At 27.8% G+C, this 71766-nt stretch overlaps 6 protein-coding genes and 1 long non-coding RNA gene across 8 annotated transcripts; 1 reads left to right on the plus strand and 6 right to left on the minus strand.

Moving 5' to 3' along the window:
* Positions 1-527: 527 nt before the first annotated feature.
* On the minus strand, positions 528-3856 carry LOC115696949 (E3 SUMO-protein ligase MMS21). The gene is made up of 7 exons (XM_030623850.2): positions 3703-3856; positions 3502-3573; positions 2724-2834; positions 2492-2602; positions 1618-1757; positions 1034-1119; positions 528-949 (listed from the first exon to the last, which is right to left on the minus strand). The coding sequence occupies exons 1-7, from the start codon at positions 3796-3798 to the stop codon at positions 813-815; spliced, it is 753 nt and encodes a 250-aa protein (XP_030479710.2). The 5' UTR covers positions 3799-3856; the 3' UTR covers positions 528-812.
* An 877-nt stretch (positions 3857-4733) lies between these two features.
* On the plus strand, positions 4734-10434 carry LOC115698236 (uncharacterized). The gene is made up of 9 exons (XM_030625437.2): positions 4734-5042; positions 5373-7135; positions 7272-8499; positions 8690-9021; positions 9117-9314; positions 9421-9572; positions 9655-9746; positions 9845-9877; positions 10007-10434. Exons 1-8 carry the CDS (start codon positions 4880-4882, stop codon positions 9865-9867), a joined length of 3951 nt encoding a protein of 1316 aa, XP_030481297.2. The 5' UTR covers positions 4734-4879; the 3' UTR covers positions 9868-9877; positions 10007-10434.
* A 1731-nt stretch (positions 10435-12165) lies between these two features.
* On the minus strand, positions 12166-13174 carry LOC115697662 (homeobox-leucine zipper protein ATHB-52). Its single transcript, XM_061101574.1, has one exon. It carries the CDS (start codon positions 13051-13053, stop codon positions 12460-12462), a length of 594 nt encoding a protein of 197 aa, XP_060957557.1. The 5' UTR covers positions 13054-13174; the 3' UTR covers positions 12166-12459.
* Positions 13175-20288: 7114 nt separating this feature from the next.
* LOC115698146 (uncharacterized protein At4g28440) lies at positions 20289-23837 on the minus strand. The gene is made up of 2 exons (XM_030625324.2): positions 23346-23837; positions 20289-20712 (listed from the first exon to the last, which is right to left on the minus strand). Exons 1-2 carry the CDS (start codon positions 23611-23613, stop codon positions 20522-20524), a joined length of 459 nt encoding a protein of 152 aa, XP_030481184.1. The 5' UTR covers positions 23614-23837; the 3' UTR covers positions 20289-20521.
* Positions 23838-25682: 1845 nt separating this feature from the next.
* LOC115696960 (D-amino-acid transaminase, chloroplastic) lies at positions 25683-28865 on the minus strand. The gene is made up of 5 exons (XM_030623858.2): positions 28782-28865; positions 28610-28672; positions 28319-28494; positions 26758-27431; positions 25683-26047 (listed from the first exon to the last, which is right to left on the minus strand). Exons 2-5 carry the CDS (start codon positions 28664-28666, stop codon positions 25947-25949), a joined length of 1008 nt encoding a protein of 335 aa, XP_030479718.2. The 5' UTR covers positions 28667-28672; positions 28782-28865; the 3' UTR covers positions 25683-25946.
* Positions 28866-30693: 1828 nt separating this feature from the next.
* On the minus strand, positions 30694-34641 carry LOC115698185 (probable aminotransferase TAT2). The gene is made up of 7 exons (XM_030625372.2): positions 34237-34641; positions 33072-33411; positions 32772-32990; positions 32621-32680; positions 31670-31825; positions 31480-31573; positions 30694-31133 (listed from the first exon to the last, which is right to left on the minus strand). The coding sequence occupies exons 1-7, from the start codon at positions 34509-34511 to the stop codon at positions 31015-31017; spliced, it is 1263 nt and encodes a 420-aa protein (XP_030481232.2). The 5' UTR covers positions 34512-34641; the 3' UTR covers positions 30694-31014.
* Positions 34642-50591: 15950 nt separating this feature from the next.
* Positions 50592-52706, minus strand: LOC133029260 (uncharacterized). Of its 2 annotated transcripts, none has more exons than XR_009683411.1 (4): positions 52294-52706; positions 51718-51811; positions 51223-51272; positions 50592-50881 (listed from the first exon to the last, which is right to left on the minus strand). It is a non-coding gene; the product is annotated as an uncharacterized LOC133029260 (long non-coding RNA). The 2 variants fall into 2 exon arrangements; XR_009683410.1 differs by having other exon boundaries at positions 52447-52702.
* Positions 52707-71766: the final 19060 nt, after the last annotated feature.

The following is a 71766-nucleotide window of genomic DNA, read 5'->3' on the forward strand; positions in this document are numbered from 1 at the left end:
ACTATGAACAATGAAATGAATTAAGCAAAATTGATACTGTCTAAATTGGAAATAAAACACAATTAGAAAATGATTTGTCCATCTTCATCTATGTAAAGAAAAAAAAAATCAATGATTGCATCTAACTTGTTGGCAAATGATCAAATATGTTTTTTTTTTTTTAATACACTTATATTCATATTTTATCCAATCCAATCTTATTCAATTTCTCTACCCAAACATGAACCTTAATCTCATGTCAATTGGTAATTGTGTATAAAAGAGAAGAGGATTTTGCATATAGAAATTCAAGAAATGTTTATGCAATTTTTTATCAAAGCAAGAGAAAGAAACAAAGAAAATGTCTATAATTAAAACAAGTCTGATTTAAAAGATGTTCCATTTCCATACAAAAGGCCAGAAAGTGCACTATTAGAGCTTCTTCAAATTTGTAATGCAATATCAATATATTTTATTTGCAATATTAATACACATTTTTTATTACAATATTATTACCACTACTTATTTTAAAATACATAATTTACTCATTTCTTTTTCAACCAAATCTATCTCATTTGTTAGAAGATAAAGGTTGGAGATAGTATTAGTATTACCATGTTCAAAAGTTACCTTTTACCATATTAAGAAGGCATTTTAAACCTTCATGCTCTTGAATTGCACAAAAAAGAAAAGAAAAGTAACTTGTTTCCCTTTGAAATGTGGCCTAAAATAATTTTCTAAAGCATCTAAGCAGCCATTACCATCCATTAGTAGCATGTACAAATTTTGCTTCATATACATTCAAAATCCAAAGAGGTTAGTTGTTGACATTACTATTCTTCGCCAAGCTCGGTGAAATCTTCGATAACTTCAGTAGCAGTTGCCCTAGACTGTGTGCGCATTTCGTCGATTTCAATTAGTAACAATGGATCACACACCACCTTCTTTGGATTCAATATCTTAGGACAAGCTGACAAAGAAAATTATGCCAAAAGAAGATCAGTTCGAGTACGAGATTATAACTTTCATTGAAAAACTGAAAATAAATAAGTACCTGCAACGGGGCACTGAGCGGCTTGTCTTTTTCTCTTTATGTAATCCATGACTGCAGATTTCTCATAAACATGCTTGCATTCCATACTGCATTATGTCAAGAAATGAATACTTATAAAAGAAAAACGAAAATGAAGACGACGAAAGTTTACTGTCTCAAGAATTAAAGCTATATTCATTCTCTGCACCTTATCGGTATTAAATATTTTGCAGCCATTGTTTCAAGAAAGAAAGCTGGATCATAACAGACATCATAATAACACTAACTTCACTCGTATTGTATTTGTTACTTTCGACTAAGTTTCTTCCATGCTTTCCCGGTGCATTGTTTGTCAAATCACAGAATATTGTAATGATCAAACCGATTTATTGTAATAACAGCCATAAAACTTAAATTTTTTAGAGCAACTATTTCTCATATGATGATATTATAGGCGAAAAAGAACTATTTTAGGCAATACCTTAACAAATCTAGGTAGTTCCAAGGAAAAATACAAGTATGATCAATTAGTTAACTAACAAGAATAAAAGAAAACATCATAGAACAACAAGTATGAAAAATGGTGCATGTAATTCCTATAGTACCTTCGAACTGGATCTGCTAATTCAGTAACACGCTTTCCACTTATTGGACAAGTGATATTACGAAGAACGCTCTGTGTACCAGTCATCACAATGTCCTCTTGCTCTTCACCGGGCATAGGTTGCCCTGAGTGATGAACATTCTGCAGAAATACTTTCAGAACGATGACTTTTCACAGGAAAAAAAATGTAACATTATGCATGGTGAGTGATCTATAATACATATACAACGAAGAAAAAATCGTAGACCTATCCATCAGTGCTCGTGTATACTTACATCACATCTAAATAAATTTTACACATTCTAATAAAATATTTTCAGTACTGGTTTATACACATTAAAATCAGGATACTCTGAGGCAAGAATGCCTGCTCATTATATGATTTTTCCATCATATAGCTGGCTAAAAGAAATTACACTACTTTTTTTTTAATCCCTATTTGGAATGGGACATTTAAATCATCATCTCAACAATAATTCTAAAAACATAACCATGATTTCAGCAATACAAAAAACACATCTATGTTTCCACTGAATTATGAATATAGAGAGATGAATTCATGCACTGTGGTCTTATTTCTAGTAATCTTTGACATAAAAATGTGTAATGATTGAGAAAGTATGAATAGTTTACTGAAATTTAGAATGTGGAAGCCTATTTTGGTGGCTACACTATAATGAAACTCGGAAAATTTAGGGTCCTAAACCATTTTAAAAATAATAAAACAAAAAAACATTCCAGGCTAAATATCATTAAGAAGGTATAAACTGTTCACATTAAGATGGTTTTGTGGCATTACAGTAACATGGATATGTCTTTCCAATAATGGTAGCACAAGAAAAACCACAAAAATTAAAAATAAAAGCAGGCCATACCCAGATTGCTTGCTTAAATTCGTGTCTAAGTTGAAGGTTCTGTACATCTCCTGATGAATTAGCTTGCACATTCGAAATCTCAGTCGCAAGCAGCTTCTTGAAATCAGAAAGCTGAAATAAAAAAATTAAACAAAAAAGATTAGAATGGAAAGCCGGAAGTAACACTCAACAGATGAAAATAGGCCACTGAGAGATAAAAACCGTGCACAATGAAGGGTAAGTAAGCAAGAACCTCTGGCGCAGGTTGGTAGTTTTCGGCCACAGATTGAACTGCTGATGAAAAATTCATACAGTCCACATAAGCATTCAGCAACTGAACATGGGCATTGTCCAGCTCTTTTAACTGTCCATAGGAATAAATTGACCACTCATTATCTAAAATCAATAATCAAAAACATAAAACAAGTCAAATAGTTTCTGATCAACTTTTACATAAACATTCTGGGTAGAAATATGAATCTACAAAAAAATGACAAAAGAACTTAGACTAAAACTAAACAAATTGCATCACAACAGTTGAATTTCAATACCAGAACCAATAAAAGTTAAGAGTTCAATGAGAGAATATTACTTGTCATATAAGCACAGACACTAAATTGAATGGTGTTCTACACCAACAGTAGAGTGCAACTTATAAACATTCAAAGTTCCTTAGGCTTATGTAAAAAGATGCTATAAGAATTCCCAAGCTATACTGACTAAATTAACATGTTATTTAGTGGCATTTAATATATTGAAATGTTATTCAAACAGTGAAAAGAAAATTAAATCTTTTTACAACAATTTTTATTTTTTTATACTAAAAAGAATTCCATTCTATTCTTATAATCCCATTTTTATTTCTTTATCCTAAACGTTTTCGAAATCAAAATGTAAACTGCATTAATATTCACAAACTAACGTTTAACACTCCTTGAATTTACTCGAATAAAAAGCAATTTGGCAAGAAAAAAAGCTTATTTTCACCAATTATTCAACATCAAACCATTAAAAAAGGAAAATGGAGTTACTTTTTCAGACTCATTTTCTTTCTCCAAATCCACGGCGAGTTCTTTGAAAAGCTTAAAACCCGTTCGAATATCCTGTACCAAAAAAAAAAACGAAAAATTATCAAAAAAAGTAATCAATAAATGAATGTCTACAAATGCCAGTATTCCTATCAAGAGAAGAAGAAGAAGAAGAAGAAGAAGAAGAAGAAGAAGTGTTTGAACCGGAATAAGATTCTGATTATCTTGGTAAATATTCGAAGCAGCTTTCTGAATGAGACCAGTGACGGTATTAGCCCGAGAAGCAGAGCTTGACGCCATTTTTGGGGGTTTTATGTTAAAAAATAACTGAGAGCTTTTATAGAATCCAATTTCAGTAAACGACGTGTCGTTTAATCACTTCTGAATAAGGTCGTTAGATCACTTATAAGGGATATTGATTAAACGACATGTAGTTTAATCTCATTTCCAATATGGCTAATTATGATTTATTTTTTTTCCTTAGATACGTATTAAATTGTGTCCGGTTGTTAAAAAATTTCTCTCAAAATATTGTTTGAAAAAAGAATTTCTATCTAATTTTACTAACATATACCTAATGTGGATGAAATTTTAAGATTACGATTTGGTATATGTTAAATTTTGAAAGATACATCGGTACATATTAAAATTTAGAGACACGATTTGGTAAAAAAAAAAAAATTGTCACGTGAGTTAAATTCAAAAAAATGAATAAAAATATTGAATCCAACAATCTATATAGTACGAGAGGGACAAAAATACTAATTAGCATTCAAAATATTTCAAAAAATGACATGTCGTTTCATCTCTTTAGGTTGTAATTTTTTTTTCAAATCAAACTGCATATACAGTTTTTGCCACATTGCAAAAATGTAGTATGGAGCAAAACAATTTAAGCGATTTACACTATCATCATTATAAAATATCATAATAAAAATTTAAAAAATAAATTTAATAAAATTTTAACAAAAAAAATTCATTAAAATTTAACATCATAACATATATACTAAAGTATTACATATATTTATTCTTATATTAAAAAATAAAAGAAAATTATATTATAAAAATTAATAATTTTGTAATATATAGTGTGACGTGATTTGAACCGTAAATTATAATTGCACCACAAATGATTTCAAACCATATGTATTATGTGATGTGCGGACAGTTTGTGCGGTGAAAACTATGAATTAAACGACATGTCGTTTAGTGTTAAATTTCTTAAATTTAAATTTTCTTTTCGCGCTCATTTTCATCACCATCGTCTTCCCCAATCAAATTGAAACAGTTTTCTCTCTCTAAACTCTCAGAGGAGTTTCTCTCTCTAGACTTTTGTGTGTGGATTCTTCATGACTGCGAAGTGAAGGTAAATAACGATAAAATGTCGACGATAGAGAAGCTTTGTGTTCAGATCTTCGAGAGGAAATCGTGGATAATCGACCAGGTCAGGCAACAGACGCTTCTCTTTGACAAACATCTCGCTTCTAAACTTCTTATTGAAGGACTCGCTCCTCCGCCTTGGTTCTGGAACTCAGATTACACTGGTAATTTCTTGCACTTTGGTCATTGATTTGGATTTTGACACTTTGATTTATGTTTTGAAGTTCGAATTTTTAGTTCTTAGGTTTCTATTTCGAGTTTGAGTTTCATTTATAGTATTTGACTTTGTCTTTGTGAATTTTCATGTCTGAGCAATTCTTGACATTTTTCTCGGAGCGATGTCCATAGTTTTGGTGACTTTGAGATCAATATTTTGTGATTAGTGGATAATTATCAATGATAAACACTCAATTATGATATATTTGTATTGTGTAAGTAAAAAAGCTTTCTTTTTTGGCAATGGGTAAGAAACTGATGTTGTCGGTTATTTGCAGAGTTGAATGGTGAAGACATCATTTCGGGTGTTCTTCTATCACGTCCACGGTCTGTAATCCCATTTTCATATAGTCATTGCTCAGTGTATGAGAAGCCAATTGTGGAAGCTACAAATGAGGAACACCCAAATGGTTCGTGCTCAAAAGTATCTATGGAAAGTAGAGAATTGGGTGGTTGGAATTGTGCTAGACGGGCTTCAGTTTGTGTGGAAAGTAAAGTATGTGATGATTTTGATCATGCTGGATGTGCTTCAGTTGGTGTTTCTACGTTAGATCACTGTAATACATTCGTTAAAGATCGGATAAACGAGGGTGAGGATGATAGTATTACCTCTCCTCAAGATCAGACAGATACAAGATTGGCAGAAGTTAGCCATGAGGCGGCTCTATCGCTGGCTAAGATTCAAAGATCAAAATCAAGGCAGAAGGCTCTTGAGCTTCGGACTGGTTCCAAAACAGCTAAAACCAGATTAAAGCATGCCAATAATTTCAGTGGAAGAATTCCCATTTCTTTCCTTGAGGATGACCTTAACAACAATTGCACTGTGGAAGGTGTTAAACTAAGTGATCCTTGTCGCAAGGAGAATGAAAGCACCATGAATTCTACTAAAAGCTCGAAAAGGCAACAGAGCTCTTTGAATGCCGGTTGTTCATCAAATTTTGTTGGAGAAGATGGCATTGTATTTACAGATTCTATTGGCCCCTTAATTCAGCAATCTAGCCTGGGGAACCAGGAGCAAAGAGAAGTTAAAGTTGGGGAAAACAGGATCAATGAGAAAGGAAGGGACTCATCTAATAATGTTATCAGGGAGGATGGAGCTGCAGTTACACAACAGTCTAATCAGCTTCCAATGTCTGTTAATCATTTTTCAAGTCATTACAATAATTGCATAACAGCAGAAGCTGATGTGATAGCCTCCAGATTCAAGGGGGTTACTGCTCATTCTGTTGATAAGGATAGAGAGGGGAGATCGTTAGAAACAAGCTCTCCACACTTATCTGAATCTGCAGGTGTAATAGATGAAGGAATGTTTGAGAATCACCAGGAAAATCTTAACTTATCGTTGGATGAAAGGGAAGTTTTAAGCCAAGAAATCTGTGTGGAGGATGCAGTAGATGAAGATGCTGTCTCAGCAGTTCAAGGAACACCTCGTGCTGAGAAGAGTGTTGCTATTCAGACATTGCAGCATTGTTACAAAAGTTCCAAAGAGAAATATTCTTTGAGAGATCCTTTGGTTTCCTTACAAGTAGTCGGGGAAAGTTCGCATGGCAGTGGGCTGAAAGAGATATCAAGTTCCAAAATCTCCAATGTTAATGAGACAAAGACCACAACACCAGTGATAGTAATTCCCTGTTCTATTTCCAAGGATGAAACTGAAAATTCAAAAAATTCTCAGTTTTGTACTCATGATGCCACTGATGTTGGTCTTTCTCAATCAACTGAAAGGGAAATTGCAGCAAAGTCCACAGCAAAAACCAGTTTCGATGCCTTGCTTGAGGGTTCAACTCGGAATAAACGAAGGAGTGGTTCTTCAGATACCCTGCTTGCTTTGCCAGGTGAAAAAGAAATTGCAGTTTTTCTTGTCAACAAGGATTCTAAAGATCATGGTCTGAAACATGTCCTAGACTCCCAAGACCTTCAAAGTCCTCAAGGCAATATTCAATTAGATATCAGTAAGGGTCAAATTGGAGAGATACCTCAAAATGAGGAGAGTGGCATGCTAAAAGGGTCTAAATCTTCACTAAAGCTTCTAGATCAAGAGGTATTTTCTTTTTCTGACTTTGGTTGGATATTCTGCCATATTTTAGATTGAGTATGCTGAGTTAGCAAATCAAAAATGGTTTTTATATGTTTCGTAAGCTTTCATGTATTCCATTCTCTGCATATTGTATCTGCAGGATGATTGTAATATGAAAGATAGGGATTTAAGTGCAACTACTCCCTACACTTCTGCTGATGAAGAATCGGAATCATACCATGTTTCAAGTGTGCTCAGAAAGTCTTCTGGAGCCTTGGGAAAGGAGGAAGCAAGAGTGGAAGATCTAAGTAAAGATATCTTTGATGAAATCTCACAAAGAACATTAGAAGAGAATCAACTTTCATACCATCTCGAAGATAACTTTCAACTTAGGAATACTGATTCTTTGACTTATAGTGATTCCTTGCACTTGACTGGTGCTGATGAGACAATGCATGTGCTTGAGAGTTTCATTTTTCAATCAGACGATGAACAATCATGCTTTGCTGATGAGGGAATCAATTTTGACAAGTTGAGCCTTCCGAAGACTTCAATTGAACGCGCTAGCATTCTAGAGCAGCTTTGCAGGTCTGTTTGCTTGCAAACTCCAGTATCCTGTTCTTCAACTTTCTATGGATTAGACAAGATTTCAAATCTATACCAATCTGTTCCAACTGGGCTTCTAGAGGGCATGGATAAGCCAGTGGATGATAATGATCGTATGACTGAAGTCTTTAACTGTGCTTTTGAAGGAAGAACATATTCAGATTGTCTTTCCAATACATCCAATCAATGTGAATGGGACATAAAGAAACCTTGTATGTCTCCAGTTCGAAAAGGCTGGGACAGAATCATATCCAAATCAGATAGCTCTGAGAATCGAATGAGCTTAATACCCGAACTTCCATGCATTTGTGAGGAAAATGAGAATGTAGATGAGGTAGCTGAGACTTACCAAGAAGGCATTGTTTCAGAAATCCATACAAGCTCAGCAAAAAGAGAACCACTTGCTGAAATTATTGCAAACCTTGTTGAATCTGAAACTGAGCCACATATTGATAGAAGTAGTTTAGATTCAGTTAACACAGAATTCAGCTTCAATGGAACTCAGAAGAGGTCAAGAAAAAATATTGGAAATGGAACAGGCAGTAAGAGAAGATACATTAATAAGGAGAATCATAGCATGTTAATGGGAGCAACTGCTTCTAAGGGAAAAACTAGATTAATTCGCAATCAGTTTAGTAAGCCAAACGTATCAACAAGAGCCAGTTCAAGGAGAGGAGGTCCAAGTTTGACTGTGACAGAACCTAAGCCTAGCAATGTCATATCAAATATTACTTCCTTTATTCCACTTGTTCAACAAAAACAAGCAGTTGCAGCTATAACAGGTTATTTCCCATTTTAGTAAATGGTTTTCCTGCATTTAATAAGTGAATGAATTGGTCTTGGTAAGTTAGCAGAAGTTGATTGGTGGATATTATGAAGTTATCTAATCTGATATATCGTTTTGTATATTTCCATTTATTTTCAGTACTTAACCAATATACTATTTATGCAAGTTTTGATTAATTTTTACAGGAAAGAGAGATGTCAAAGTAAAGGCTCTGGAGGCTGCTGAAGCTGCAAAGCGTCTTGCAGAAAAGAAAGACAATGAACGAAAGGCTAAGAAGGAAGCCATGAAGCTCGAGCGAGTAAGGCTCGAGCAAGAAAATCTGAGGCGTTTGGCACTGCAGAAGAAACAGAAAGAAGTGGAAAAGAAGATAAAAGAGGCTGGTATGGCAGCAAAGAAAAGGCAAAGGGAAAAAGAAGAGAGGAAAGAAAAGCAAAGGAAACGGATGCGTGGTGAGGAAACAAGAAAGCAAAAGTTGCATACACAAAAGCAAGACAAAGATGCCAAATACAGAACCATGGTAATAATGATGTTTTAAAAATTCTTAGCTTAATTTTAATTTGTGACGGTTGTTGTTTTAGATGTTAGTTACTCACACCTTGCTGATTGATACAGGATGATAAAGGACATGACATTAAGGAATCTAAAAGAAGGAATCATAAAAAGATGGAACAGAAAAATGAAGATGATAATCTCCAGAGAGTTTCAAAAGCTGAACATGCAGCTACACAAGCATCAACAATTGATGATAGAGGACCAAGCATTGTACATGAAGATAATGGGGTCTCAAGTGATCTTGTGAAATCTCTGAAGGTATAAATTTCCGCTGAGAACAAATATTCATTTTAGTCTAACCTATTTGGGTTTATTTATGTACTCAGTCAGAATTGCCTCTTGCTGATACTCTGTGCTTTTCTAGGTGAACAATTTAGACAATCCAACACGAACTGAAAACTTGTTTGCCACAGCAAATCTAGAAAAGTCATATGATATTTCTCCATACAAATGTTCAGATGATGAAGAGGAAGAAGATGATGTACCCAACACAAAATTTGTTCCTTCATGGGCTCGGTATGCAAAATTTGCTTTGTCTTTGGACATTTTTCATTTATTGGTTATATGATTGAAAAAAGTTCACATTATTTTTTAACAGAAAATCTAGCGTGGCTCTGATTGTTTCCTCACAAGAAAGAGTGGATCCACTGACCATATTCCCCCCAGAAAGCTTTTGCAGTATAGATGAAGGTAATGAACATATAGTAATATGTTTAGTATTGTTGTTGAGTGTTTGGTATTGATAATATTGATTGGAGTAAATGACACAGACATTTTTGTTTTTATAGTTGTTTTGCCAATGAAGATTTAAATTAAGACAGGTATGAATCCATTAAGTTTCTTTCCCTTTTCTTCTGCCAGTTAAAAAACTGAAAGATCAACCTCTTGCTTTTATTTTTTTGGGGGGTTTAATGGTGATGATGCTTTTTTTTTTTTGTTTTACATAACAGATTCCCAGAGAAAATTTTGTAAATGAAGATTCTGTACATGTTGTAGATATACCAAGAGCTTCTCTTTCCACATTTCTAAATTATGGACTCTGAAACCAATATTAATCCAGGTAAAAATGCCCCTTAACTTATTGTTAGTTCTTCTAGCTTTGAATCTGTACCTGTATAATGTATATATTGAGATGATTTGATCTGATAGGGAACACTTTGAATGATTTTTTTTCCCTCAAGAATTACTTGACTTATTCTTTGAGGCCAACAATAATGTGATCTTATTTGTTCCCAAAAAATTTGGCCAAATGTTGGAAAAATCAAATCTTTCCATGTTGGTTTGTTTACTACCAAACATAGCATAAATGCTACTTAACTGAGTACTCTATTTTCAAAACTTGTTTATTCATAATATTGAAGAAACTCATTCCATTCCATACATTTTTTTTAGGTGGCGTTTAGTTAAATGTAATGAAATAGAAAAGAAACAATTTTCATTTCATTTCTTTATTTGGTTACATAATAAAGTATTGGAATGTCATTCTAATGGAATGACCATTCCACCATTTTGGTAGAATCTATTTTTTTTCGTGAAATGACTATCCCATTTTAAAATAGAAAGAAAGACCATTCTAATATATGAATTTTTTTTATACATTTTAAATTTTATTCTATTCTATCTCTATTTCTATTTCCCTTTCTATTTTTAAGTTTTCATTCCTACCAACCAAATGTCACCTTAATTCATATCAAGATTGTAACTATTGATAAATTACAAAATAAAAGATTTTTTTATCCAGATAATCAAATTTTTTTTTATCAAATGTGGAATTTTAGTGATGAATTCAAAACAATAATTGTGGAATTCAGTGAAATATGTATGGGATCTACCTTAATTTTTAATTTAATAGTATTTGTTTTTTGAAAGAGGAATATGGTTTGGGTTTGGGTTTACCTTAAATGGGTTTGGGTCATTTCTAAGTTGATACGGCTGACACGTTTAATTAATTTTTGAGGTGACACACTTAATCTAAAAGTGATATGACAATAATTTATGTAAAATTATTATATTTATTACATGTAAATTATATTTCTTTAATTAAATAGGATATAAATATATTAAATTGCTCATAAAAGTGTCATATAAAGATTGTAAATATGTTAATAAGTTGATATTTTAACTAAAATTAAGCAATAACTCTTGATATAAATATGTGGAGTCGGATCATGTCAACCAATTTATACTGGATTTAAATTTATTATTTGCTTATAATACTTAAATCTTGACACGATATGAAAATAACTTGTAAACACAAATTGTCATGGTGTCACCCGTAGTTTCAAGGTACAAAGTCCAACAAGTGAGACGGAAGCAAGTTGCACAAATCACATAAAAAGATGACCAAACTAAATAGATAACAATAAACGACCTAAAGCCAACACCACAAAAAATACATTATTACAATGAAAATGAAAAAAAGAAACATATACCACTCGAGAACAACTCGATGGTGCAGAATAAAAAGGGACTTTTATAAAAATACTAGATTTTAGACAAAAATTTACAACTTTATAACCACATGAAAATCTTAACAAAAATACTATTTTTTTATAAAACAACCGTAAAACAAGAAAACAGGACAATTAAAACAACAGTGAAAATTTAATATAATACACAATACAAAAAATACAAAGTATTTTTGAAAATAATTCCCTCCCACAATAAAAAAAAAAAAATCAATATATAATGTAAAAATTCCAAATAAAACCCTAACAACAACTTCAACTAAGCCTTGAAACTAAACTTTCTTTTTACACGAACAAATGAGAGACAAATCCCACTAATGCTTTCCATGAATAGAAAGCTTAGAAATTAAATAATAATAATAATAATTAATAAATGTTGCTTTGACCAACATACTTTTGTGTATAACTATTCCTATAGGCAACACACTTTCTCTTGTTAAAATAATAATATAAATTACATACAATGCTGTCAATATATATACAAATATTAATCTAAATATAATATATTAATACTATAGGCCCATATTTCATAAAAATTAAATATATATATATATATATATAAATATACATTGCATATCTCTTTCATCATTAACCCATCATCAATTTTCTTTTGGTACAACTAATATAATATACATGATTAATTTCACTTCATGACTAATCCAAAACAGAGTGCAATTAATTATATAATGTTAATAATTACTTTCAACCATATGTATGTATATATATAATGGAAATTATATTATATTATATTAATAATAAAAAAAATTCAACAATATCATTAAATTTGTGGGACCAATAATAAAAATAAATCATATTACAAATTAACACTATCATCATCAATAATATAATAATAATACATATAATTATATATATCCAATAATATAATGCTGCAATTAATTAATACATATCAATATGATCATCACTAATTACTATTACTACCAATCAATCAAGTTAGAAAAAAACTCATGATCTATCTGAAGAACTTGATCATAATTATCATCATCATGATCATAATTATTAATGACATTATTATGATCATTAATTTGATGATTATTATTAATATCAGAAAAGCTTGAACAACTTCTTCCATCTCCTTCTTGTTCTTGATCATCACTAGTACAATAAGAAGAAAAATTATTATTATTATTATTATTATTATTATTATTGGTTAATCGGAGAGCTTCTTGTGCTAAGTGAAGTTCACCACGAAGCACAAGAAGCTCTTTCTCGAGCTGTTTCTTCTCAGCCAGAGCAGCATCGAGTCTATATTGGAGAGTAGTACAATCCACTTCCAGACTCTGTGTTCGCCACCTAGCGCGCTTGTTCTGGTACCACACTGCCACCTGGCGCGCTGGGATGCCCAGCTGGTTAGCCAGCTGGTGCTTGTGCTCTGACTCTAGCTTCTTCTCGTAGCAGAAGTTTCTCTCGAGGACTCTCACTTGTTCGTCGCTTAACCTCTTCTTGTTATTTTGACTCATGTTTTGCCCTAATACTATACCTTCTTGGTTTTCTCCTTGTTGATAATCCATCAAATAATATATAGATATAGATATAGATATAGATATATTTAACCCTTTTTTGAGTGTTTAAAGTGTGAGAGAGAGAGAGAGAAGTGTTCTTAGAAGGAGTTTTTGGTTTGGTTTTGATGAGAATAATATGAAGGGAATTACTTTAGAGATTCAAATATTGGTTTATATAATAATTTGCATGAGGCCTTTGTTTTCACGTGGACTGGTCCTACATAAAAGAGTAATATATATATATATATATATAATATAATATATTATCTAAATTATATATAAATATGTGTATATTATATAAAAATATATAGCAAGTAGCAGCCTATATAGCTAGCCACTTAACCAGTCAGTTTTGGCTTTCTTTAAATTCTTGATCAATGTTCGATCTGGTCTCCTTTTCATATATAATAAATATAATAAAAAATTAATTATATTAATAATATAAGTTAAAACCAAATAATAAATAGTGTATGAATATATATATGTGTTGTCCAAAAATCAGATTTTGAAATTGTTGAAAATCTCTCTCTGTTTCTTTTAGTAGAGGTTAAAAAGTCAAAATGCTCATTTAAATATTAAAATGTGATTAATTAATTAATTAATTAATTAAAAAGGAAAACTTCTTATTAAGAGAAGTTTCTTTCAAAAGAAAGGTTAATTAATTACTTAATTAATTTTTATGTTACACGGCCGCAAGACTAGGGTATATATATGTGTACATATTTTTCCTTTTTTGACTATATTTAATTAATGTTTTTGTTGCAAAATATTTCAAATTTAGGTTAGAACTTAGAAAATATTACCATTCGTGTGTGTGTGAGATCATGAATGTGGTGTTTAGTAAAAATTAAAAACTCACTTTATACTTAATTTCAAAGTAATTAAGTATGTATAGTATTTATAGCTTTATTTTAGAAAAAATAACATAAATTGTTATTTTTAGTAAAAAATTTACACTTTTATGTTTTAATATTTTTGCGGTTTTTATAATATTTTATATAGATACAAAAAAACTAAAAGTTTGAAAATAACATTCAAACAATAATAATATAATATCAAAATAGCATAAAAAAATAATATACAAATAACAAAAGTAATAAAAGAACTAGACATACAACATAAAAATATATCAAATAATACGTTCTAACTCAGCGTTTCTACATTGTGCTTCATCCAAACGGCGTCTCAAGCGACAGCTTTCCGTTTCATAAGTTCCTTCTCTCACAGATTGGGCACCTCCACGATTGAGCTCTTCATCCCTCGCCCCGGGGTTCTGACCATTCCCACACTGAGTTCTCCTCGAGCGTGTTGTCCGCGTACATTTATGTAAATAAAATTTTAAAAATATATCAAATAATTGTATACCAAATAATATATTAGAATATATAAGTTTTCCCCTCAAAATAAGTAAATATGTATGATATATATCACCCCAAAATTTGTATAACTAATTTGACCAATTAAACCAAAATATATAAAATATGGAGATGAGTTGACACCATATAAATCTTAATTTCTTGATTCTTGAACTAGAAAAGCAGCTAAAGCCAAGTAGAAGAAGAACTTAATTACATACTAATTAATAAAATAATTTTTTTTTTGTTTTTCTTTCCATAATTGGAATGAAAAGATGACAACTTTGAGAAAGTTTTGAATATTCTCTTGTCTTTTAGCAGCTGTAGAAAATTGACCACTATTTATTTTGCTCTATATGCTTTATTTAATAAGCAATGATATCATGATCTATCAACATATAACATAATTATTTGCTTATTAATTAGCTATTAGAATATTTCGGGCATTCTATTTTGTAAAAAAAAAAAAATAATAATAGACCATTTATTTTATTAAATAATAAATTAGACCTTATAATTTTAAAAATAATATAAAATAATATTTTAAACTGATTTTTTTGTTAAAATAAAAGTTATTATAATAACTCAATTTAAAATTGTTATGATAAAATTAGGTACATTTTTTACATATATGATCGCACTAAAAATTATCTTCAAGTTGGTTATATTAAAAAAAATGTATGGAAAATTGAGCTCATGTTACTATTACTACAAAAAAATTTACTTTTAGTCGCAATAAAATTTGTGACTGAAAGTAAAATAGTTGTTACTAATTATAAATCACTATTCATATATTGTGACTAAAATGTCCGTGGCTAAAAGTATTTATCACAAAAATCAAAATTTATTGTGACTAAATGTATTTTTAGTCATAATACTTGTTGTGACTAAAACTAAATTAGTGACAACTTGTATTTTATATATTATGTTTTAGTCACAAATGACTTTTTGTTGTGACTAAATAATTGTCACTAAAAGTAGTTGGTTTTTGTAGTGTATTTTTGTACAATTGTAAAAAATATAGAATCCAATTTATCATATTACAAAATAAATAATCTTATCAGTAATTTTTACAAAATACAAAATCAGTATTAATCTTATGTACACGTTTATATTTATCGATTTCAACAAAAGATTTTGAGCCTTAAATTCAAATAATATATATATATATAAAGGGTTTGTTTGTATATGTGACCCCATTAATTAATTAAGCAACTTGTGTATGATACTTAATTCATGTATGATGTAAAAGATGACCAAATTAAAATAGTTTGATTGTGACATTTAATTTTCCAAACCATGAACCTATATATACACTATATTTATGTATTGCATATTAATTGGGGAAGATTTATTTGAATTATATATAATTAAAAAACCAACTCCAACTAGCTAATCTACTACAAACAAAGAATTTGAATTGAATATTCTAAATACTTAATTATATATATTACTAAACTTTTTAATTGCAATAAATTAATTTGATATTAATTAAAATTATGATTTTCTTAGAACCAAATATATATAAAAATATTTTTTATATATACAAGATACCTACTAATATATAATGAATAATAACAGAAACTTTGTTAGATACATAGGTGAATCAATGATCCTATATAGATATAGTACGTTGTTTATTAATTTGATCTTGTTAGTTATTATTTAATGCTGTATTTTGGGTTACAAAATAACCTACTTTATTAATTTTCATATATATATATATATATATTTATATATATTGCACAGCAGCCATTGTCGTTTTCTAATTCTAACATTATATATATATATATAAATATATATCTAATTAAATATAAATATTCTCTTCCAAAATAATCTCATTTTGTTTGTTGACTTAATTATTCTTCAATCTTTTTTTATAGTCTAATAGCTACATCCACCTTTTGTTTAAATTCACAACCTTGATTATATGGGCATTGCTATATGTTAGAATTTCGGATAAGGTGAATGGGGTTTCATCTCAAAATCAATTGACAATAGGAGTAGTTCATTCCTCTTATATATTCTATTATCTTTCCACACATTAGCAATGTGGGACTCTCTAACATCCTCCCTCAAGATGGTGGCTATTTTATATGCTCACTATCTTAGACAACTCGATTATAAGTAGCTCTTTTTTGGCTCACTATCCCTGATCACAAGTGGCTCTTTTGCTCTATTTTTTGGATCGGTATTTTTGGATTTTTAGTGGCTCTCTTATTTTTTCTTAGCTCTACTTCGATCGAGTTTTTTTTATAGGTTGGATAGTTGCTAGAGATTTTTTTTGTTTATTTATTTTTGCTCTGATACCATATTAGAATTTGGGGAATAAGGTGAATGGGGTTCCATCTTAAAACCAATTGGCAATGGGAGGAGTAGCAAATTCATCTTATGTATCACAATTTATTTCCACACATTAGCAATGTGGGACTCTCTAACACTATAAGGCCTCAATGATTGATGCTTAGTTAGCACCGTAAGGGTGTGCATAAATCGATCAAATCCAATCACAACTGATCGATTCAATTACAACTGACCATCAAATATTAGATATCCAATTATAATGAGATTAGATTGGATGCTAATAATTTTAAATATCTAATTAGATCAGATCAAATGTTGGATAGGAAGTCTAAAAATTTAATACATCCAACATCTAATCGAATTAATTAGTATTTTCATTATTTCAGATGAGTAATTAAATTTTTAAATGTTATACGTAATATATATATATATAAAGAGAAATTTGAAAAAATATGCATAAAATACCTTAATATTTTATCCCTAAACTAATACATATCAAAATTGAAAACATATGACCACTTTATCTAAAACTCAAAAATACCCCTCTCATAACTCAACACCAACTCTCTCTCTTCCTCAATCTCTCTCTCTCTCAACCGAACCCCAACCCCCTCACCACCGCCCACAACGCCGCCGGCCCCTCACCACCGCCTACAACGCCAGCTCCCTCCCAAATCAAAACCGAGCACTTCTCACCGCCTACCGCCTACACCACCGGCCCCATCAAAATCGAAATGTCCAAGGTAAGATTCGGCCCCCCTTTTTTTTGTCATTGTTTTTTTTTTTTTTTGTGATATATGATTTGGAGTATTGATAGGTATTGATTTTAGGGTTATAATGTATAATGTATGTGTTTATGTGTGCACCATGAGTTTTGTTAAATTTAGGGTTCGATTTATGTTTAGATCTGCGATTTAGGGAAATCGCAGTTTGGGGAAGACGATGACCCGATGGGGTCTGATGCATGTGTTGCAAAAATCCTATTTTTGGGTCCAACGGGTCCGATGGGACCCTGATTGGGGTCCGATGCATGTGCTGAAAAAACTTTTTGGTCCGACGGGTTCGATGGAGACCCTGATTGGGGTTCGATGCATGTGTTGGGTAAATCTTTTTTGAGTCCAACGGGTCTGATGGGGACCCCGATTGGGGTCAGATGGGTATGAAGAAAGAGAGAAGAAGAGAGGGGATAGGAGATAATGTAAATGGGAGTATTTTATGGATATTGTAAAATGTGTCATATCCCACAAATATTACATGTTATGTGTTTAGGGGAAAAATATTAGGTATTTGTAAGTATAAAAAGTAAAATTTCCCTATGAAAATTACAAATCTTGTTTTTGTAATTTGTACTAGAAAACAAAAAAATATATAACATAGATATATACATATATATTTATATATGGGTGATATGTATATGATTTGTTAAGCATATAAAGAACACTATATCAAACGTTGCATCAATGATAAGGTGTCGTTTAGAGGGTAACAATCTTTCCCCACCCTTAATTAATTTCTATATATAAATAAATTTATTTATATATAAATATATGTAAATATAATACTAGCTAGCTAGTTGAAGGTTGAAATTAAATGATATGATTCATGCACCATTCGATTTCGATTATATATATAATCTTATATTATTTGTTATTATAAGATATTACTCAAATAAGTATATTGAAGTGAATTAATTAAATAAATTAGTATATATATAGAATAATTATATATTAATAAGATTTCAAGTAGTTCTAAATAGCTAGTCCAATCATGTACACTAAAGTTGGTAGTCACTTTAATTATTAAATGCATGAACATTAATGCCATTACCAACTCAAAAACCATATTTAAAATTTACATTATAAATTACCTTTCTCAACATTTATTACTTTTGATTAAGATGATAATATTATTTTGAATCTTGTATTTTCTTAAATGATAAAATAAATCTTATATTTTTTAAAATAATATAAATAGGACATTGAGCTCAATTTTCAATAATTTATAATTTTTTTAATATAACCAACTTGAAAATAGTTTCTGGCATAAACAAATACAGAAAAATATAAACAGTTTTGTCATAACATTTCTAGATCGGGTTTTTATTAAGTTTTAATTATAGATATTAATTAATTAATTAATTAATTTTTTTTATTATTTATGCATATATATACATAATTATATGTATATATGGTTTAAGAAACAAGAATTGTTCATTGAATCAAGTCTTCAGTCTTCTATATTACTTATAAGATGATAATTAATTAATTAATTAATTGTATGTACTTTGGTTTGGGTACTTAAATCTCTGTGATTGTGATAAGTACATATTATTGTGTATATACATTATATTTTTATCTATATGTATAACACATACTGTTGTGTATATATGTATATTATTATTGGTCATATTTGGTGTGTGGATTTTATTGTTTTTTTTAGGGAATTTATAATAATATTAATCTATATCTGATTTTGCACTTATTATAATTGATCTCTTTATGCCATAATTATATATGTGATAAGATATCTATTTATATATAGGATTAATATTATGTTTAATGCTATGTTCTATAAATTATCTGTTTTATTAAAGGCCGATTAAGATTTTTTTTTTCTCCGAATTTTGACATATATCAAATTATGTCTTCTGAATTTTTTTAGCCTTTGCTGTTTTGGTAATTGTTTATGCACTAAATCATGCTCCCAGAGGACCCAGACTTTAATATCTACCAAATCATGCATCTCGAACTTTGATATATGCTAAATTATGTCCCCTAAACTTTCATTCATCTTAGAATTTTTTTACTAAAATTGGACAAAAGTCCTTAAATCTAACAATCTCAATAGTTCAGGGAAAATTTTTAATGGCTAAAAAAATTCAAGGGGCATAATTTGGTACGTGTGAAAGTTCGGGAGGAAAAACTCCTAATTAGCTTTTATTAAATGATAAATTTGATCTTGTATTTTTTAAAAAAGTTAATTAAGATTTTTATTTCTGAACTTTGATTTATATCAAATCATACCCACTAAATTTTTTTTTGCCATTAAAAATTCTCCATAAACTATTAATATTATTAGATTTAAAGACTTTTATCCTATTTCATTCATTTTTACTAATTCAGTTATATCCATATACTAAATCATACTTCCCAAACTTTGATATCTACCAAATTATATCTCTCGAACTTTGACATGTGTCAAATCATCGCTCTAAACTTTCATACATATTAAATTTTTCTTACTAAAATTAAATAAAAATACTTAAATCTAACAATCTTAATACTTCAGAAAGAACTTTAAACAGTCTTTTAAATTTTAAGACACATAATTTGATACATATCAAAATTCAACAAACAAAACTTAAACTAATTATTTTTATTATTTTGAATGTCGAAACAAATAGAAAAATCCATCAAAACAAGTTTTTAGGGGCCTAGTATAGAAATTTTCTATATTTTATACAAAACATATTCAAATTTAAATTTTGAGTAATTCCTTTTAGCATTACATATAACAACACATACTAACAAGCATTTGCAACATTAAATCCATTTTTAATAGCAAAATAGTGAAAGAGATAATAACTAAACCAAAGAGACCTTTTTCTTTAATAATATAATTACTTGTTTACAAATTCCACAATTCCCCTTGTTAGATCCCTAACAAAATCAGTTTTCTTTCTTAATTTCTTTCTGGTTTTGATTATTACTAACAACCAAATCAAAACAAGATATTCCACTAAATAATATTTATATATTTATATTTATAGATAAATACTAATACTAACAGCATTATCATATACCAATAAATTAGATCACTCACTCCTCCATAACATTCACCAGTTCATACTCAACCAAAGACAGATTGTTATCCTCCTTCACCTCGAACTCAGCTGGCTCGGTTACCTCTACGCGGCCCCATTTGTCAACGGCTAGCCTCATCGACCCCTTAAACATATCTATCTTCGCATTGCGAAGAATGACAGTTGAAGATGGCTTCATCAAGTCAACTGCATAAAGAAATACAGCAACAAATCATCACGGTGAGGATTCAGAAAACAACCAGACAACTTCTAACTCTTGAAATTTTACATAAGGGGAAAGATTAAATAAGAGGGGTACTCAAGACAAAGGCTAAACAGTGGAGCATTAGTAAGGATAAAATTTAGTAACTAAACAACAAGATCTGTTCCGAGTCCGAGTCTGAGTCCGAGTCCAACTAAACTCGGAATGGGAGGGTCAGTTGGCACTCCAACTCCATGAAATCTAAACAAATGTCTAGATACATGTGATTATACTTTTAAGGAAACAAAAATAGTAATGATTGTCAACTACTCAAGAGCCCAACATTGCTATTGGGCAGTACCTAGATGAAGCACTTAGCAATTGATTCGTGATATTTTCTAAAAGTTATTTAATCAATTTATATAAGACTCGATACTTAATTGCACCAAGTATAACACATAAGAAGGTACTAGACACCACTAGGACTTTTTAACATTAATCTACACAAAAATATGTAAAATGAAATCTTTCTCATTTAGGAACATTATTGCTCAAACTCATATATAAGAAGAGAGTCAGTCTCCAAATTCTCCAACACATTTTCCTCATTCATAAGACCCCAATACTTCCTATTCTAGTGTAAGTTAAACCTTAACTAAAAATGTTTGCATGAATGCAGCATCAATGTTGCAGTGAGAAGAATATTAATATTACAAGGTAGATTAATATATGTCTCATGGTTGCATCTTCTCAAATTCATATAACAAAAGCATTCTTAATTAAAATTTGAAATGGATAACAAAACAGGTCTAATTTCAAACTGTTATTGAAAGAAAGAAAAGAAAAGGTATTCCGGCCTGACTACAAAATCTACAAAAAGCCTCCGAACTACCATAAGTAAATGTAACTTCTAACCTCATTGTGTTTTGTGATATTGCTCTATACTTGAATTGAACATGTTATCTTCAAACAATTTTACAAAAAAAATAGTATCAACTGCAGCTAACCAAAAATATAATACACAGCTTGCTTAATATTTCTTTTTATCTATTTATATTTAAGCTGTACTTACCTGGTACTTTGATTCTAAGGCCAACTTAAACACCAGGATCGTTTTTCTCGCTAGAACAGTTTGGTAATAAAATGCATCCATAACAAAAATTACAGATGCAAAGTATAAACATTTTATTGCTAAGATGAAAACATTGTGGAATGTGGATAGTTTCAGCTTAAAATGAATATAATGCTGGGAAAAAGAATGTTAAGTACAAACAAGGAATTAGAATCCGATATACCACTAAGGAAAATTTTGAAAGAGAAAACAAGAAGATCAACCAGAAATCGTAATCTTCCTTCTACTTCGGTTACAATACAACATCAATTGTCAACTTTAAGGTGGAGTTTGGTTGGAGGTAATGAAATGGAATCGAATGAAAAGGAATCAATTTTTATTCCATTCCTTTGTTTGATTGCATTTTAAAGTATTAGAATGTCATTCTAATGGAATGACAAGGGAAAGACCATTCCACTTCAAGTTGAGAAAAATTTAATAATTATTTTTATGCATTCCTATTTCTATTCCCATTCTCATCCCTATTCCTATGTTTTCATTCCTTCCAACCAAACATCACCTAATTGTTTCTTTTGATAAAGACTACAAAGAGGTTAAGCTAATAAGGTGTAAAGGAAAACACATCAAAGATTAATGATAATTAGAGATACACTACTCAAAAGATTAGACAAACTAAACAAATGCCATACCTTTTACCTGTCATAATTTTGAAAAAACCTTAAATGACAATGCTCTGAGTAACTATATTGCTCCTACCAAAACTTCAACAATATCACAATCCCAAACCCAAAATATGATCTTTTCTCAAAATTTCCAAACACTTCCACTGACCAAAAACTCTCTGAAAAAAGTGTTCTATTTCTGTTCATAAACTTAATAAAGTGATCACTTCACTTCTTAACCCAATAATTAGTTTTACAAATCAAAATCCACGAAATGTACATCTACATTGCAAATTGTTCAACTCAACTCATACTATCATCACTCGAGACAATTTAGTCCTCCAAGTGGCACAAACAAACAAAAAAGATCAACAATGCTTTGACTAACTACAATTGCTTCTACCAAAACTTCAACAATAAATTTTTCCACAATCACAATCACAATCCCAAAATTTGATCTTTTCTCAAAATTTCCAAACACTAAAGGTGCTCTATTAATAAAGTGAGATCCCAGCACTGTTATCTACAATTGCAAATTGTTCAACTCAACTCATACTATCATCACTCAAGACAATTTAGTCCTCCAAGTGGCACAAACAAACAAAACAAAATAAAAAAAAATCAACAAAATTACATATAAAAAAGCATATCAAATCAAACTGTATCTATCTTACAAGACCGTACAATGCCAATTCACTTTACTTCATCATCATCAATAATCAAATTTCCCAGAAAAATAACACAAACAAACAAATCAGATCAAACCCCAAAACCCTGTTTTGATCAATTTCCCAATTTTTCTCATTTGATCAAAAACAATCAAAACAAAACCCAAAACCCAACTTTTACCATACAAACAAACAAACAAATGAATTAAAAAATGGTTCATCCAAATTATTATTACCTTGATCATTTCTGGCAGTGAACAAAATGGTTCCAGTCTCGTCCCCAACAAGGCACTCAGCGATTCGAGTCTGACGAAGGTGTTGAGACACCGATCGGCCTTTCTGTAAGACGGTGGTGGAAGTGAGGACCTTAACAACAAGGGTATGGCCACTGGTTCCGGGTTTCAATTGATCGACCTTTGTGAAAACGGGTTTCCTCAAACCTGGCTTAGCATTGCTCTGCTCCGATTCTGCAACCGTCGACGTCGTCGTCGTCGTGGCTGCCATAGCTGAAATTATGGAGAAAGCTTAAACCTTTAGAGACTCTTAACCCTAACCCTAACCCTAACAATCCAAATTATGGAAATGGAATTTCTTTCTCTGTAATTTTTTGTTTCTTTGAAAATATTTAGGAGAGTGGAGAAGAGAACCTCTTATTATGTCATTTTCAATTTTTAAAAAATAAAAAATTTAAAAAAAAAAACAAATATTTTTACAAAATTCTTTTTCTTTTTCATTGGTTGAATTACCTTTCCCCATAATATTTTTTTCTTCCATTATTTATTATTTTGGTTTATTATTCTCTCATTTATTGATTGATTACCTCTTATAATTAATGAACAAAATAAATAGAAGAGTCTAATGTTCAAATTCTATTTTGAGAGTGTTATATTTTTTAAAAATTTCTTAAAATTTTACTGAATATCTTTAATATATTCTTTAATAATTGCAATGTAGATGATCATAGAATAAATTAAACTAAAAAATTCTCTCAGATGCTGAAACAAATTAACAGTGCATCTGTAAAAATTTTTTAAGAGTGCGTTGTGGAAGTATCAAAAAAAATTATACTCATATTTTAAGGATGTGTATTTCTTAAGTATTTTTTAAGCAACATGTGTTCTAAAGTTACTCACACCAAGGCCTATTTGTAAGCTTGGTTGAAGGCTTTGTTGTATATATTTTTGTAGGAGTATATTATGGAAGTAATAGTAGAAAAACTTTTATGGGTCTCCTTTTTTGTTTAGGTCAAGAGTTTGACTCTTACCCTACCCCACATTGTGAGGGATTATATGTTTTGCCATTGAAAGTGGACTTGTTGTGGTAGGCCAATTTTAGGATAGAAACCCTTATGAGGTTTAATAGCGATGATTCAGTTAAGACAAGAAAAGATATAAAGTTCATATAGCTAGCACGTGATCTCTAAAATTGTTAAAGCACTGAAAGATTGGAGAAAAGATTTGCACCATATGATACCTTTATTTTCCATAAAAAAAAAATATTTGTTTTTTAATTATTATTTATAAAAAATGCTAAGGAGTACCTTAAACAAGAAGTAATATATCGTTATTGATGTAATTTAATATCATATCTCATATATTTTGATTTAATAAATAATATATAAAATGCCTCATATTACTATAATATTTGACAACTTAAGATATTTAAGAATAATGCTCATCATTTATTATTTTAGTTTATTATTCTCTATTTGATGGATTGATTACCTCTTATAATAAATGAATAAATTAATAAAAAATACATTTTTTATTAAAAAAAATTGTAATCATATTTTAAGGATGTGACATTACTAGCTACTATATTAGTTGACATTTTATTTTTGATTAATATACCATGTGACACTTATACTCATATTTTTATTCTAAAGAATTTATACTCATATTTTTTAAGTATGTTGTATATCTTAAGTTACTCATATTTCAAAAGAATTTATACTTATATTTTAAATATAGCAAGTACTGAAAATTTATTCTCTAAGGTTAGACATTTTGCTTAAAGGTGTCATACCCATTATAAAAAAGGGTGGATGTTAGCATACCCACACCCACTCCTCTTTCTAACATTAATTTTTTTTTCACACAAAAATAACAACTTATACTTACCACTATCACAAAGGATAGATCACATCCACTTTCACCTACCACTCTAATTGAGCTTCCCCAATTAAGGTCCAACGATTGGATTCAAATTATTTAACCTTGTAATCACTTGATTAGAAGATAAATATTGTTTAATTTAGTTTCTTAATTAAATAGGCCCTTGCTAATCAAGACCCAAGAGTGTCTTTGCCTATGAATAGGACAACACCCCTATTGTAAAAGCATCCCTAATTTTTGTTTTTAAGCTAAAGCGTTGTGAAAATTGCGAGAAAACTACTATTGTTGTGCTTCAACAACAAACCCCACAATAATATTAAATAGTGTGCTATGCTTAGTTAACACCTAAACTATATAAAAACTTTATTTTCTTTACTTTAAAATTATCTTTTATTTATTTATTTTATTATTATTTAAATTGCCAAAAATTTCAATCAACGTTTTTTAAAAGAAAATACCCTAAAAACGAGAGCCAAAGAAGTTCATTAATCAAGAAGATTCAACCTCAATCAAGGGTCAAATACAGTTACAAAATCTACGCCACCAAACAAAATTCTTAGCAACAGTAATACATACTTAGCTAAAGAATGAACAACATCGTTACAAGTTCATCGAGAGAAAAAAAAATAAAAAAAAAACATCATGAAAATCATTACAAACCTCATGAATATCATCAATAAAAGCATATTAATTTTCTTTTAATTTGGCAAATTATATTTATTTTCAGTTCTTGTATGGAACAGGAGTCCTATGTGTCTCAGGACCAACCTCCATGTCTTCCCAAAGAAGATCTGACAATTTCATTGTTAACTCTCCAACTCTTCCTGTCACAATATAACAAAAACTTTGTTACTCTAATTTATTCATTAAGACAAATTACACTTATGAGAAAATAGCTAAGAGACTATATTAGAGTTAGTTTTACACTGTTAAAGTGTTAAAATAAAATACCATATATAAAATGAATGAATTACTCATTTCATTATCAATTAGTTTTGAAGTAGAACTTCATCTGCCTTAATCTCGAATTCTAACCGACTATAAGTAAAATGTTATTTTGCCTAACTAGTAGATAGAGTAATTGGAAAAAAAATATTTTTTTAGGGATATTACCTAAGTTAATTTTTATAGTAATGATAATACCAAAATAATTAACACTTAACTATTCAAATTATACATTTTTTTGGGCTAAAAGTATTAAAATTATTATGATAATAGCACTTAAGTATCCAAGTTATTCATCTAATTTAACACCACTTAGATAGATCACTTAAGTATCACAAAAATAACTTGGTTACTTAAGCTCTATAAGCATATTAATTTAAGTATTTTTGTTACTAAAAAATTAATTTAAATACTTACGTATTACAAACGTAAAAATTTAAATACTAAGAATAACTTAAACACTTAAATGTTAAAAAAATGTAATAAGTTAAAGTACTTTTATAGTAAGTTTCTGTGTAATATCATTTTGCAAAGAATAATTAAAAAGAAAATATATACTTATAGTTAGTAATTACTAGTTACTAGTTACCATTTCCAATGCGTTGGTCATCCCACATGATGATAGGCAAGACAGGCAATGTGCTCCCCACATACATCATCTCATTGGCTCCTTTAGCTTCTTCAACTGTAATATTAGCAAATTTAACACCTTTCAAAACCCCTTTCTCAACCAATTTTGGAGCCAATTCAATAAGTCTTTTAATAGTGCAACCACTTAAGATTTTATCAAAGAAAGGCACAACAAGCTCATTTTCACATGTGATAAAGGCAACATTCACATTTGGTCCTTCCCCTATGTAACCTTCCTCATCAACCCAAATTGAACCAAATGCTCCTTTCTCTTCAGCTTCCATCTTTGAAAGTACATTTGGGAGATAATTCACATTTTTTGATGTTGCAAATTGTGGTGGTTTCATTGGTATTGTTGATGTTATCACTTTAACACCTTCTTTGCATTGTGTAAAGTCTTCATCTATGACTACCGCGTAGAATGCTGTTGTTGGACACTCTGATGATGAGAGCAAGAAGTTCCCGGGGCCCGAACTTAACCAATATCTCAATGTTCCTTTCTTGTGATTTGATGCAGCGGCTAGTTGCAAGAGAATGGTTCGAAGTGTTGATCGAGGGAATGGTGAGGCAACTTTTGCTTTCGAAGCTGATCTTAGGAAGCGGTCGAGATGGTTGTCGAGTTCGTACAAGTGTCTAAAGCAAAAGAAAAAGAAGAACATCGTGAATAAGTGAAGAGATTTTTTCCATCCAAAAAAATAAAATCTTTGTTATCCTAGGTCTAGATTTATTTTGTTCAAACAAATAAAATTTTTGTTATTGAGATAGAGAATTTTGAAAAATTAGGCAATATAAAAACTTTGATATTAGAAACAATACAAAAACATGACGACTAGTAAGGTTAGGTCTGAACTAAGGCGGGCTACACCCGTATCTAGAGTTCACCGAGTCTAGTGGCCTAAAAAAGTATTTTCCTTTTACACATATTTTTTAATAATTTTCGAAAACACTATATGTTTTTTTAATAGAGTTTAATAATTTTTTTTTTCTTAAGACCCACCAAATTTCAAGATCAACCTTGTAATTAGGTGGAAGGATTTCTTCTGTCCAAACAAAATCTTCTTTTTCTTTGTGGCCAACTCAAAATATTGTTATCTTTTTAGCCAACATGAGACCAAAACAATATGTAACTTTTCTTAAGTACTTAAAACTTAGAAGGAGAATTTTTATTTTTATAGTTTTTAAAGTATAAATTTACAAAAATATGACTTTTTTTCTCAAAATTTATTTTATGAGAAAATTTTAAAATTAAAAAAAAAAAAATATGAAAAAAATAATAATATAAGATATTAATTTACCATTTTATGATAACTGGTTACCATAAAAGTATATGGTTATCCTTACTTGATTTTCTCATATATTTCAACTTTTTTTTTTTTTTAATTTTCCTATAAAATAATTTTTTTGAAAACAAAAACTATATTTTTATAAATATATATATATATATATATAAACTCATAAAATTTATAATTATCTTGTAATTGGTATGTAAGAAAAAAGAAAAAATGAGGATAGGATTTTACCCATTTAACAAAACAGCTGTATCAAACACTCCATGGCCTCTATGAACCATGTGATCATCAATTGGAATCATCATCATGATTGGATCAACAATGATTCCACCAAAAATGCTTGAATACATAGCTGGGTATGGTTGTTTCTTCACTAAGCTCCATTTCTCATTTAGTTTTGCAAGTAACTATTTCATTTTCAAAAATAACAAAAAAAGAAAGCTTTTAGTCATATACCATTTTTATTTACATATATATATAACATAATCATTAAAGCCAAACAAAAAGAAAAAAAAAAATCACCTCTTTTGATGATTGAAACACATGAACTTCAAGCTCATTCCCATTTTCAACCTCCATGGATTCCTTCAAAATAACCATTAATTAAACTAATTAAGGTTACAAATCTTCTTAATTCACTCTCACAAATGATAAATAAAAATAAAATGAAAACACAATTAGAATTTAATGTTACCAAATTTTTTGATATATCACTAGATGAGAGATGCAAAAATTTCAAATGGTGAATGAAACTTTTGTTGTAATGATAGTTTATATAGAAATATATCTTATGTTATTTTTTATTTTATTAATTTTTGGTTGAGGACAAAAACATTTAGGTGTGAGACTAATTAAAGATAAAATAAAAATTAATTATTTTGGATAGAGTGAAAATAGCAAATATGATTCCCCTCTTTGTTTGAGTGCATATGGTTCTTGGTATTTGTCACCATCTTTTTAGCTTTGATGCTTCATTAATTATTATTATTTGGAGTGATAATAATTAGGACATATTTGGAAGTTGCTATTGTGTAATTACTAATTGGTGAGTGTTTGAATGTGAGATGATAATTTTATATGAATTTCTATTGTATTATTTGAAAAATTATTTGGTAGTTACACTGAAAGTAATATTGTTTAATAATTACATTTTAAATTTTAAAAAATTTAGTGATTATACCCAATTCTCATAAAACATATTTATATAGTGTAACTATATTTAGTTATACGATTACCATATAATTACACAACTAGACAAATATGTTACATTAAAAGCCCATTCGACATAACATTTAGAAAAGCTAAAAGTTATTTTTTTAGAAAGAACTATGTTATAAAGATGATTAGTAAACAATTAAAAATTAGTTTATTGAACAATTTACAGAGAAATTGCATTGCTGCTAAAAGCTAAAGTTGGTAGAATCTAACTTTTAGAAAAAATTGTTATTAATTTTGATTAAAAAACTCTATAAGAGCTCGTTTGGTACATTGTGATATATTGTATTGTATTGTGTTGGATTATGTTGTATTATATTAGTATTATTTAATAGAATATTATGTTTGGTATTAACTTGTACTAACAGGTTATGTAAAATTATAAATTATTCTCAATAAACTCAACCCCAACCCCGACCATGACCTAGACTTGGACCCGGACCCAGACCCTGGACCCATGACATGCCTCAGACCAGGACCCAAACTCCATCCCTGAACAAAGACCTAGACCCCAATTCGGGTCTGGGTCCAGGGTCCGAGGCGAGGTGGGGGTCGGGGGTTTGGTTCGGGGTCGAGGTTGAGGTCAGGGTCCGCGGTCTGAGTTCGGGTTCAGGGTCCAAATCTAGGGTTAAGGTCCGAGCCCAAGTCTAGATTTGAGTCTGGATTCGGGTTTGGGTTTAGGCCGGGGCCCGGGTTTGGGTTTAGATTCGGGTCTAAGGTCTAGGGCTGGGGTTGGGTTTTGGGTCCAAGGTCCGCGGTCTAGGTCCGAGGTCCAATTCTGGGGTCGGGGTTGGGGTTGGCCCCACCCTTTGTAAATATTGTAATGCAATCTAATACATGTCATTTGTAATATATTAAATAATACGACTCATATTGTATTAAAATTTATGGTCGTAATAATTAATACAATACAATATTTTATTCAAACATAGTGTTATTTGTTATTTAATACAATATATCCTTTATACAGACTGTCAAACGAGCCCTAATAAATTTATTTGCACTAAAATATATTTCCTTATATATATCATATATTACTAAAATAAATATTTAAATAAATATTAAATATTTTCTGTTTTCATCATATTATATGTTAGCAAACCACGTAAACTACAATTTTTTTAACAAGAGTTTCTTATAACTTTTTTTTTCTTTCATGTAAAAAAAAATAGTTTGAAAATATCAAATACATAAAAATTCAAATTTTGGGAAAAAAATAATAATAAACAATGGCTCAAAAAATAAAAACAAACTTTTGATCTTTAAAAATGTTTGAAAAACTCTCCATGAGTGTTTTTGTAAAACTTTTCTTTTTTTTTCTTTTTTTGGTTAATTATGAAAAATCCCCAAATTATACCTAAAATCAATTTTTAAGGTGGTATAGAAACTTCTTTGTAGAACAAATTCATATATTTTATTGCTCATAATCCATTTCAGTACACAAACAGAAATAACATAATGAATAAACTATCACAACAAAGAAGTTAGAACCAAACAATCTTTGGCCTAAGACTTTTTGATAGTGGATTTTATTTAATTTTAACTAGAACAATTGATTTTACATAATATAATAAGGTCACACACATATATATAAATATATATATATACATGTGTGTTGATATTTAGACCAAATAAGGATAACACCATTGTGTAAAGAATTGCAAGAAAAGTTGTTCACTTTTTCTATTTTGGTTGATCTTTGATATGAATGTTTAGACTCTCATGGCATGCCTTTGATAGAAACTCTTAGTTCTTCTTAATGCTTCTTCAAGTGAGGATGGATCGGCTGCGAATGTAATTCGCAGCCAATTTTTGAGTCCAACTGCTGTCCCTACAAAAAAAAAAAGAAACACCCCTTCTTAGATGGATTCTACTAGGCGAATAGAGCGACACAAGCTCGGTGAGCCACACACATTCGCGTTGGGATTGCAGCATTGCATAGCGATTCTCGTGTTAGGTCCTTGTTTTTTATTTTTCAACTAGGATTCCTTATGATATTTGGGGTTCGGGAAACTATAACAATTGTTATGTAAGTACCCAGAAAGGATTCGTTGAACCTTTGAGAGCAAACTACATGTCTGATCATTTGAGCTATAAAACCTTCTTGATTAGGCAATCGCAACAGGACATATATTCGGTTTGACATGCAAATTTAAAATATGAAGTTCATTTCTTACCAGGAAGGATGATCACAGATTCCTCTTTAGCCAATTTGAAGCAAAAATCAATATCATCACTAATGTCTTCTAGTAATGAGATGTTCAACTTGACCTGCAGCATTCATTGAAAAGAATATAAGCATAAGTAGTTCTTATAAAATCTTCGATTTCAAGGCTTCGAGCTGAGCATTGTGTCGATTTTTCTCACCATTACAACCATAGATCCTTCTGGTTTTTGTGGACATGTAATGCAAGGAATCTCCTTTATCCAATCCCAGCAAATATCTGAGCTCTTCTTAAGTAAATAATTAGTTCTTTTGAAGTGAATCTCTTCTGTTTCCTCGAGTATGCGTGGAACTGCTGCCTGAAAAAGCGAAGAAAAAAAATGATGGATTCTTCATTCTTGATCTTTTCAAATGACTAAATTGCTTGTAAAGTTAGTTTATTGATAAGAGCAAGAACAGATACAGAATCCCAAGTTAATCGAGAAACTTGGTAAACTCGTTGAGTAATATTTTACTCAACAATTCACACAAGATTCAACATACTCACATTTAAGACTCCATCTTAGAATTTACAGGCTAGACTAGCAATTATCTCGGCCACTAAGGTCTTCGAGGCATTTCGAATTATTTGTTGACATGGACAAAGTCAAGCAAAAACTCTAAAATTATTTCAATACTGAGCTTTGGATATATAATAATTTCAAATAGAATCTTTTTAGAAAGAAAATCTTTTATCTCATGGTAGCCTGCTCCAGTTCCCTTAAGAAACTTTCGTTATTGGGTTAAGCATACACTTTACATGTTTCTAGTGATTCACATGGCATCATCAAAAGATACAAGTCTTGGATAAGAATCTACAACGCGAAAAATCATACGGTTTTATGAAACCATGTGCTATGGCTCGAATCCATAGTCGATCTTATTTCTGATAGGAACAATTGACAATCAAATCCAATGTTTCCCATTATTTTCATATCTGTAATAGTGCGAAAAGAAGGCCCGAGCCCAAACCAACCTCGAAAAATCCTATTCAATTACACTACCGAGACTAATATCAAGGCGTAACATACATGTCTTAGCCTTTGACAGAATGTAATTGCAGAAATTAGTACCTCTTTACATAATCTCAGAAGAAATCTATTCAAAATACTGACCTGAATGAAGGTTGCTGGCCCTCCCAAGATATCGAAATACTTCTTAATACGCTCAACAACCTGAATTACAACACAAGTAGAATGAGTTAACATCATTTAATCTGTATGGAGACATAACAATGTTTTGAAATCATTTAAGCTAGAAAACCACCTTTGGTTCCCTAAACATGCCACAAGGATCAGTTGTGACGAACCAACCAAGTCGCCAACCGGGCACAATCCATCTCTTTGATAAGGATCCAAGAGTAAGAACAGGAACAGTTTCACCAAACACACCCATTGGAACAAAGGGATTGTCTCCAAAAGCAAGGTGTCCATAAACTTCATCAGCAATCACAAGAATTTTCAGCTTTTTCGCCTTTTCTGCAACCTAAATTGAATGAACATAACCATTAAAAGTAAGAAAAACAAGTAAACAACAGAAAACACAATGTCATATAGCTATACATACCTTCTCCAAATACTTATATCTGTACACATTCCCACAAGGATTACCGGGGTTTATAACAACCATAGCGACGGTGTTATGATCTGCTAAAGCTTCGAGTGAATCGAGATCAGCTTCCCATCCATTCTGAGGGACAAGATCAAAGTGTCTAACTTCAACATGTCTAAATGCAGCACAGAGTTCATAAATGGGAAAACCAGGCCTTGGAAGCAATATGTTAGCACCGGGACGAGCAAGCATTGTTAATGCAACATCAATGGCTTGTGTACAACCAGATGTGATGAAAACATCATCAGATGTTAACTTGTAAGGAAGATCTCTTGATAAGTACTCGGCTACTGCTCTGTTATAACACAAATTATGCACCAATGTTCATCAGATTAGCCCTCTCAAGAGCTCAAACAAGAGTTTTATAACTGAGTTCAGCAACATTTTTACTCAATCTAAGCTATACTAAGATCCTAACAAAACAAAAATCATCATTTTCACCAAGTTCCATAAATTAATTCTATTCAAAAACTAACTTTAACCACAGTTGTGATAGGTAATAGGTTCTCTTCGAAACAAGATAAATCTCCCAAATCTCACTCCCTTAGAGACAGTTCTAATCTCCCAATGAACCAAAGTTGTATTATCTCATTCTACATTCCATTAATGACTACAAAACTTCATATTTAGAGGTATTTAATGCTACAAAGAAATTGCAAATAAGTCCTTAGTATAACAATCTGAGACAAAGACTAACATAACAATGAGAAAGGTTGAAATCACTATGAAAAAAGAAGAAATATTATATGACATCACATCCTATCATTGTTTTGACAGTTGAACTATTTCTTTTATATATAAATAGATGAAAAGAATCACCAGAAAAGATTTAAGCTTTTTCAAATAAAAGGGTCAACAAAAGTAAGTACCTTTTTTTATTTTTCTGCTATAAAGTGCCAAAAAGGTCATATTTAGTCATAGAACAAAAAAAAAAAAAAAACAAGTTCCAACTTTTATTCAATTGGGATTCAAAATAAAAAACCCTTTTAACTCAAAAACTAAACAAATTCCAAGTAAACCCAGAATCTGAAATCAAATAAGTAAAACTCAATTCGATAAAAACGAGGAAAAGAACCTAAAAAACAAACAAAAACCCAGAAAAGAAATAAATAAAATTTACCTTCTAGTTTGAGGAAGACCAACAGTTGGTGAATACCCATTAAAGTTAAGAGATTGAAGAGTGTTAAAAACTGAATCTTGAGCAACATTAGGTGTGTGAAAGCAAGAATAAGCAGTTGGGTCACCCATACCAAGAGAAATAACTCTTTTTTCATTACTCACAGCATCATCAATGGTTTCCATTAACAAACCAAGAATGCCTTTAATGGTGATTGTTGTTGGGGCATTAATATTAGTATTATTACCAACAATGACTCCATTTCCATTGTTTTCCATGGTTTGATTTTGGATAAAAGAGAGAAAAAGAGAAAGAGAAAAGAGTTGTGAAAAAGAGAGAGAGAGTCAGAGTATCTTCTGGTGTTTTGGTCGTGTTTAGTGGAAAGGAAATGCATGACCCCAAAGCCACACGTTCTATACATATTTATATACATATATAAATATGTAATTTCTGCATGGAAACAAAATTATAATGTTAATCGTTTATGACTATTAATTCTTATGTGTCACTATTATTACCCAATCAATTAGTCTATTGTGTCTTTCAAAAAAAAAACTAGTCTCTTGTGTTTCACTATCTTTTAGTTTTTCAAACCCAATTTACTAATTCAAGAAAGATTTTAAAGGATTTGGCGAATCTTAGAAGAGAAGAGGGTTAAATCCTAATTTAGAGATGATAAGAACAATGCTTGATAATATGGATACATTTTTAACGTCGTTAAAAATATCTCTTGAATTATTGAGATTGTTGGATTTAAAGATTTTTGACTAATTTCATTTAATTTTATTATTTCAGTGATTGTTTATGTATTAAATCATGCTCCTCAGACTTTGATATATACTAAATCATGCCCCTCCAACTTTGAAATGTATTAAATCTTGTCATCTAAACTTTCATCCATGTTAGACTTTTTTATTAAAATTGGACAAAAGTCCTTAAATTCAACAATCTCAATAGTTCATGGGGCATTTTTAACGGCCTTAAAAGTTTAGGGGACATGATTTAGTACATGTCAAAGTTCAGAGAACAAAATTCTTAATTAGCTTTAAAAAAAAATACTACAAAAGAATGTCATACCATAACATCTTTTAAATCTTCTTTTTATTATTATTATTATTATTTTATCACAAAATAAGAAAACTTGTTGATTTAATAGGAGAATTTGAATTTATATGTATACATTTAGTTTTTATTAAATTATTTAACACAAACTTATTAAAATTAATAAAATATATATGCATACTTTATATTCATACCCATTATACTATTATCTCTGCTTTTCTCTTCTAACTTCACCATCTATACTCCACATTCCATCGATACTGATGGTGGCCCAATGCTACTTATTTTTTTTTTTTTTGTTATTTTATGTTTTTGTACATAAAAAAAAGAAAAAAAAAAAAGTAGCATCAAACCACCATCGGACTATCATCGGACTACCATCGGACCAAATTCTGCATTTATAGATGTTAATCCTCATTCATTAAGCTCGCCAAGGAGGCATCGGACTACTATTGGACCACCATCAGACCATATCATCGGGCTACCATCGGACTACCATCGAACATTTGTCTTCAACCTTTACTCATTTTAACAGCAGGAAGGCATCAGACCACCATCAGGCTTGACAAAAAAACCAATTTTTTGCTCAAAACTCAAATCTGGTCATTTTCGACCCTAAATCTAACATCTACTCACAAATAATAAATATTAATCATACAATTTATTCTTTTGACAATATTGTTAATGGTGAAGTCGTGATTGATGGATAAGTCGTTGGGTCTGCAGTGACCATTAGGTCTGTGGGTCCTTGGATCTGTGGTCGTAGAGAGAAGGGACCAATATTGTGGGCTTGAGTCAATGAAGTGAGTTCATAGAGCAAGAGAGATAAGGGAGGAAGAAAGAGGGTTGGGTGTTTGAAATGAGAAGGGTAGAATTGGATTTTATAAAATGTTAGCCTATTCTACTCAGATGGGTTAACTTAGATTAAAAAATAATTTCAATCTAATAAACATATAAATTCAAATTTCCCTTTTAATATATATATTAAATAATAATATAATAATATAAAAATATGAAATTTCCCTTTTATTTTAATAATTTTCAGAGATACTTACTATTTATTTTAGAACAAAATTAGATATTTAAGCGGTCGAGTGTAATTGGATCTGTCGGTTCTCATTGGCTAATAATTTGTAGAAATACTTACTATTTATTTTAAGCTTTCATAATTATTAGCCAATCAATTAGTAGAAAAAAAAAACACAAGTCTATTCTATTTTGAGTATATTTTTGTTTGTTTTGATTTTTAGTTTTCGAATTATTACAACTACCAAATCCTATTTTTAAAAATTTTTTATGGGTTATATAATTTTGTTTGAATGTGCTGAAATATAGGGTTTAGTTGATTTTTTCTTTTTTTAGTTAAGTTGGCTAATAAAATATTGATTGTCATTATTATATGAGAAACACATGTGTAATTTAAAATTCAAAATTTAATTTTTTATATATTATTATTAATTATAAATAAAGAAAAATAAAATAATTTTAAATTTTTTATTAATTGTTGATAAAAAAAAATAGATTTTTTTGATTTTAAGTTGATTTGAATTATTTATGTGACAATGACACATCAATTAAGTCACTATTTTATTAGCCATGTGATATACTGACCAAAAGTTTTATATTTCAACATGTGAGGAATTGTAATAATTGAAAGGTGAAAATCTGAAATAATCTATTTTTTTTTAAAAAAAAAAATATATATATATATTATTAAAGATAAACTTACAACAAAAATAATTAAATTGTTATATTTTATAATACTGAGACAGGATTAAAGGGCTAATTATTAAAAGATAAGTATTGAAGAAAAAAAAAATGACATTTGTTTCAGTAATAAAAGTTGGCATTTTAGATAAAAGATTTATTCAAATAAATCTAAAAGAGTTTTCAAAACAGTATAATCAACAAATGATCAAAATTATAAGTGAAAATTAAAAAAATAAAGTAAGAGTTTTTATTAGGGATATTCTACTTAATTACATTCTTAAGACACTTAATTAATTAATTAAAATAATGGGATAAGTCTATGATATGTATACTTTTTAAAAAGGGTGTTTCGATATACTTCTAATTTATTTTGATATTTATAAGAGTTTTTAATTTTTTTTTTTTTTTATGTTCGTGTATGTTATAAATAATTAGAATCACCTGTAAATTTTTAAAGTACAATTCTACGCCCAAAAAAAAAAATAATCACTTATATAACAAAATATTTAAATCTTATTTTTAATAATATAAACTATTTTAAAATTTTACAAATTATTTTAAATACCTATAATATATATGATAATAATAAAAAAAAAATTAGATTAATTTTTTTTAAATGCCAAAAGAGATAAAAAGTATATTTAAATAACTTTTTTGAAATGTACTGTAAATTTATTTTTTAAAATTTAAAAATAATACACTTAATTTTATTTTCCACTCTAATTATTATTTTCTTTTATATAGTAATTGACAAGCTATTATTAATTTATAAATAATATATTACCATATAAATTATATCAAAACAATAGATCAAATATTTTACCTACTTTTTTAACTTTTTCTTTGACTTTTCTTTGTAAGGAACTATGAACTAATGCACATGTGTTTTTAAAAATTATGAGTGGGGGCACACCACCACAGCTATATACACAGTGCCTCTAATAATTATTATGAAGACCCACAAAATATAAATTCTTATCTTTAAGAAACTAAATTAGGAAATTTAATTTTTTATACTTACATATATTTAATATTTTATCCTTAAACTAATGCATATCACTCTTGAAAATATATGACCACTTTATCTAAAACCCAAAAATACCTCTCTCATAACTACCCTTGAAAATATATGACCACTTTTAGCAATTTGCAACTCATGAACCATACTTAATGATATGATATTAAGAGATTTATTACATGTGGAGGTTATGAAATCAAAGAGGGCATCTTCTAGTTCTAGTTGTTAGAAATTGATACATTATTCACTTATATGTTATTTAAATGGGTATTAGAACGTTTGGAAATGAATTGGCTCAAAGAAAAGTTATAAAACTAATGTTTAACTAATAAATGTAAAAAAAAAAAAAAAGCACTAATTCAAATTTGAATGTAAAAATAGATTGACCCATTTAAGAAATATAGGCCAGCATAAAAATATCGGATTTATAAACCGTGCTGAGCCTATCCTTTAAAATAATGTCATAATATGATAAAACTCATATTTTTTTTATGGCACGACACGATAAACACGACACAAATTTACACATATGAAAGTATGTTTTCAAATTTAAATCTATGCTGAGAAGTACACATCACGTGACCATAACAATTAATGCTCGATGGAGATTGCACAATCTTATATTATATTATAAATAATTTTTTTATATGTATAATGAATTAATATATTTGGCCCCTCAAATATATCAATTATTTGTTTCTTTTTCATTAGTAAAATTATTTATTTTAAACTATTTTTATAAAGATGGAAAATTTTATAATAGGACACCACCGACATTATTTTCATTTTAATTTTGTCACTTTAAAAAATTATAATTTCTCCAAATGCGAATATTCTTAATTCTTTATTTTATCACTTTATTATATTTTATTTACTATTTACAAATTACAAATTATAAAACGGTTTGATCATACTTTGATAGGAGAGATAATGTGTATTAAATCTCGATTTTTTTTTTAATATTTAGTAAAAATAAAAACTTAAACTTATTATCCTTAATATATCTCTAATAACTTAAAATTAATTTCTTTCACAATTATACAAGTTTAATTTTTTCACTGTACACTATAATGTCTCAACTCTAAGTTGATCAAATTTAGAGTCTATATATAAGGTGATAAGGTCATACCGTCATAAGACAAAAAAAATATTTTTGGGCTCTTATTTAAAAATTTGTAGTATTTTTTAAAATTAGTAAAAAAAATGTATAATTTTAAAAACAGAGATTTCTTTTAGACTCCTGAACTAGATAGGCCCAGGTTTAACTTGCCTATACTTAAGATCAGGCCTATAAGATAAGAAAGAGAGTAAAGATGAGCTGAAGTTAGTTGTAATAAAATTAGAGGAAATTACACCTATTATGGGATTTTAAAAGTTCTTATGATAAATATGGCACATTTAAGTTTGACCAATTTATATGGTATTTTTTTATTTTTAGGTCTTTTTATGGTATTTGATGTGCCATATATATGTAATTAGGTTTTCAAATCTCATATTTAATGTTTGTATTTGTTTAGGAAATTTTATTTTTGTCATTGATGCCGGAAAAGTCACCGAAGTTGCTGCCGGTGCCGAAAAAGTCACCGAAGTAGCAGTCGGTGCCGAAAGTCGTCGGAGTTGCTGTCGGTGCCGGAAAAGTCACCGAAGTAGCAGTCGGTGCCGGAAATCGTCGGAGTAGCTGCTAGCGTCAGAAAAGTCGTCAGAATTGGCATTGTCAACGAATGAATCAGAATTTTTCAGTAATTTTTCCGACGACTTTTCCGGCACCAACAGCAAACTTCGAAAAAATCATCCGAAGTGGCATAGTCGCCGGAAAAATTACCAAGAAACTGCAAGAAACCAGTAAACTCTACTACTCCATATACCAAACAATTCGTTAAAAAAAAAAGACAAGAATTTTATCAAACTTAAAAAGAATTTTCGGTGATTATGAAATTGGTTAAAAATCACCAGTAAACTCTACTACTAAATTTATTACACAACAATAATAAAGATTATGAAAACAAAACAAAATGATATACACTGAAAATAATTTTTTCGATGATTTTTCTGACGACAATGGCAATTCTGACTATTTTTCTGGCATTGGTAGCAACTCTGACGACTAATACACCGGCAGCTACTCCGAAGACTTTTTCAGTACCGACAGTAAACTCTGGGAAATTCGTTGGAATTGGCATTATCCCCAGAAAATCACCAAGAAACTAGTTTCTTGTCTTCATCAAGAAACCAATTTCTTGATGAAGAAACAAGTTTCTTGGTAATTTTTTTTGTATTTTTTTTCTCTATTTGGTTGATTGATGAAACTGGTTTTAATTATTTTCAGTGTATATCATTTTGTTTTGTTTTCATAATCTTTATTATTGTTGTGTAACAAATTTAGTTCCTTAATGAAGAAATCACTTTCTTGGTGAAGAAATCGGTTTCTTGATGAAACAACCACTTTCTTGGTGATTTTTCTAGTGATTTTGCTGGTGACGATGCCAATTCTGACGATTTTTTTTATGCCAGCAAAAACTCTGGCGATTTTTTTTTACACCAGCAACTTTTTCGGCACCGACATCAAACTACAGGATAGTCATCGGAATTGGCATTGTCACCAGTAAAATTACCGGAAAAATCACCAAGAAACCAGTTCTTGGTGATTTTTCCAGCAACAATGCTAATTCTGACGACTTTTTCGGCGCCGACAGCAACTCTGGCGACTTTTCCGCTGGGCAGCAAACTCCGGTGACTTTTCCGGCACGAGTGACAACTCCGGCGATCACTATAGTTTTATTTTGTTTTATTTTTTTAAAAAAATAAATATGAATAGAATTTTAATATTTTTTATGGTAATTTAATTAAGTTTTTATTTTTTATAAATCTTAAATTCAGATTTCTTTTTAATGTTTTATATGGTTTTTTTCTAATATTTTTAGTTTGATTGGTTAGATAATGTCATATTTAATGACATTTACTTTTTATGCAATATTTATCATAACCTTAATAATTTTTCCCATATTTTTAAAAATAGTCCATAAAATTATAGCAAATTCGGTTACTAGCTAGATGTTGCAACTAATAAGTCTTCAAATGCTAGAATTGGAATTACAAGTAAAGGTTAGAAGAATTTCCCTTAAGGATATATATTAATTGTGTATGTGTAAGGTGTACATCAATTTTCTAATTACTTGACCCAAATGAACAATGCTACCTATATTTACAATCAAAAAGAGTTTGATTTTTTGTTCTCTTCTTAAGAAGAATGCCTATTTAAGCAACTGAATAAATAATGTTAATTTACTCCATTTTGGATGCTATAATGGAACCTTATTATTAGACTAGTTACTTAAATATATAAACACATTATTAATAGGGATATTTTATCAAATTATATATTCTTTTAATATTTATCTCTAAAATATAGTCTCTCAAACAAAATATTGAGTACATCAAGAATGTTAAATTATATTTTGTGTTAAATTTAACATAATTTTACTATAGCTTATATTAAATTTAATTAGCATTATTTTTAACATATATATATTTTTTTTGAAAGAATTTTTAATATATATAATTGAATAAATATTTTGTAAACTACTTGAGGTTAGCTCAAGTGGCCATAAGTGGATGTGTGTGTCTTGGAGGTCTTGAGTTTGAGTCCCAGGTAAAACATGATTGTAATATATAAACGTTTAAATCAAAAAAATAATAAATATTTTGTAAGGAAATTATTGCATCATGTTTTTTCATGTGCTAAGATTGTCACTATCAAAGTCATATAATTGAGATAACTTGCACCAAGTGAACAAAGCTCCATAAGTACTTGATGTTGACAAAGCACATATATGTATATATGTATACAATTAAATTTTAAATCAATGCACATTTAATTAACAAATAATAATAATAATAATGAAGAAGAAAATTGAAGTTTTGGTTAATATTTAAAATCCAAGAAGGGGACTAGCTAGGCACATTTAAGTTCAATAACTAACTCAATCATTTAAACCTTATTGAATAAAGGTTTAAATTTAATGTTTTGATTTTTCACACATTTTTTTTTTATATATATATATATAATAAAGATCAATTAGATATTAGTAGGAATTAGTAACATACAATCCATATTTACTTAGAATTATATTAATTGCTATTATCTAATCATAAATTAAATAATAATAATAATAATAAAATTAAATCTAATACATTTTATTTATATTTTTTTAAATATATACAATTTAATCTAACTTTAGATATATTTATAAAAAAAATATATCTAACTAATTTTATTAAACAATAAAATAAGTAAATAAATTTAAATATTTTAAATAATATAATTAATAAATTTGTTATAAAGCATGATTAATTAATTAAATTAACTTATATTGATTAAGTAAAAAAAACTGTTTAAAAAAATATTGAAAGTGATTTTTTTTTTTGTTTTTAAAATTTTGATTCTCAATTAAAAAAAAATTAAAAAATAAAAACAGTTTTATAGAACATATTTTTGAAAAATATTTTCACTTTTCCAATTTTAAAAACAGAAAACTGATTAAAAAAGTGTTATTAAACGCCACCTACATAATAAATTTCGAATAGCTTGTACTGCTATAAAATCCACATTATTTTAAGAAGAAAAAGGTTCCTTTTTATCATTTAATGCTATAAAATATTTAGTTAATATTTGATAAAAATATTAAATGAATAAATACAAATTAACCCTAATAAAATTAAATTATCTAGACTATATAAAAATATTATTATACATTTTCTCAACAATTAAGTTAGACAAGTACAAAAAAAAATATTAAAAATTAGGCTAATTAGTAATTTTTCCTCCCGAACTTTGACATGTACTAAATCGTGCTCCTGAACTTTTTTAGCCGTTAAAAATTCCCCCCGAACTATTGAGATTGTTAAATTTAAGGACTTTTGTCTAATTTTAGTAAAAAAATTCTAACATGGATGAAAGTTCAAGAGACATGATTTAGTACATATCAAAGTCTGAGGGGCATGATATCAAAGTCTAGGGAGCATGGTTTAGTACATAAACAATCACTGAAACAGTAAAATTGAATGAAATTAGATAAAAGTCCTTAAATTTAACAATCTCAATAGTTTAGGGGGAATTTCTAACAGCCAAAACAGTTCAGGAGGCACGATTTAATACATGTCAAAGTTCGAGAGAAAAATTACTAATTAGCCTATAAATTATGTGTTGAGAGTACCTTTATTAAATAGTCCATATATCTCATTGTCAATCAAAATTGGTACTTTTTAGGGAGAACATTCGAGATTAATTAATACAAAAAAAAAAAAAAAAAAACATGTGAACCTATGTTTTTCTTTCTCTAAAAAGAAAAAGAAAAAAAAAAATGTGAAAGTGACACCATGGAAACACAACTAGATGTACTATATGTCATTTTGATTCCATTTTCTATTATTATTATTATTATTGTTATTATTATTATTATTATTATTATTATTATTATTATATCAGGGTAAATATTATTTTAGAATTTGTGTTTCGATAGTTACTAATTGGATCTTCTGTTTTGTTAAATGACAAAATGGACTCTATATTTTCTAAAATAATAAAAATAGAACTCTGGACTCAATTTTCAACAATTTTATTTTTTAATATAACAAATTTTAAAATAATTTCTAACACGAACAAATATAAAAAATATAATTAGCTTTGTCATAACATCTCTAGATCAGATTATTATTAAGTTTTATTTTGACAAAAAATTAGTTTACAGGAACCTATTTGTACAATTTTAGAAAATATAGGATCTATTTTGCCATTTAACAAAACAGATGGTCCAATTAGTAACTTTTACAAAACACAAAATTTAAAATAGTATTTACCCTTATTATTGTAGGAGTAATTGCGTTATAAATTTTTATTGTTTATAAATTTACACACTTAAATACCTTAAATTTCTTTTTAATGGCAAAACCACCCAATGTTACATTTTAATGTCTACCGTTATCACCATTATGTTAAAGAGTTAAAAAAGACACGTGGATGACCAAAATTTTATTGCTTCTTTTTTTTTAAAAAAAAAAATATATATATCAATTTAATAGAAAAAAAAAACTTGATATTAACAATTTAAAAATAAACATTAAATTGATTAACAAACAAAAATTGATAAATAAATATAAAATACATTAAATTTAATAGTTGCAGTTCAAACCACACTGCACTATACATTACAAAGTTACTAATTTTTACAATATAATTTTTATTTTTTTTATATAAGAACAAATATATATAATATGTACATATTATTTTATTTTTTTAGAGATAATTCAATATAATGACTTGATAATTATTATACATGATGTTAAGACTTTAATAAGATTTTTTGTTTTGTATTGGTAAGGCTTTATTATTTTGATTTTTAAATTTCCATTATAATATTTTATAACGATGATAGTGTAAACCGCTCAAATCGCGCTGCACCACATTGTATTTATGCAGTGTGATTTTTGCGGTTTTAAGATCTCACTGTGCGGTTACAGTTTGAAAAATTATAAAAATCGCATATTCAGTTTAATTTGAAAAAAAAAAAAATTACAACGCGCACTAATTGCACCGCGAATAATTGCTAATAATTAGTAAGATGCCACCTCATGATAGCAATGAATATGGGCCTAGGAGTTGGAGTGGGCCCGGTGATGATCTTTGATTGAAGGGAGATCTGGATCTGAAGGTAGCCCAACCAATTTGTCAAGATAGGGTTTAGATACACTTATAAGTACCAACAAAAAATATATTTTTATATAGTAATCTCTTCCAATGATAAATTATATAATATAATAATCGTGATGCACGCCATTTTAGGTATTATTGGGGGTTGTTATAAAAATAATTAAATAACAAAATAATTCAATAAATTTATATATAATAAATTAGAGTATTATTATAATTAGGATAAATATCATTTTGAATCTTGTGTTTTGTAAAAGTTACTAATTAGACTTTCTATTTTGTTGAATGATAAAATGAATCTTGCATTTTTCCAAATGGTAATTAATTCAAAATAAAACATAATAATAATCAAATATTGAGATATTATGTCAAAATTAGTTACATTTTATGTATCTGTTCGTGTTAAAAATTGTCGTCAAGTTAATTATATTAAAAAAAAAAAAAACAAATTGCCGAAAATTGAGCTCAGGGTCCTATTTTTACAATTATAGAAAATATAGGGTCTATATTATCATTTAACAAAACAGATGGTCTAATCGTTAACTTTTACAAAACATAAAGTCTAAAATAGTACTTACTCTTATTATTATGTAGTTAGTAATATAGTATTTTATAAATGATTAGCGATTTTCTATAATTATTATAAGTGAGACTCAATATTAAATTGTATCAATAACAATAGCATCATTTAGCCTTTTTCAATAAATTAACTTGGTGTATTGATAAATTTGGCATTATTTATTTATAGTTTTGTCATTTGAATTATTATCATAAATTTACAATAATATTTAGAATTAAACCAGCATATATATTTGGGTTTTTACACCATATATTGAAATTTTTAGTTTTTTTTACATTTTGACTGTGAGACAGATTTTTTTTAAAAAATACTATATAAGTTTTATACTGTGTACTGTGTTAAGTTTTTACTGTTGTTCCATGGTTATTTTTTAGTTGTTTCACTGTTGCTTTAATTATTCTTTTTTGTTGTTTTACAGTTGTTTTATAAGAAGACAGTACTTTTGTAAAAAAAAAAAAAAAAAAAAAATCGTGTGACAGTAAAATTATAAATTTTTACCCAAAACCTAATATTTTTATAAAAGCCCCAATATATTTCTTCAATTTTTTATTTTCTAAAAAAATATACATTATTATTTACGAAGTTGAGAAAATTTGGGGTCAAGACAGAGTGTTAAACGTGGCTCACTTTCATCCATTAGAAATTGAACAAATCACATTCATTCATTTCTATTATTTGACACCATATGTTGCTATCTCTATTTGTTTCTTTTTTCTATTATTGTATTCTTATAATATTACAAAATAATATAAGTGTTTTAAGTGTACCATACTAGAAAGAGTTTCACATGAAATGAATAAAATGGAATATTAAGATTTGAATTTGGATTGTTAGGTCTTGGAAACGATGTGGTTGATAAATTATTGTGCACATTTTTAGCAAGGTCATGAAACACATCATAAATAAAACAACATTATTAACGACTCAATCAGATATTTTATTTGGTGATCTTATTCTAATTTTTATTCTAAAACAAAAAGAAATGGTCTATGGCATTTCTCCGATCTCGTTGCGATACACGAAGTTGGTAAAATAAGGCGATAAGTTTACATGTGTATTTACAATTATTAGGTGATTTAAGTCTGAAAACTTAAACTCACAACCCGAATCCTCACTCTATGTAAAAGGAGGATGGGAACTAAAATTTGAAAGCTCATAAATCAATAAAAATAATTAATTGAATGTAAAGTTTTACTAATGATGGAACTATTATAAAGACTTAATATTTATTATTACTCTCCCTTTAAAAAAAATAAAAAATTATTATTACTCAATAATTATTTTACATCCCAAATACTTGAGTCCTCTTGCTAATAATTGAATTGAGTGTATAAAAGTTTAATCAAAAAGTGAGTTAATCAATAGAGTAATGAAAACATTAAACCATATGACAAATTTATTACTATTATAAATCTACTAGTGAATTGTTGTCATATTTTTTTACACTCACTTCTTTGTTAAGTATTATAATATATATACAAACAAATATTTACTAAAATATTATACTTAATGACATGGTAGTAATTATGACAAGATTATCAAAATAATACTTAACAATAATTTGAGTTAGAAATGTTTATAATTAGAATAATACAAGAAATTGACTTCAGGATAGTTATATTTAAAAAAAAAAAATTGGTGTTAAAATTGAGCTTTGAGACTATATATTTTAGAAAATACAATCCTTAATATTTATAACATATAGAGTCTAAAATAATATTTAACAATTAAAAAATAATCATAATCTTTCTCCCTTCATCTGTTTATATTTCAAAGAAAGAAATAACCCCAGCAAATTACATTATCTTCATGGTTGTTGTATTATATATGTAATAATTCATAATACTAGCTATTTTAACATTTAAATTTCATCACTTTGCAAACTACAACATTTAAAAAAAAAAAACACACTTGTAATGTAGCATAATAATTTAGGATTTTTACACCACATACTTAAATTTTTAAATTTTTTACTTTATTACTGTGGGGCAAAATTTTTTTATAAAAATACTATGTACAGTGTTAAGTTTTCACTATTGTTCTTATAGTTGTTTTTTAGTTGTTCTACTGTTATTTATAAAAAGATAGTATTTTTATAAAAAAATTTCATATAACAGTAAAATTGTAAATTTTTCTCCAAAATCTAATATTTTTATAAAAATCCCTAATACTTTTTGAGGAAATTACACACTATACCCTTTTTATATTGTCCTCTTTTATTTTTACCCTCTTTTTTAAAGTCTATCATTTTTACCTCTTTTTTTAAACATTGTACCAATTTTGCCCTGTCACTTCAAGATACTCTCCATGTGACTTTCTTATGTTAGGGTATTTTGGGTACAATACATATAAAAAGAGGTATGTTTCAAATAAATATAAAATTAGAGGTAAATTTGATTGATTGATTAATAAAATGGGTATTTTTCAACTTGTCCCAATAATTTTCTCAATAAACATTTGGGCCTGGAAACGGACCTAGTTGGGTTTACAGTTTCTTCATCTATAGGGCTTGAGGTTGGGCTTGGTGGAATATCAAGGGCCTATCAAATCAATGTCAAAATTATCTCAGAAAAAAAAAGTCAAAATTGTCACATAATGAAATAACCAAACAATTACTAGACTTACTTCTGTCTACTTCAAATAGTTATAGAGAAGATTTTTTTTTGTTTAATTTTTTGTTATGAATAGTTATAGAAATGTTGATTGTGATGTCCAATACTATACATTTCAGACAATTTTGCACTGTGGTCAACACAACCCTGTTGACTTTTAGCAAAATACAATAAAGGTTACAAATTTTGAGGTCAACCTTTTATGTTTTGACACGTGGATTTTTCTAAAATTCTGAAAATAAATATATATATATATTTTAAGTGCTTTGACATGAATTTAAAAAAAAAAAAAGAATATACTAATACATCTCTTTTTAGATATTGTACTAAACAAGTTTCCTAAGCTCATATCTACAATTATTCTTTTTTTGAGAATAAAGTGATTCATTAGAAAAACCAAACAGGTCAAACAATAATGTTTAAATTAAGTACCCATCTAGTAATATTATGAGCCATACTATTATATTTCTAACTATTTTAATAAAATTACAACTCAAAACTGACTAAAATAATTACAAATATTTGAAACAAGAGATAATAACTTAACAATCTCTGTACCCGTATTTACAGAGCTACAATTCGATTCAAAAAGAACAAAAGAGTGTTGAAACATCAAAGCAGTGTTCAAAATATTAGAATATTTCTAATTAAGGAAATAAAATAATATTATTGATTCTGATAAATGAATATTTTATATTCATTGAATCTGGACAGAATCAATTACGTAATATTCTATATATGGTCAGATTTCTATATTCATTACCTGATTTGATTTCTTGAATTAATTGTCAAAATATTCTGACAATTAATGTGACACAGATACTGATGGAGTATCTCACCTATAAATATAGGGTCTCGGTCCCCGAGCTCCTCACTCATTCTGTTCATAACAGCAAATTCCATCTAAAGAGAGTTGAGAGAGCGAGGAAGCCCGATTACCCATGGTAGTCAATTTCCTTTGCAGATCAAAGCTTATGTGGGTTTGAAGCTCAAGAATCAATGGCTGGAGGTATTTCGATCCTTAAATTATAGTGCATATATGTTTGATTAATTCCGCACTTTATACTTAAACATATACATTTCAGTTTATACATATAAATGTCTAACAGTTGGTATCAGAGCGGTTTTTATCTCTGCCTTGATTTAGTTTGAGTTTCATATATATATACTCGTATATACAGTGTTTATATATATATATTTAATTCAGTGTTGATATATATATTTATTTTCGTTTGTGTATATATTTATATATTCATATTCATTCAATCCCAATTATATATATACATATATATTTTCATACATATATACTTGTTTATTCATTCAGTTCATATATATATAGATATATTCATATACATATATATATATTTTCTTCATTTCATTACGTATATATGTTGTATATATATATATTTATATATCTAAATGCTATATACAAATATATACATATATACATTTCATGTTTATATATATACATACAGTATTTTTATTTTTCTGTATATATTTATATATATATTGTATATGTATTAATACATTCATATATTAATATAGATTGTTCTAAGCATGAAAATCCACTTTGAAAAAACAAAGAAATCTCAAAATTATTTTTCAAAAAATTTTGGTGATTTTTAAAGTCTTTGTTTTATATATTTTCGATGCATAAAATCTATATGAATGTCTTAATTTTTGCATTTAGATTCATTTGGAATTGATTTCATGATTTTTGGAAGTTTAAGGAAATTTTATCATGTCGTTTATGGCAGTGTATTTTTCAAAAAAATAAAAAAAAAAGGGAAAAAATTTCGATTTTTTTTTTTATATATATTTTTTATTTATTTGGAAATATAAATTATTCTCCTATTGTTAATTTAGTCAATAAATTACATTCATTAATTTCCATTTTTAATTTAATACATATATTTAGAATTAATATGTTATTTAGTATAAACTGAAAATGGAAATTTGTTTTAATATGGTAATTAATTACATGATTTATTTAGGCATGTAATAATTGTACAATTTGTATAATTGTGCATTTAATTATTTATTACCAAATTTATGTAATTTATTGTTTAAATTAATAAAATTTGAAAAATCTGCCATTAAGTATAGTCTTTAATTTTGCATTTAATTCATTCCATATAATTAATTGTACTAATTTGTATAATTACCTTATTTATACAAATTAATTATTAGTATAAATATTTAAGATATTATATGGTCATAAATGCATAATTAATTATATATTATGGAATTAAGCATTTAATTTATTATCATACAATAATTGTATTAATTTGTATTTATTTGGCAAATTTATGTTTAATGCAATTAATTTAGATTTGTATGATTTAAATGCTATACATAAATTCCTTTTATAGTGCTAGCACTACTACAAAATTGGCTTTTCCCAACAGTTTATAACTGTCTTTTATACTATTTCCCAACGGTTCCTATAACCGTTGGCTATGTGGGTGTCATAAAAATGCAGAACTTTAAAAGACGGTTTATAACTGTTGGGAAAAATTATTTTAAATGACGGTTTACAACTGTTGGGAAAAATCTTTTTAAATGACTGTTTATAACTGTTGGTAAAAGTATTATGTAGATTAAAAAAAAAATAATTATAAACAGTAATAATATAAATAAATTTCAACAAAATAATAATATACATAAAAATTAATAAAATAAGAATCAAAAACATAAATTCAAATTATTATATTTACAATATTTTTCAGAATCATAAAAATAATTTGTTTTTTTCATTTATTCTTTCTTTTCCTTTCATGTTCTTCCTATATCTATACATCCATATATTATTAATTTCAAAAGTAATTAAGAAGGTCGCTTCAGGGCAAGACATCCTCTCTGCCGCCCCATTGATCAATCATCTCTGGAAAAGCATCGTCTTGGTAACTTGCCATAATATTACCCTATTAATGGACACTGTCATTATTCTCCAAAACTTTCTGTAAACAACAAATTGAATAACAATTGAAAGTCTAAAATGAGAATTACAGAAAATGTAATACTTCATCAAACTAGTACAAAAAAATTATCTTTTCCAATACTTTACAGCAAACTACCATTATACAAAAATTATAATAAGAAATGTAATGTTCATTTCAAATTATCAAAGATTGGATGAATGAATGTGTATTGTGTATTAAATGTAGTGTTATTTAATCTGCAGTCTCGTCCTTAATGTACAAGATTTTTATATAAGATGAAAGCTTTGAAAGCAAGTAAAGCTTACAAAACAAACATTAAATAAAAAGAATTCCGAAACAGAGGAAAATGTTAAAATTACCTTCAAACAGAAGCTTGCTGAGAAGAGCTGATAGCAATCAAAGCTAAAGCCTACAACATTAGAATGAGAATATAACTTTGTGAACCCAAAGATATATGTATTTATAGTTTTTCCCGAATTCTAATAATCATACAGATAAAACTAAATCGATCATTTCAAAAATTAAAAAATATGCACAAAGACACTTATTGTAACTATAATTAATTATAAGTACAATGAGAATCAAATACAATAAGAATGTAGTTTATCAAATTCAGAAATTGAGAGTTTTCAACTCACAACCAAGTTGGTTTATAATGTGCAGCAATGACCATTCTTTCATTTATTGAATTACACATGTTTCTCTGCTCCTAATAATGTGATTGCATATATATTAAAGACAATGATCATTGCTTATTAATACAATCTTGTTGTTTATACAAATTCATATATATATAGATATATATAAAAATCCATTGCCATGGTAAGTTCGAAAATACAACACAAAAACCAAACCTTGAGAGACAAAGTATGTATCTTCCATTCTGAAATTGAAGCGATAATTTCAGTGATGAAGGATCGAGAACCAAGTGCCTCCTATTCCTTAAACCTGCATAAGAATAAAAATTGCAGCTTAGACTACAAATTGAACAAGGCCTCTAAAGAAAAATTTCCTGGCAGCACAGAGGTTCAACCATTTAAGAGTTGCAAATTCATACAAATCAACTCCTAACTTGGTCCATATCGAGACTCAAAACAATTTCTCTGTTGAATGTAGAGTTATAATGCCTTAGAAAATTTGAAAGTATTTATTACAACTCAAAACAACTCCTAAAAGAAAGTATTTATTACAAAGGGAAAAATTGCACAAGTTCTACAATAAAAAAGAGAGAGATACTCCCGTCATTACTGAACAACTCACTATCTCACAATTTACTCAAATGGGAAAATAATGCCTTAGAAAATTTGAAAAAAAAAAACTCAAACTAAACAATCAGTAATATATGTGTATGAATATAGGTTGTTACAAAAAATATATTATATAGAACAAAGACATTTCAAAGAAAGCTGTAATAAAGAGGATTTGAATACCAATATCACACTCGGTACCAATGGCAAGAACAGTAGCCAAATACTTGGTGTCGAAGCCACTTTTCAGATTTGTGCTCTTCACCACAATAATATCCACCAGAGAAGCGCCCAATAAAAAAACTATAAACAAAGATCTAGAAAGATAAAACTTACAAAATGTAAAGGAAAGATCAGAGACAGGGACGTCGGATGTGAGCTCAGCCAGGGGACAAAGGCGCGGGGTGCGGTCGAAGAGAGACGATCGGAGCTAGAGACGATCAGAGAGAGAGAGAGAGAGAGAGAGAGAGATGATTGGAGAGGGAGATCTGATCGAGCTGAGGGTAGAGTGAAATTAGGGTTTTTGCTTTCTGGTTTTTTCTTACATAATAAACGATTCAATAAATCCCAAATTGTAGTTTTTCATTAAAAAATATGTATAAACTTCTTTTATTAAATACATTTTTTAACTAAAGTTAAAATAATTCTCCAATATTATTTTAGGACTTTAAATATTGTACAATAATTTTTAGTCCTCCAATAATTTTTCTCTTTTACAATAATTTTTTTAAATAATTTTCACATTAAATTTTTAAATACAACTAATTTCTAACACTATCATTTAATTGAAAATATATAAATTCTATTTCCTAATTTTATTAATTCTCAAATTATAAATTTGTTAAGCAAAAAAAAAAACATTTTATTTTTTAAATCTGAAACTTTTTTTGGTATTTTATTTTATGAAATACAAATTTGTTTTATTAAGAGAAAATGTACAATTTTCTTTTTTAAAATTTGAAACTTTTTTTAGTATTTTTTTATAAAATACAATTTTTTTATTAAGCAAAAAAAAAGTATTTTTTTAAATCTAAAAATTTTTTTTGGTATGTTAAAAAAGAATATTTCCCAATATTTTATCACTATTAGGAATAGTAACTATTCCCAACAGTTATAAATTGTTGGGTATACTTAGTATTCCCAACGGTTAAAAACCGTTGGGAATACTAAGTATTCCCAACAGTTATAAACTATTGGCATTTACTGTTTTTTTTTTTAAAAAAATGTCACTTAGTATTGCCCACGGTTCTCCACCGTTGGCATTAGTTTTTCCCAACGGTTTCTTTGTTTCGGTTCTAAACCGTTGGGAAACATCTTCCCTTACCTTTTCCAACGGTTTTCATAATTTACCCCCTTATTAACCGTTGGGAAAAGCCAACTTTGTAGTAGTGTAGATATATTTAGAAATATTCAAACATTAAGATAGGTTGAATATTTTATATAGCACATTAAGTTTCATAAAACTTCATAAAATATTCATAAAACTTCCTAAAATGAATAAAATATGAATAAAATGTAAGTAATTTTGTGGTTTGACATAAGAAAACATGAATTTGGGACAAATGCTCATATCTAGAACGGTTTTTAATGATCTTCGGACGACCACACTAGGAGCATTAATCTCAGTGATTGTCTACTATGTTAATAACGAAATTACTTTTAGGTAGAGCCCAATACCTAATGTCAAAGTGAAAATATAATTTTATATAATTAGGGAGTAGCCACAGCATCCTTATTTGTATAAAATTATATATTAATTAAAATTCACCTTAATGGACATAACTTGTAATTAATTATATAGGTATAATAATTTTACCCCACAGGGATTTTATTATATTTGTATAATTAATTAGGATAATATGTTAAATTAAATTCTCTTAATTTACCCCACAGGGAGTTATGGGGATTTAATTTAATAGTGTTATCACAAATTTAATTAAAGATAGATAATAAACCTTCATTTTCCAAAACTAATTGTTTAATTAAATCTATCATTCATCTAATTTTATTAAATTTAAAATTTAGCCCACAGGCAATTTTGGATTTAGTAAAATTTTAATCTTCAGTTTATACTTTGGTGTCTAGTGAACCACATAATTTTAAATAATTAGGGAGTAGCCACAACATCCTTAATTATATAAAATTATATATATTAAGTGGATTAAGATATCACATAATAGACATGAATTATGTGAACATAATAATCTTACCCTACAGGGATTTTATTATATTTACATAATTAATATATTAAATTAAATTCTCTTAATTTATCCCACAGGAAATTATGTAGATTTAATTTAATAATTTTATAATAAAGTATAAAATTTAGAAACATTTATAAATAATTAAGTGTTTCATACCTTTCATTGAGATAGAAATATTAAACTTTAAGTTTTTCATAAATTGTGTAAATCTATCATAATCTACATCTAAATCTAATCTTATTAAATTAAAAATTTAGCCCACAGGCAATTTTTGTTTAATAAGATTTCATATTTAAGCATGTTTATTCATTGGTAAAAACATGATTCATTTAAACCTCAAAACTATATATGTAATTTTATTATATCACTATTCATAAATTTCTTCCATACTAGTAGAAAATTTCTTCCATACCAGTAGAAATTTCCAAAAATTTATTCTGATAAGTTAATCTAAAATGTACAGTTTTTACTGTATAATTAAAAAAAATAAATCACACTTTATTATCACCAATAAATTTTAATTTATTGTGTATGAATTCATTCTAATATAGTTAATGTGATTATTAACACATAGTGGATTATTTTAGATTGTTATTCCACATTCATAATTTCTTGCAAGGTTTACAAATAAACCTAAGAAAGTCAGTAACTGTGAGCAAATCTTATCCACAGACAAGATAACTTCTCACATTTAGAAGTTTAAGGAACAAGCAATATAGTAGTGGCTTTGTTTTAAAATTGGCGAAGATCTTTATGTTCCAAGATTCTATTGAAACTTGATTTAGACACATTTAGAGGTCTTTACTACAAATGATGTCACTCATAAAGATATGCAAGTTCAATCTGACAATAAGAAATGTGTTATTAATAAGAATTCTTCTACATTATAGCACCAAAAATTATGGAACATATCTCCATAAATAGAATAAATGTTAGTAAATGGTGGGGATCTTCATTACACTTGATTTTACTAACTTTATTTAGAACTTGTGTGAATTTCATTAAGAATATGTATTCCAACAAGTCAAAATCGGTGCATACTAGAATTCTATCATATTAGAAATCATACAAGTCAATTAATTTTGAAGACATGGACTCAAATTTTGCATCTCTTTTTTAACGATTACTCACATAAATAATTTTTCTACAAAAGTATGGATTTATATGTTTCAAAGACATTTAAATCTTAAGTAGAGAAATGGTGCATTTTGCATATTAAGATAGTGAGATCAAATATAAAATGGAGAATACTACATCAAAATTCGTGAGTATGGATAAACTCCCAGTGTATTTGTAAAGTTTCTTTAAAAGCATGGGTTCATTGCCCGATACATATGCTTGGTACACCCAAATTATAGTGTGTAACAGATTTAAGAAACTAAGCATTTTTTGGACATGGGGTGGAGCCTACATAGCAAACTCCAATCTTTCCTAAATCTTTGTCTATTGATACTCAACAATGGGGTGTACATATCGAATCGTGTTCTAACCAAAGTTGTTTCTCAAACATATTTTGAGTTGTGATAAGGTTGAAAACTGACTTGATGACATGTACACATTTTATAAATACGCATATATAGTTAGAGTACAATTGTCAAAGAAAAGATCTGGGCCCTAAACAATAAATGAGCATATTTCATTTGAAAAGCTATAAGGTTTAAGGGTTACATATTTTATTATCCATCTCACAACACTAGAATTGTGGAATTAAGAATTGACTTGATCAGTGGGAGTGATCAATCTAGGAACCTAGTTTTCGAGAAAGATCATTCATATTTTCTCAAACTTCCACCTCAAGTGTTAGATTAATTATGATTCACAACATCTCTTAAGATTAATGGTTGTTGAGAATTCATAACTAATCATTAATAATATACAAGTCATTGGTAAAATTCTAATAAGTTATGTTATTTAGTAATTGCTTACAATTTCTAAAATAACATGTTATTGAACCATTTGCTCTTTTAAGAGTTTGTTGGTACATCCTTAAGATGACTTATTAGAACAGTAAGATCAATGTTTTCTAGTGATTACATTTTGTACAATAAGAGTTCAACTACAATATTAATTTGAGACACAAATTAAATTATAGAATGATAAAGAATTGAAGTTGTAGTACAATATGCCATGAATGAAGAAATGAATATCTTAAATAGCAATAAAGTTTATCTTTAGTAAAGTTGTCTAATGGGGTGGAGAACATTAATTAAGCATAGGTTTTTTCACCAATAATATTCATTAGGCAACATTGAGAAACATAAAGATATAAAAGAATATTCATTGCTAAGAAGTTCATTTTGAACTAAGAATCAATAACAAATGAGATTTACATTCTCACTTGTTTTTATAAAAGATTCTATTATAGACCTTGGCATTTGTTGCTTGTTTCAATTCATTAATCAATTCCAAACAGTGAACTAGAGAAGAAGGTATACAAATTTGCCATAAAGATTTTTCTCTAATAGTGGTGAACATATGCAAGCTTAAGATGTCTACCTATAGATTAAAACAAACATCTCACAAATTGGTATTATATCATCTTTTCCTTTAGGTTTGAAAAGAGAATTATGGAAATAATTATATACCAGAAGGTTAGTGGGAGTAATATTTGTTTTATACGTAGACAATATGTTACTTGCAAATGATGATAAAAGTTTTCTATATAAGTTGAAATAATTCATATCTCAAATTATTATTTTGAGATAAGGAATATAAATAATATATATATTTTTAATTAATTAGAGAGTAGCCACAGCATCTCTGATTAAATAAAATTATGTATTATTCATCTGATATAACTTTTATCTTTAAGTGTGATAAATTCAACTCGAACCAAAGCATTCGAAAAATGATCTGGAGTGAGAATAAATTAAGAACATTCATTTGCTTCTATTTTAGAAGCCTAATGTATGCCTAAGAGTCTGAATAAGACTTTGCATTACATTTGTTTCAGGATCGTTAAGTAGTATCAGAATAACTAAAGTTAAGACCACTTTATTTTTCATACAAAGTGATGAGGTATCTTTAAGATACTAAAAATTATATTCATACATATTTTAAGATGAATTGACTATCTGGAAATATAGTTAACCAATTAGATTCTAACATATCTCACTGGTTGTATTTATTAACGTAAATCAATATTTTATTACGTCCTTAAGATTACCAGTAAGTTATATTGTAGAGAATCTTGATTGTTATTTCACTATAGAAGTCAGATTCATTTATTGTTTTGAGGATACATCTCGTATGATGTATTATAGAGTTTCATAGTAGGCCTAGAGTTCAGAATTACAGTTTCATTAGGCCATTAAGAAAATTTTGCGATAAATTCAGCTACAATATTTATGGCTAATAACTCTAAGAGTACTGGTCGAAGCTAGCATATCGACATTAAGTATTTAGCCATAAAAAGGCGTGATAAGTGGTCATTAATCACGCAAACTGAATTGGGTGATCGCATAGATCCTTGACTAAAGGCATGCCGCAACACAAATTCAAGGATCATAAAGTAAATATGGGATTCAGTTAACCCATATGCAGTTTTTTTTTTATTTTATTTGTACAACCAAAAATTATTTAATGAAACTCTAATTTCGATATTTTCTCATATTTATGTGCACCTTAATTTCATCTGAGAAAATTATCGTAAGAGGACCTGAATAAACATAAGGGTTAGGGTTTATTCACTTAAGTACATTGCCACATAAAGTACATTGTTATATAATAAATATATCGTAATACATGGAAGATAATACTCGACTTATAATGAGGACATGTCGCTATGATTCGTATGTTTATTATATAATGAGGAACGTTTGGGTTTGAATGTTTTAGTTTAAATGCTGACCAAGTGGGAGAATATTAGAATATTTCTAATTAAGGAAATAAAATAATATTATTGATTCTGATAAATGAATATTTTATATTCATTGAATCTGGACAGAATCAATTACGTAATATTCTATATATGGTCAGATTTCTATATTCATTACCTGATTTGATTTCTTGAATTAATTGTCAAAATATTCTGACAATTAATGTGACACAGATACTGATGGAGTATCTCACCTATAAATATAGGGTCTCGGTCCCCGAGCTCCTCACTCATTCTGTTCATAACAGCAAATTCCATCTAAAGAGAGTTGAGAGAGCGAGGAAGCCCGATTACCCATGGTAGTCAATTTCCTTTGCAGATCAAAGCTTATGTGGGTTTGAAGCTCAAGAATCAATGGCTGGAGGTATTTCGATCCTTAATTATAGTGCATATATGTTTGATTAATTCCGCACTTTATACTTAAACATATACATTTCAGTTTATACATATAAATGTCTAACACAAAAAACAAAGAATTTCAACACAATGATTTCTAGACTTCAACTCGACTGCAACATCACAATTGATTTTAATCTAGTCAATCAAAGAAAAAAGGAAGTCATCTCATAGGTTGTGATAGAAGAGAGAAGAATATACTGCAAAACAAAAGGCAATTTAGCTAATATGATGGAGAATACTATGAACACAATCATTGTATATTTTATCATTTTTAACCTTCTAAATAGTATCCACCACAATAAAAGTAAAAAAGAAAAACTTCATTTGTATCTATGCCTCTCTCCTTTATACCTCAAATGAGTTTCCCCGAGTCCCAACAATGAGTACCCACATTGTCTAAAAGAATCAATTCTCATGGGGATGGTTTTCAAAGGTGGTAAGCAAGATTACAAAGCAGACAGAAATGTTCTATTGATTTTTCAAAAGCACCATATAAAGGACACATGGAATTTTCAATAATCATTCTAGAGGCAACGTTTGCACGAACTGAAAGTGCTTCAAATAAGATACACCATCAAAGTACGTTATGACGCTTAAGGATTTTGGCATTTTAAAGTTTTGTTCCAAAGGGTAGGAGAGACCATTCAAGGAGGAGCACAATTCAGAGCTTGTATGAGGTAGCCCCCATTTAGTAGAGAAATTAACATTTGACTCTTTCATATCTACAATTATTCTAGGTAACAAAATTATGGTATTTGAACGTGCATAAGGGGAAAAAAAACATTGTTAAATTACTAAACTATAGTACTTTTGAAATTGTTGTCAACATGCATATTATACATAAATATTGGGTTGAAGAGAGTTATTAAAAGTTTGTCTTTAGAAAAATGATGTAGTAATTTTTTAGAGAATTGTTAAACAATATCATTAGTGTTCCACATTATTTAAGGTAAATTATATTATTATAGTATAATTTAATAAAAAAGTTTAAATATTTTAATTTATTGATTTTATGAAAAATAATCATCTACTTGTATAACGTCACTTGGATTCAACATGAACATGACATAAAAATTATATGAATCATGTTTGTGTTCGTATTTTATCTAAAATAAATTTAAAAATTTCATATGACACGAACATGACTTGATGACACTAAAAATATTAAGGGAATTTTTTATTTTTATATTTCAAAACAGTTTTTTTTTTATTTTTCTTTATTTTTATGGAATTCTATATCAAAACTCCTGTAGCAACTAACGAAGCAATCTAAATTGCAACAAAAATTTCTATAGCAACTCACATAAAAACTACCATAGCAATCTAAATCGTAAATTTAAAAAACAATTAAAAAAATAGGATATAAAATAATTCTCTAAATATTAATTTAGTTTAAAATTTTAATATGTTTGTATTTGTACTATTTGTGTCCATAATTTTTCAAAAAATTTAAAATCTCAATACCACACGAATTTGAAAACCCAACACAAATTGACAACACTAAAAACTAAAGTTAGACAAATGGACCACACAACATACATAGTATCTTAAAACATTATATATTTTAGGGTAAATAGCGGTATAAGTACCCAAAATTTTGAGTTTGTGAGCGGCATAAACCCAATGATGTTTTTTAGTGGCATAAGTACCTAATGTTTGTAAAACTGTAATTTTTCTCTATTTTCGTCAGTACAAGCTCTGTTTAAAATTAATTAAAAAAAGATTTGGAAGTAATTGATACTATATATTTTTTGTACAAACCAAATAATTTAAAATTTGGGTCTTATATGTGTCCTATTTCAGACAATAACAGAGTCTGTACTGATGAAACTGTAAAAAACTACAGTTTTATAAACATTGGGTACTTATGCCACTAAAAAAATCATTGGGTTTATGCCGCTTACAAACCTAAAACTTTGGGTATTTATGCCACAATTTACCCTATATTTTATTTTGAATGATAATAATTTCTTTTGAAAAGATTCAGAGAAATGCTAAAATGTACCAGTGGTGTTAAGCACCCTCCTACGTGTTAATATCGCTATTGGTCTAATTTAGTATCGGATCTATATAGTTTAATATAATAGCATTTAGGGAGTATCGCTAACCAATCGTAAAACGACACGTGTTAAGGGTGTTAGGCACCACTGGTGCCCAATAGCAATGCTCTAATAATAATAATAATAATAATTAAAAAAAAAATGGAAGGCACACTCGTGCGTGTGAAACGTGAGAATCAAGTCACGTCCGATAAAGACACGTGTCAATACCCCACATAAGATGTGGACGTGTCAAGATCAGGAACGTAAGAATTATTGAACTGACTAATACTAATACTACACATACACATGCACAAAATTAAGATACGATTATTATTGTAATCAGAGCAAAATCCAAAAACATTATTATTATTATTAACATAGGGTTGTGGTGCGTACTGCGCACCAGACATTACAGGTGGGTCCCATAATAGCTGACACGTACTATAAAGCGCCGTAGGTGAAGGGCGGCGGGGGTGACTTCACGTTGTCGTCACGCGCGATCCACCACGCAATCGCTCTTGATCCACGCGCCATTCTTTTTTATTTTTTTATTTTTATTATTATTATTTTTTTTAATTTTATTTTTTCGAAAAACCAAACCACAGAGTGAGGACATTATAGAAGAGAACGTATACTAGACTCCAAACACAGAATTTTATTTTATTTTTTATTTTTTTGAAAAATTAAAAAAAAAAAATTTTAAAAAAACTTTCCATTTTTTTGGTTTCTTGTAAAGTCAACTGTCTTTTTCCCACAAAAAGTAGTGTTATAATTATTTGTATCATGTTAATTGGATTTTGTTATTTTTTTTTAAAAAAAATAAAAAAATTATATTGCATTTGAAAAAAGAAAAAAAAATGAAGCAGAGTAAAACAATGTCAAATTATTGCAAATTTGCCTTTTTATATTTTTTTTTACTTTTTACCACCATACTTTACTAGACCCTGAAAATGGTAAAAGAACTGTAACAAACATCATACATAATAATGATATTGAAGAAATTAATAAAATGATGTAACAAATTGTGTAATTTTTTGTTAAAACAAAATGAGTATTATAATATTGGAGATTAATGGTACTTAATACATGATTAAGACTATTCTAAGCAAAGGCATGTGACACTAGTTGGTCTGATCTAATAATTACAGTTTTACTAATATTTAGTAGTTGAGAATTGTTAAAAGATATTATTGGTATTTAGTATTATTTTTGATATCATACTATTATTGGTATAATTAAGTATCAAGTCTTATATAACTTAATAAAATAGTTTTTTGAGAATATCACTAACTAATTGTAGGACGCTACTTATAGAAAGTCCTAAACACTACTGATATTTAATAACAATACTCTTAGTACTTTAGCCACTACAAAAATCATTAGGTCTAATAATTGAACAACCAACTTTCTTAGTAGGAAAAAAATATTAGAAAAAATGTACAATTTATTTTATAAGGATAAAAAAGAAAATTTGTGACGAAAAAATTCAAAATATAAAAATTATAAGGATAAAAATACAATTATGTAAGGACTAAAGTAAAAAAAAAAAAATATAAAGACAAAATTAAAAATAATCAAAATTTTGTATGTAAAATATAATTTATATAAAATTGAGTGGGTCAGCCCCACATGACTAACTTAAAATTTTAAATACTTAAATTGCTATTTATTAAAATGAAAAATACTTAAAGACATTAGTAGTGTCTAGCACTTTTTAATGTGTAATATTGTTATTAGTATAATTAAGTATTAAATTTCATATAATTTAATGTTATAATTTTTACAGAGTATCACTGACCAAAAATAAAACATTACCTCTAGATATTACTAGACAACACTCGTACTTAATACCAATATTCTTCCTAAATTATATTTTTAGTCCCTAACATTTATGATTTAATAGCTATGCTCTTACCAGATTCTATTTTTGGTCCCTAACATTTATGATTTATACACTTTAAGCCTCAAACATTTATTTAGATATTAATTTATTACTATTATCTTTAAACAAAGCCACCAATATTTAATCTTTGCCACTTTTCTTTGTTTTAAATTTTATTTTTGTTGGTGCTTAATAAAGAACAAATACTTTGGTTGGTAGTTACCATTTGGCATTTGACCCAATATTTTTTTTTTAAATAATTATTTTTTTTTTTTGACAATTTTTAAATAATTGTTTTTAACTAAAGAAAAACCCAAAAAAAAAAAAAGTGCAAGTTTAATGAGTGGTAGTTAACCTCGTTTTGTCGAATACAAACTTTTTAATGTCTCTATCTTAGCATGAAATCTATCAAAATATATTATTTTAATAATCATGTCACATGTGTCACATGTATGTTTTAAACTACATTTAAAAATAGCACATTATATGACAATTACTACAAGCATTTATGTGGTAATAGTCTTTACTTTAGGCAATTTATACTTTAATGAAATTTCGATTTATACATATAAAAATTAAAGTCATTCATGATTAATAATGTAGTAATTTATAATTGGTAGTGGACTATTTTTAAACTAGAATAATTTATTGTCTAATTGAATGTTATATTTTACCAAATATAAAGGTTAATTATAAATTTTTTTTTTCTGAACTTTGACATGTATTAAATTATACCCTATTAACTTTATAAGGTTGTTAAAAATGTCCCCTTAACTATTGAGATTGTTGAATTTAAGGACTTTTATCTAATTTCATTCAATTTTATTATTTCAGTGATTGTTTATGTACTAAATCATACTCCTCAAACTTTAATATATATCAAATCATGCTCCTCGAACTTTGAAATGTACTAAATTATGCTCCCTGAACTTTCATTCATATTAGACTTTTTCACTAAAATTGGACAAGAGTGAAAGTTCATGAGACATTTTTAACGACCTTAAAAGTTCAAGGGGGATGATTTGATATATGTCAAAGTTCAGAGAATAAAAATCCTAACTAGCCAACTGTAGATTTTTATCGCGAGTTACATAAAAGTTAGAACAAAATTGTCTTCTAGAAATTTAAATGATAAAGTTATATCATCTTTCAAAAGCACTCCAAACTTATTAAAAAACACAAGACATTTGTTGATAGTTGTTATCACAACAAATAAACCTCTCTTTATGTATATATATTTAAAGAAAAAAAGAATTGGTAAAGTAACCTTGCCAATTCCTTAACAAAAATATATTTAAACTAATTTGTTGATGACTTTATTTTGATATATTTGATTATGCAATGTCATCTCTAATTAGATGCATTTGGGAATAATATTTTCGTGCCTTAATAGGACCTGTTTAATATTTTAATTATTTTTTATTAATATTTTATATTTTAAAATAGATTTAATATTTTTTTTAAGACATAGTATTTTTTAGATTGGATTGGATCCATCTAATATTTTAGGTCTAATATGTATAGGATTGGATTGGATCCTTCCAGTTAAAAAAAAAAGAGTAAAATTTAATGTTAATTTTTAAATATACATATATATTTTACGTATAACCATATAAAATCTAATTACTAATCCAAATTAAATGAAAATACTAATAAGTCCGATTGAATGTTGGATGTATTGGATTTTTGGACACCCCATCCAACATCCGGTCTGATTCAATTAGATATTCAAAAATAGCATCTAATCCGATCCGATCACAATTAGATATCTGATGTTTGACGGTCGGTTGTCATTGGATTGGATGATTTATGCACACCCGTAGATGTAATGGAGATTACAATACATAGTGTAACGACCATTACAATGTAGAGCTATTACAAAGGTTTAAAAATAAAAACAAAAAATGTAACAGTATTAATAATTCCATTACAATTCCCATTACACTAAACTAAACATGCCATAAGAAAAAGAGAGGGGAATATAGTTTGAGTGATTGAGGCATATGAGTATTTTTGGAAACAAATTAAAAAAAAAATGTGGTAAAATTATTGTATATTTCAATTATAGTATCCAAATTAGAATTAGAAGCATAAGAACTATCAAACTAAGGGTATCTCCAATGAATAAACTTAAATTTAGTGTTAAATCAACACAAAAATACCACTATTTCAACACTAAATTTTTTTTCAATTTCAACCACAAAACTAAAAATTACACTAAATTTTATATTCTTTATTATTTTATTATTTTATTAATATAATAAGAATATTTTAATACTAAATATAAATAATTATTTACTTTTTCTTCTTTAAAGTATTATTTAATTATTAAAAACTTTTTTTAAAAAAAATAGTGTGGTCTACAGTGTTCCACTAAATTTGGTGGAACACTGTAGACAATGCCATTTATAAGAATAGATTTAGAGCATCTCCAAGGAGACACCAAATTTGGTGTTACACTATCACCAAATTTAGTGTCAAAAATTATTTCTACTCCAACCACAACACCAAAAATTACACTAAAAAAATATTCCTTATTATTATATTAATTTTTTAATAAAATAAAAAAATAATATCATATTAATTAACAAAAATAATATGTGTTTGATTTTAAAAATTATTTTTATTATTTAATTTAAAAAAATAAAAAATATAATAAATTTTTACTTAAATTATAATTAAAAGAAAAAATAATTTATGATATTCACATTTAAATTTACACAAAAAAAATATTATAAGGTGCTTTTACAATGTATTCTTCTAAATAAAAGAGTCACGCAACAGAAAGTTTGAATTTTATTTTCGGCATGTTAAATTTTTTTAAATTTTTTAAAATTTTGCAGGATGTTTTAGATAACTATAATGTACACGACCATAAAAAAAAAAACTAAACAAGTCTCCCGAATGCCGAAACAGGTAGGAGTAAATCAGTGCACCATTTTTAAAGAAGTGCATTATTTTCGGCGTATTAAATTTTTCTAAATTTTTTTAAATTTTAGAGGATGTCTTAAATAATTATAATATACACTACTATATAGAAAAAATAGACTAAAAAAGTTTGTCGGGTGCCGAAATAAATAGGAGTAAATTCGTACATCACTTTTAAAAATGTGTATTAAAAAATTTCCCAAAAAATAATTCTTAATTTTACAAATATAATAATATAAATATATATAAATATTAATTAAATTATTAAAAAAAACTTAAAAAAAAAAGAAAAAACATAACATGTCGTGTCTACAGTGCACGGCACTGTAGAGAATCCTACAATTTGCTGCTCAATTTAGTGCCTCTTTGGATCAATTATAGACACTAAACTATCAAATTGCAGTCTCTTTGGAGCTGCTCTTAGTATCCCATTAGAGTAAATATGATGTGAAACTACACCATATTTAATGTTTTAGTATCCCATTGGAGATGACCTTATAAAAAAAACAAAGTACCATTTTCCTATGTCAAATAATGAGAATAGATGGGTAAGGAATTAAATAAAAGTTGTTTTTTTGTTTTATATCTAATTTGAAACTATTATCTATTACATAATTTTTTTTTCTTTGTAAAAAATAATATTTAAAAAAAAGTACACCCAAAAAAAAACAATAATAATTGAACGTGTGAGATATGATATAAGTAAAAAAAGAGGGTGAAATTTATATATATAAAAGTATGCCTCAAAATTCGAGCGTAATGTAATGTCAAAATCCTCTCATTTGCATCAATCTTTCTTTCTGATTGAGAGAGATGTATGGAAGGATAGATGGATTTGATTGCTGACTTTCCTCTATTAATCATTTTATTTCTTTCTCACTTTTCTCTCTTTATATATATAGGGATACTATGATTTTGTCCCGTTATTGTACTTTTACGGATTGTAATCCATGATATACGGCAACCTTCAGATAAGAGAGTTATTTAATTTGACGGCTGAGATTGATCTTGGGGTAATTATGGTTAGAAAGTATAAACGTATCCTGACACTCATTTAATGTACCCTGAGACCCATCTAATGTACCACAAAATACATTCTGTGAAAGTATATCACAAGACAAAATTATATCCCTATATATATAGAGGAATGCTAGAAGGTATGTGTTGTCGAGTACTTTACTACGTGTTAATATTGTTATTGATTCACTAAATATCGAGTTTCATATAGTTTACCATAATAATTTTTATAGAATATCGCTAATTAATCGCAAAGTGATACGTTTAAAACATATTAGACATCATTGGTGTCTAATAGTAATATTTATATATAAAATATTGTGAAAATTTTTGTAACTAAAGTTTTACATTGGTTAATAAAAAAGATTATGAGTGTATAAGAATGGATACTGTTTTATTAGTACGAGGTTTTTAGGAAGATGTTCAAAAATTAAAATTATGAGGATTTAGTCTCAAAGCGGATAAACTCGTACTAATGTGAGAGTTAAGGTGAGGTGGTAGCCTAACAAAAGTAGAAGGACGGGCCAAACAAGTGGTATTGGAGTAGGAGCCCAACACTGGTAAATTCCTTTATTTGTTTTGGTATTTAGAAAAGTTTTTAGTCAAAAATTTTTTATGATTGTATACGTTTTAGTTATATAGGATCACGTGTAAATTTTTAGAAAATTTCAAATAGTTTATATTGCCAAAAATAAGATTCAAAGAGTTACTTATTGATTACCACACATATAAAAAAAATAATCATGCGTGCAATAAAATATTTAAATCTTATTTTCGGTATTGTAAATTATTTAGAATTTTTTAAAAATCTACTTGTGGTCAAATAACTATAACGTACACTATCATTAAAAAAAGACTTAGAAGCTCTTCTGGAAGCCGAAACAAATAACAGGTCTACTGAAACATCTATTTCGGAGGGTGTACTAACTTACTCTATAATATTGTAAGAAATTGTAAATTTCGGTATGTATGAAAGTTTTATAGTTTAATTTTTTTCCTAATCCTGTACCTTGATGTTTTTAAAGACTACTAGTAACTTTTTAAAAAAATTTGAGTAGTTTAGAGTATCGAAAATAAAGTTTAAATAATTACTTATCACACTTATAATAAAAAATAATTACATATGGAACAAAATATTTAAACCTTATTATCATTATTGTAAATTATTTGAATTTTTTAAAAAATTTACATGTAACTCTAAATAAATATAACATTCATAATTATTAAAAAAGAATAGTGATAGAGTGTATTATAGACTTTATATAGTATTTTATTTTAAATAAACATTGTTATCAGGTATACAATACGAGAAGTGCTTACTAATTATACTATTATATTATGGGGAGGCGTTTTATGAATGGTTGGCAATTTTTTATTATAATTATATATATAATATCTAATTATATTAATAACATTATAATATTTTGTGGTAGTGTTAGATATTAGTGCTCTAAATATGAGTTGTATTTTTTAACACGACACAAACTGACATGAATTTAGGAGGTACAAGCACGACCAGACATGAAAAAATATAAGTTTAGGTACGACACGATGTTATAAATTGGCACAACACGACAAGCCCAAAACGTATGACATGTAAGCACGAATAATCTATTTTGAAAGTGTGACATGTTAGATTTATGTGAAACATTATATAAAAATAATTAAAGTTATAAAAAATACAGAACTTTAGTAATTATTTTATTAATTACAAAAATAAAATGTAAAAATTAGAGTATGAATTTGAGCCCATACAAGAAACCACGTTAGTCTAAGTAAAGTCCGACATAAATCCAAGCACAAAATGAATCTGAGCACAACACGACTTAACCTGTATTTCTCTATAGCTTGACACATATTTTTAAAGCTAATTACGTTTTTTGCCCCTTAAACTTTGATATGTACTAAATCATGTCCTTTAAATTTTTTTGGCAGTTAAAAATTTTTCCTGAACTATTAAGATTGTTGGATTAAGGACTTTTGTCTAATTTCATTCAATTTTACTAATTCGATGATTGTCTATGTACTAAATTATACTCTTCAGACTTTGATATTTACCAAACTATGTCTCTCAAACTTTGACATGTACTAAATTATGTCCTTTAAACTTTAATTCATGGTAAATTTTTCTTACTAAATTTAGATAAGTCTTTAAATTTAACAATTTTAATAATTCAAAGAAATTTTTGAATGACCTTAAAAGTTCAATATAATTTAATATATATCAAAATTTGAGTAGTGAAAATCTTAATTAACCTATTTTTAATAGTTGTATAACAATCCATAGCACATCATGTATTTCAAGCACAATAAAACACCAAAATTACCGCACAATAATTTTGAAAGTTATTTTATTTTATTTTTTTGACAAAATACGAAAATAATTATAAAGTTTGAATATTTAATAATATTTTTTTTCCAAAAAAAAAGAATATTTAATAATATTTACGATGACAAGTGGCTTGAGTTCAAACCAGCTAATTGGATCCGAAATGGGCCGGATCTTGGCCCATTTGCATGAAATGTGTTAAATAAGAGAAAATACAACACAATTTTTTTATTTTTGGAACAGAAAGTACAACACAGTTGTTGGTTTACACCAAAAAATGAAAAAAAATAAAAAAATAAAAAAAATCACAGTTGGTGGTCTATACTCTGTACTATATAGTCTGTGTTCTATACTATCAATATAAATATATATAACCCTATTAAATTTCAACAAAAATATATAAATATATATATGTAACCCTAAAAGAAGGCCAAAAATTTAATTAAAAAATTCAACAAACATGTCAATGAAATTAGGATAAATTATACTTTTGGTTAAGTTATTTACTTAATTATACGTAATATTAAATTTTACATATTTTAATTTATCTAATAATATCAAAATTTATAGATTTGACTAATATATTTAGCCACGAACCTTTAGTCACAACATATGAATTATAATTTACATTTAGTTACAACTTTTATTGTAACTAAAAGTAAAAAATTTTATAGTGAATTTGTAACTCGATTACTACCCTTAGCAACAAAAATAAAATCAACATTAAAACTATAGTGTCGTTTTATAATTTTTCGAAACTAACAAAAAGAGAGAAAGATTTATTAGCCTTAATTTTTAATTTTTAAGTTGGTTAGTTGCTACTTTACCATGTGTATTGCTCAGTGATTGTTTTGAATAAAATTTTTCCGTTTTCTCCAAAAGAAATAATAATATCGAGTATTACTAGTATCTGATAACAAATATTTCATTCACATGGAAGAGTAGGGAGAAGTTTCACTATATACTCTTTTTAGTTTTTCAAATAATATTCCATATATTAAGGCTTTTTTAATAATTTTTTCTTCTATTTTAAGATCGAACATTTTCTTTAATTTAGTTACATAATGTTTGTTTTAAATTTTGCAAAACTTATATCTTGTTCTTCTAAATTCTCTATAAGTAAATAATAAGTATTATTTTGTTATGACTTAAATATACCCAATTATATATATTTTACTAACCAAATACGATAGCACACATATTATTTTAATAAAACAAAGATCATACATTTAGATACAATTTAAACAAAACAACAAAGAACTAAACTCTAAATAAAACTAATATTTACGTGCCTCGGCACGTAACTTCTAGTTTTAAATAAAATAGCTATAATGATCATTTTTATTTTATTTATTATATCCTAACTACTTTTTTTATTTTTATTCATACAAAAAAAAAAAACTACTTTTTTATTTACTGCACACATATAAAGAGCCTTTATATCTTTCCTTATCTTATGCAAAATAATTAATTTTATTACCAATTAATATGCATGTGTTTAATTGCATTAATGAAAAAAAAAAAAAAGACTACTTTATCACTCTTTTACTCAAGAAAACTTTAAAGACTTTCCTTTAAAGACCTTTAACTAAAGAGCTTTATGTTTTGCATTCGAAGTAGTTTGGACTCTTAATTTCCCAATTTGGCTATGTATATTGGCACTTAAAAAGGTAGGCCCTATAGCTCTCTCAATTTTTATTTTATTTAATTTTTCTAATTCAAAATATTATATACAATAATTTAGAATTATATTTAGCCTCCTCCCACAAGTCTTTTTTTTTTTGATAATTACATAATAATATTTTTTTTTGTAATTTTTTTACATTTTTATATTTAAAGATTTTTTATTATATATTTTCACAATTTTCTATAAAAACACGAAAATAACAAAGATAATAGGACAATAATATAAAAATAGCATACAAATAATAAAAAATCAATACTAAATTAACAAGTGTATAATATAAAAATACATCAAAGGGAGCCAAATGCTTATTGCACTAAGTGGATCTATATCTACTACTAATTGTATTGTTTAGAATCTAAATGTAATTATGGTTAATTTAAGCTCACTTAGTAGTTATAAAAGATTAGTAATCATTTTATTCTATATATATATGTCTTTTAATGTGAAAAAAAAAAATTAAGTGGTATACATCCTATTCCCCGATTCTTTCAGCTTAATAATAATACCATAGACCACCGAGATGTAAATTGAGACTTATACATAATCGATAATAAGAAAATTACACTATATGCTTCTTTTAAATTAATACCTTTAATTTTCATCATCTCTTTCAAAATTTATTATGTTTATTTATTTTTCAATTATTCTACTAATTTTACCCTTATTACTTCACAATAGTCTCTATTTTTCTCTAATCGAAATTTTGCCTCAACTTTCCGACAAACTTACACATCCATCTCCAAAGAGCATAATCTATTATGTTTGAAATTGAGTATTAGTTATGTAAGGGTGTGATGATAATTTCGGTACAATATTAATAAAAAATAAATTTAATTAATGTATAAAAAAAAATATTCTTCAACTTCTCTTATTTTTAATATGGTTGCGAGCTGAGAACCCTCCCACACAAGAGCCTACCCAAAGGGCCCACAGGCACCTGTATACTTTCAAAGGCGCGCCACATAAAAAGCTTAAAAGAAGTGGTACCATTCGAACTCTAAAAAGCAACTAAGTGAGGACTTTATACACACTCATAATCATTTTTTTTTCTATATTTATATTTTATGTGAAAAAAGAGGATCACGTAATGCACATTCTATCCCCAGTCTGTTTGGCTTAATAGTAATATCATAGACCACCGAGAAGTAAATTAAAACTTATACAGAATCCTTAAGATAGTTATCAGTTGAGACCCTCGGCCTACCCAAAAACTGATATATTTTTTTTATACATATATATTTAGAGTAATGAATTGAATAACTAGAATTAAATTTGATACTGAATTGATCAG

Source organism: Cannabis sativa, chromosome 7, assembly GCF_029168945.1.
Source record: "Cannabis sativa cultivar Pink pepper isolate KNU-18-1 chromosome 7, ASM2916894v1, whole genome shotgun sequence".
In the NCBI taxonomy this organism is placed as follows: domain Eukaryota; kingdom Viridiplantae; phylum Streptophyta; class Magnoliopsida; order Rosales; family Cannabaceae; genus Cannabis; species Cannabis sativa.

Coding starts and splice junctions, on each gene's coding strand:
- LOC115697662 (XM_061101574.1), bottom strand. CDS start 13,053: ATGGATTATCAACAAGGAGAAAACCAAGAAGGTATAGTATTAGGGCAA.
- LOC115698236 (XM_030625437.2), top strand. CDS start 4,880: ATGTCGACGATAGAGAAGCTTTGTGTTCAGATCTTCGAGAGGAAATCG. Junction 5,043..5,372: donor CTGGAACTCAGATTACACTG/GTAATTTCTTGC, acceptor GGTTATTTGCAG/AGTTGAATGGTGAAGACATC. Junction 9,022..9,116: donor ATGCCAAATACAGAACCATG/GTAATAATGATG, acceptor TGATTGATACAG/GATGATAAAGGACATGACAT.
- LOC115696960 (XM_030623858.2), bottom strand. CDS start 28,666: ATGGAGGTTGAAAATGGGAATGAGCTTGAAGTTCATGTGTTTCAATCA. Junction 28,495..28,609: donor TGTTTCAATCATCAAAAGAG/GTGATTTTTTTT, acceptor AAAATGAAATAG/TTACTTGCAAAACTAAATGA. Junction 27,432..28,318: donor ACAGCTGTTTTGTTAAATGG/GTAAAATCCTAT, acceptor CTTTTGCTTTAG/ACACTTGTACGAACTCGACA.
- LOC115696949 (XM_030623850.2), bottom strand. CDS start 3,798: ATGGCGTCAAGCTCTGCTTCTCGGGCTAATACCGTCACTGGTCTCATT. Junction 2,835..3,501: donor AAGAAAATGAGTCTGAAAAA/GTAACTCCATTT, acceptor TCCTATGGACAG/TTAAAAGAGCTGGACAATGC. Junction 1,758..2,491: donor AATTTAAGCAAGCAATCTGG/GTATGGCCTGCT, acceptor GTATTTCTGCAG/AATGTTCATCACTCAGGGCA.
- LOC115698185 (XM_030625372.2), bottom strand. CDS start 34,511: ATGGAAAACAATGGAAATGGAGTCATTGTTGGTAATAATACTAATATT. Junction 32,991..33,071: donor GATATAAGTATTTGGAGAAG/GTATGTATAGCT, acceptor CATTCAATTTAG/GTTGCAGAAAAGGCGAAAAA. Junction 32,681..32,771: donor GCATGTTTAGGGAACCAAAG/GTGGTTTTCTAG, acceptor GTTGTAATTCAG/GTTGTTGAGCGTATTAAGAA.
- LOC115698146 (XM_030625324.2), bottom strand. CDS start 23,613: ATGGCAGCCACGACGACGACGACGTCGACGGTTGCAGAATCGGAGCAG. Junction 20,713..23,345: donor CACTGCCAGAAATGATCAAG/GTAATAATAATT, acceptor TTCTTTATGCAG/TTGACTTGATGAAGCCATCT.